The sequence below is a fragment of the Lolium rigidum genome, chromosome 4, assembly GCF_022539505.1.
Source record: "Lolium rigidum isolate FL_2022 chromosome 4, APGP_CSIRO_Lrig_0.1, whole genome shotgun sequence".
NCBI classification, from domain to species: domain Eukaryota; kingdom Viridiplantae; phylum Streptophyta; class Magnoliopsida; order Poales; family Poaceae; genus Lolium; species Lolium rigidum.
The window spans coordinates 260,959,618-261,029,684 of record NC_061511.1 but is presented as its reverse complement, the minus strand read 5'-3'; the positions used below and the strand labels follow the sequence as shown (position 1 = coordinate 261,029,684).

General features: G+C 46.7%; 6 protein-coding genes across 7 annotated transcripts; 5 read left to right on the top strand and 1 right to left on the bottom strand.

Moving 5' to 3' along the window:
- Positions 1–18,232: 18,232 nt before the first annotated feature.
- On the top strand, positions 18,233–37,619 carry LOC124648663 (cysteine-rich receptor-like protein kinase 40; the record flags this gene model as incomplete). Its single annotated transcript, XM_047188384.1, has 8 exons — positions 18,233–18,568; positions 18,665–18,803; positions 21,006–21,267; positions 21,361–21,595; positions 24,069–24,219; positions 24,352–24,558; positions 25,536–25,590; positions 37,528–37,619. Coding segments are annotated over exons 1-8 (1,155 nt in total), but the record flags the coding sequence as incomplete, so codon positions are not given.
- On the top strand, positions 37,596–50,179 carry LOC124650391 (serine/threonine-protein kinase PKH3-like). The gene is made up of 12 exons (XM_047189924.1): positions 37,596–37,700; positions 37,782–38,043; positions 42,290–42,512; positions 42,621–42,771; positions 42,879–43,469; positions 43,635–43,696; positions 43,770–43,824; positions 43,923–43,959; positions 44,073–44,401; positions 44,677–45,047; positions 49,753–49,821; positions 50,067–50,179. The coding sequence occupies exons 1-12, from the start codon at positions 37,656–37,658 to the stop codon at positions 50,119–50,121; spliced, it is 2,250 nt and encodes a 749-aa protein (XP_047045880.1). The 5' UTR covers positions 37,596–37,655; the 3' UTR covers positions 50,122–50,179.
- A 3,184-nt stretch (positions 50,180–53,363) lies between these two features.
- Positions 53,364–55,967, top strand: LOC124650390 (very-long-chain (3R)-3-hydroxyacyl-CoA dehydratase 2-like). Its single transcript, XM_047189922.1, has 9 exons — positions 53,364–53,437; positions 53,529–53,614; positions 53,702–53,749; positions 53,847–53,935; positions 54,071–54,124; positions 54,677–54,744; positions 55,095–55,144; positions 55,250–55,347; positions 55,489–55,967. The coding sequence occupies exons 1-9, from the start codon at positions 53,379–53,381 to the stop codon at positions 55,594–55,596; spliced, it is 660 nt and encodes a 219-aa protein (XP_047045878.1). The 5' UTR covers positions 53,364–53,378; the 3' UTR covers positions 55,597–55,967.
- Positions 55,968–56,245: 278 nt separating this feature from the next.
- Positions 56,246–58,585, top strand: LOC124650389 (50S ribosomal protein L17-like). Its single transcript, XM_047189921.1, has 6 exons — positions 56,246–56,313; positions 56,426–56,480; positions 56,600–56,650; positions 57,568–57,659; positions 57,767–57,844; positions 58,220–58,585. The coding sequence occupies exons 1-6, from the start codon at positions 56,258–56,260 to the stop codon at positions 58,371–58,373; spliced, it is 486 nt and encodes a 161-aa protein (XP_047045877.1). The 5' UTR covers positions 56,246–56,257; the 3' UTR covers positions 58,374–58,585.
- Positions 58,586–59,391: 806 nt separating this feature from the next.
- Positions 59,392–62,261, top strand: LOC124707620 (probable monofunctional riboflavin biosynthesis protein RIBA 3, chloroplastic). 2 transcript variants are annotated; one of them, XM_047239288.1, is made up of 7 exons: positions 59,392–59,552; positions 59,667–59,970; positions 60,438–60,659; positions 60,781–61,106; positions 61,309–61,438; positions 61,518–61,814; positions 61,911–62,261. In XM_047239288.1, the coding sequence occupies exons 1-7, from the start codon at positions 59,497–59,499 to the stop codon at positions 62,154–62,156; spliced, it is 1,581 nt and encodes a 526-aa protein (XP_047095244.1). In that variant the 5' UTR covers positions 59,392–59,496; the 3' UTR covers positions 62,157–62,261. The 2 variants fall into 2 exon arrangements, with proteins under 2 accessions (XP_047095244.1, XP_047095245.1); XM_047239289.1 differs by lacking the exon at positions 59,392–59,552 and having other exon boundaries at positions 59,857–59,970; positions 60,454–60,659.
- A 36-nt stretch (positions 62,262–62,297) lies between these two features.
- On the bottom strand, positions 62,298–62,865 carry LOC124707621 (histone H2B.11). The gene has a single exon (XM_047239290.1). The coding sequence runs from the start codon at positions 62,801–62,803 to the stop codon at positions 62,372–62,374; it is 432 nt and encodes a 143-aa protein (XP_047095246.1). The 5' UTR covers positions 62,804–62,865; the 3' UTR covers positions 62,298–62,371.
- Between the last annotated feature and the right edge of the window lie 7,202 nt (positions 62,866–70,067).

The window sequence follows — 70,067 nt, the reverse complement described above, 5'->3', positions numbered from 1 at the left end:
TTATTCCATAAACCCTAGGTACATATTTATAGTCCAAGTGGACTTTCTAATGTGGGCGTGCACTAAACCGTGCACGAGTAAGATTCTATCTCTAAACTAAGATATGATCTAATATGCTACAGATACACGGGCAATTAAGCCCAACTTGGTATAAAAGGCCGATCCACGTATTCCTTCTATATATATTTCTTCAAGCCCATCTTGATCGCGGCCCACCTCCTGATTAGCCAAAAACTGGTGATAACACATGCCCCCCTGGTTTTGGTAATGATAATTTCAAAACCACTCTGTTTTTTCCTCCGAGGGGTCGTGTCACGGCAGGGCAGAACTGTCGCAGCATACTTCATCATGACGACTTGCCTTCCCAACTTCTCCGCACGATTTGACAGTTTTGGCACCATATCCTCGAGAACTGCTCGAAAATTAAAACCCCCAACTCCTTTTATTCAACTGCATCGAACAGTTCTCCCCTTCATCCCCCTCGCATTAGCACTCCCCAAAAAACCCTCCTGTACCACCATGTCTTCTTCTTCCTCTTCGTCTTCTTCGTCTCGCGCGCCGACGCCGGAGCCGAACCCGGCGGAGGCCCACGCGGCCGACATTCGCCGCGCCATTGAGGCCTGGGAGGAGTCTAGCCACGACTTCTCCCTCTGGTCGGAGGACGACAAATCCTCGACGGACGGGGAGAGCGACCTCCGCTTCCTTGCCGACGAGGAAGCGGAAGAGGAGAGCGATGACGATTGCTTCTCCTGGGACGACTTCACCACCTCCGAGGAGATGGAGGAGGATGAAGAGGAGGAGGACGACGACGACGACAGCCTCCCCGACGAGCCGCCGGCCAAGCGCCATTGCCCCTGGCCGGGGAATCTGAGCGATTTCGACAGCGACGACGACGACGACGAGGAAGACGAGGACAACGAAGGTCCTGCCGGCGGCCACTGGAGTAGCGACGACGAGCCGGCCGTGAGCAGCGCCGATAGCGGCGACGGCGACGATGAGGGCAGCAACGGCCCGTAGATAGGGTCGTAGCATAGGGCCAGTAGTAGTAGGTGGGGCAATGTATCCTCTTAGTGCTTCCTTTTGAGAGCAATCAGCTCTTCATGTAAGAAATCGTGTTTATCAATGGAGAATTTCCCCCTTTTGATTTTGCCGATTTCCTTCACGCCGATTTAGCCGATTCCCCCTTACACTGACTCTGCCGATTATCAATTTGGTCCACGGTCAATGAGCCGATGGCAGTACATCGGTTTCTCGTGACAACTTTCGAGGTAAATCCATCCGTGCTTCCAAACTTCCAGCTGAACAGGGCCAAGCCACAATCATGCAAACCCCAGATTTTCTTTGCCTCCAGGAGATCCCTAGGACTGTCGCTGGAGCAACTCGACTGCTGAAGCTAACACTCTTGCAGAACAAGCACTGTTTGCCCACCACTATTTCATTTCTTTGCAGCCACAACACCGGTCCAGGGCCTACCAACGATCGTGGCTCCCCTCCCACATTCCTTTCCTCCACTCCGGCAGTTCCCTTCTGCAATAATTCATCACCTTTCAAACGAGCTTTGATGAATAGTGAGCCGATTTCGACGAAAGTCGGCTCCGCAGAACAAGACCTTGAGGGCGAGCTGCCCCCCGAGCCTCAGCCAAGGCGAGGATAAAGGTGGACCAGCCTAGTAGGCCATCATCGGCTTCCCAATTGTGGTGCTACATCAGCCGATTCTAAAAATCGGCTTTCCGTATCATCGATATTTCGTGGCGGCCTGCCCCCGAGCATCTGCAGTTCTATCAATGTAGCAGAGATAGTTACCACCCATAGAGCCGATGCACTTAAACGGGCTTAGGAGAAAATCACAACCCCCTCGTGTCTTGCTACTCGGGTCAACCCCTCATTTCCGGCGGTCCGACGCCGCTCTCCTGGCGAAAATGTTGATGAAGCCGTTACCTTTATCAAGACATGGTGACCACGGGCTGCTCTGATCTGCATGTTCACGTTGCTCTTGTTGTTGGCCAGGGCCGTGATCCTCTGTCTTGCAGACAATCATCAGCGGCTTCACCAACAGCTCCCTTGAGGAGCTCATTTATTAGAGCTTCTCTACGTAACTCTATAACTGCTCCATTGGGTTCCCTTGAGTCGATGGCCGCACATCGGCTATGCTCGAAATTTTTTTGAATTTTTTTGGCCGACTTGTGTATCGGCCCCCATACTCCAATATCCATCATCAAAGGATGAGACTGCTTTTCCTCGTGTTTTACCCCTCTATGTGCCCCCCGAGCCGATTCTGTCAAGAGAATTGATGGTATCGGCTCTGTTGGATCATGTGTTGAACCCGGGCAGACTGGATGTTGAGGATAATTTTGGCCGATCTCTAGGATCGGCCTCCCATTGTCTTCTCGGTGAAGGTTTTGTGATGTCCTTTCACAACTATTTTTGGGGCCGATCACAAGGACCGGTCTCGCCACGTTTATCCATCGACATTCGCTTTTGTTACACAGTCAGGCCGGTGGATAAAACCAGCCTAACCCCGTTCTTTGTTACGTCGATGCGCTCACAGTCGTCCAAATTGATACCCGAGAGCGGCTCTTGGCCTGATGTCTCCCAAATGTCCATGCCGGCCGTTGAAACCTCGACTGAATCATCTGCACGGACGACTTCCACTTCATCTCCATCCCACTGTATTAGGCATTGGTGCATCGTGGATGAGATGCAACAGTTGGCGTGGATCCAATCCCTCCCTAGTAGGACGGCGTAGGTACTCTTGCTATCGACGATAAAGAACGTCGTAGGGACAGTTTTTCTTCCTACGGTCAGATCCACATTCAGAACACCTTGTGCGTCAGATGCTTGGCCGTTGAAATCGCTCAGTGTTACGTTGGTCTTGATCAGATCCGAGCTGGAGCGTCCCAACCGACGTAGCATGGAGTATGGCATAATGTTGACTGCCGCTCCGGTGTCCACCAACATCTTGTTGACAGGCTGCCCATTGATGTAACCTCGCACGTACAGGGCCTTCAGATGCCTGTAACTCCTTTCCTTTGGCTTCTCAAAGATGACCGGCCGTGGGCCGCAGTCTAGTTGTGCCACATGTGCTTCATATAACCTTGGAGCGCTAAACTCCGATGGAAGAATGAAGACCATGTTTGTGCCAGCCGATGTATCGTCATCGGCTTTCTTCTGCTTGGGGCGCCACTCTTTTCTTTGTGGCCGACCTTCTTCGTCCAGGGTTCGCTGGATTTTGGCGGCCAGGTCAGGCCGTGCCTTCCTTAGCGTGTGCAGGTACAATCTTTCAGCTTCTTCCAACCCACGCAGACGCTGAACCCTCCGCTTTTGGGAACGGCTGAGTCCATCAGGGCACCACCTGGGCCGATGATACTTATCTTCTTTATCATCGTCCTCTAGTTCCTCGAGATCTTCTACCCGAGCGGGCTCAGCATACTTGCTCCGAGGTGGGAGAGGCCCTAGACGCTCGAATACGGACATGTTAGCGGCGTTCTTCTTCCTTTATTTGCATTCTGGGCAGTTCTCGATTGTTGGCAATCGGCTCATTCCTGAGTCCCAGCAATGTTTGAAGAACGGACAGCTCCAGTGCCTATCCATGTTATCCTGCCCCCTTGACCTTCTTTCAGCGCGACGATTGTACCCGTCGTCGCTCCTACCATGCTGACGGTACCTCCTGATCTCTGCATCAGACCGACAATCCCTTTCATGATCTACGTCGTAGTGCCGACGTCGGTCGTGCTGCTGCTCATACTTGTGGAGGAGGTGCTCGGAGAGTGGACGCTGATACCGCACGCGTCTTATTCCTTCCCCTGTCAGGTACCGCCTGTCATCGTCTTGGGGCCGGTCGCGTGGATCGGCCTCCTCTTCATCGTTGCCACGGGAGTGGCTGCTTTCGCTTCGTCTTTGCCGTGGCGGCTTGCAAGCCCTGCCATGTTGACGCCAAAGGAGGACTTTGGCTGGCCTATGGAGTGGCTGAGATCCACCATGTTGACGCCGGCGACGGACTTGAGTCTCTATCGAGCTCGATATCGTGCGGCCAGGTCTTCTCAGAGGAGCCGATGGGTTCGGCTTTGAGGGTTGCCTTGATCTCATCATGTTTCCTTTTGAGCTCCTCGGGCAGATCCTCGTACTTCAGTGACCTGGTGCGTTCTCCTGACGGGGTGGACAGGTCCACTCCATCGAGTGCGCCTTCAGGCGTGAAACCCTTCCACCTGACGCCATGGGAGCGGGTTCGGTGGAAGGAGCCGATGAGTTCGGCTTCGAGGACCGCCTTGATTTCATCATGCTTCTTCTTGAGGTCATCAGGCAGGTCCTCGTACTTGACCGGAGTGCTTTCCGCCATCTCGGATGTAGATGGCGATGTTGTCGATGTCGAAGGGTGTCCCACCGGGCATGCCAGAATGTGTTGACTGCCAAAACCCACCGGCGGGCAGCGGCCTTGTCAACACCGTAGAGCCGGGAAGAGCCTAGAGCTGCGGCTGGCTGAGACCCCTCCGAGCGACGGCCCGCAATGCTCTTCCGGTCACACGCGGCGATGCGAAGTGCAAGGGCGTGCCACCTGACCTATACCCGGTCGGGAAGGTGATGGGGATGCCTCGCTTAGTTTCTCCGCAGGCATACATGTAAACATTAAATACGAGCCTTGATCGGCTCTCGGGTTATCCCGTGAATCGGCTCAAAGAGCCGATCCACCCATGATTCGTACGGGGTGCACGAATACTTGGTGGTCCCGCTTGATCAAGATAAAGCTAATGAGATCTACGACGATTTAGGGTTTTCACCGCATAATCGGATCATCCTACTCCAGGTTGGGCCTCGCGGCCACGCACGGTGCTCGTAAGCCGATCCTAAACAAGGCCTAAAAACCAACATGAAGTTGATCCTCGGAACATCCGGTTTAGGACTTGCGAACGCCACCCTACGTGCCACTGGATCCTCCCCCTTTGTAAGGCCTAACTATTGCGAGATATTAAACTAATCCTTGTAGAACAAGGAGCAATCGTAACGGATCAGATCTACTAAATAATGATCAAGCGGGGTGCCGCCCCCACACCTGAGATAGGTGTGAGGGCGGCTAGATATGCAAGGGTTGCACCACGTAAGCATGCTTAAACGAAGAACAATGCTAACCCTAACACATCTATGATAACTACGTTGCTCGCCATCAAAAGCGCTTCAGTACGAGCAACGCATGAACAACGTAGGGCTTGTGCTGCCTAGATCGCAAGATGCGATCTAGGCAGCATGTCGCTTACCTGATAGAAACCCTCGAGACGAAGGAGTTGGCGATGCGCCGAGATTGGTTTGTTTTAGGTTGAACGTGAGTTGTTGTTTATTCCATAAACCCTAGGTACATATTTATAGTCCAGCGGACTTTCTAATGTGGGCGTGCACTAAACCGTGCACGAGTAAGATTCTATCTCTAAACTAAGATATGATCTAATATGCTACAGATACACGGGCAATTAAGCCCAACTTGGTATAAAAGGCCGATCCACGTATTCCTTCTATATATATTTCTTCAAGCCCATCTTGATCGCGGCCCACCTCCTGATTAGCCAAAAACTGGTGATAACAATTACTTGCTTTGCCTTGTTTCTCTAACAATGAAGCTTCTACTTCCTCTAGTACTTGTATTTCTACTAACCATGTAGAGGAAATCAAAGAGATCGAGACCCAATTCATTTCTTTGAAGAAAGACTTGGAAAAGCGTCATGAAGGGAAATCCGCACTTGACAAGATGCTAAGTGTGCAACAATCCCCCAATGACAAGCGTGGACTTGGATTCAACTCCAATAACAAGAACAAGTCAAAGAGCAAGAGCAAGAGAAACAAGAATAAGGGCCAAGACAAAGTCAATGATTCGGCCAAGATTGTTTGCTTCAAGTGCAAATTTGAAGGGCACCATGTTAGATCATGCCCATTGAAGAAGAAGAAGCACTTAAGTGAGAAACAACAAGGGAAATGGCCACAAGGTCAAAGTCAAGCTCAAGCTCGACCTCAAGTTGAAGATAGGCCACTTCCCAAGAAGAATCAAGATATTGTTCCCCAAGAGAAGAAATCAATAAAGAAGAAAAAGGGGAACACTTGCTACTTATGTCGTGAGAAGGGGCACTTTGCTTCTTCTTGCTTAGGTGGTACCTTATCTAACCCTATAATTGTTGATGATGATTATTCTCTAGGGAAGGATAAGGATGGCAATGTGTTTGCCAAGTTTGTTGGAACTCAAAGTGGTCTCAAGAAAAGGACCATTTGGGTTGCCAAGCCTATTGTGACTAACCTCTTAGGACCCAACTTGGTTGGGGACCAACAAGCTCAAACTTGATCAACAGGTGCATGTTATCTTTCCAACAAAATTGGTTTCGTGTCAATCGGGGTCCGGACACAAAAGTTATCACAGTTTTTGTATAACATGTTTTCCTGCTCACCCGGTCAGGGACCCGGTCGGACCGGCCCATACGCCGGCCGATTCCGGTCTGCCGCCCGGTCAGCCGGCCTACAGACCGGCTGGCTCGGCATGCCGTCCGGTCGACCGGTCGCCAACTGGGCGCCAAGCGGGGACAACCGGATGACCTCCATGACGACACAAAATGACCCCGGTCGGGGTCCGGCCTACCGACCGGTTTGGACCGGCTGGTCCGGTCTGCCGCCTGGTCTGACCGGGCCATGGGCCGGACGTCCCGGCCCCAGGCCCGGTTGACCGGCCTCCTCGACGGTTGACTCAGCCCAATCTTTCCCCAACGGTTATATTTGCTCTTGGGCTATAAATAGCCCTTCTTCCACCTTGGGCTGAGTTAGTTCTTCTATTCTCTCACCTCCATTGTTGCCTTTGAAGAACTTGCTCTCTCTCTTGTCTCCCCCCATGATTCTTGCTCATTTTTGAGGGATCTAAGAGAGGAGATCTAGATCTACACTTCCACCAATCCATTTCTCCTCTAAGTGAGGGGAACTCTTGGGATCTAGATCTTGGAGTCTTTTGTTGACTTTCCCCATTGTTCTTCCTCTCCAATCTCATCTTAGCATTTGTTGCTTGGGTGGGATTTGAGAGTGAAGGACTTGAACACCTATAGTGTTCTTGCTTTGCATCATTGCATAGTGTTGAGCTCTACTCCACGATTAGTTCGAGTGAGAGACCGTGAGCTTGTTACTCTTGAAGGGAAATCTCCTAGTTGGCTTGGCGGTTGGTGCTCCGGTGATCTCTTCAAGAAGATTGTGAAGAGGCCCGGGCTTCTCCTTCGTGGAGCTTGTGAAGTGGTTGTGGAGCTTGCCATCTCCGGAGCGGAGGAAAAGCTAACCATAAGGAAAGGGCCATTATCCTTCGTGGGTGTGGTTCGGAGAATAGGGTGAGCCTTCGTGGCGCGGGGAATCCTTCGTGGGACCTCCACTCCTCCAAACGTGACGTACCTTCTTGCAAAGGAAGGGAACACGGGAATACATCCTCGTCTCCGCGTGCCTCGGTTATTTCTATACCCGAGCTCTCTTTCCTTGTGATAGCCATCGTGCTTGAAGTACATATATCTTGCTATCACTTGTGCTACATATATCTTGTGCCTATCTTGCTTAGCTCTAGTTGCCATTGTTACACTTAGTTGAGCTTAGCATATTTAGGGTTTGTGCTTGTAAACTAAACGTTAGTTTAATTCCGCATTCTTACAAGACAAATCCGGAAGAGTTTGTAATTGCCTATTCACCCCCCCCCCTCTAGGCGACATCTCGATCTTTCAATTGGTATCAGAGCAAGGTCTCTCCTTGTTTAAGGCTTCACCGCCTTGAGAGTAAAGATGTCGGCTAGTATAGTGCACAATGACACGATTGTCTTTAATGGCACAAATTATCTTTTGTGGCGAAATTGCTTGCTTTGTAATCTTCGGACCTTGTGTCCAAATATAGAGCAATTTCTAGATGTCGGTTTTTCTCCTCCGATGGATTCTCAAAATCTATCTTTAGAGGATGAGAAAAACTTACATCTTGAAGCTCAAGTATCTAATGAGCTTTTATTCTCTTTGAGACCCGATTTTCGTAGGTTCTTGATATATATAAAGCGAAAGTCGTCTCATGAGATGTGGATCAAGCTTAAAGAAATGTTTGGTGGATCCATTTCTCATTTGGTCGGTGGTGTCTTCGAGGAGCTCTCTTCCCCTTTATATCATGAAGAGCTCCAAGTTGCTTCCACCTCCGGCCGTGATGAGTTCTCATCTTCTTCCACTTCACCAACGTGTAGCAAGACACGAGGTAATGATATGGTGAGTGGTGAGGAAAATTGCAATGTTGATATTGTGCTCAATAGTGATGATTCTTCATCTCTATCCCATTGCAATGCTTCCTCTTTGGACTTAAACACATCTAGCATTGAAAATAATCTACATGCTTGTGTTGATAGTCCTTGCATATCATGTGTAAATTGCTTACATAAATCCCATGATGATATGCTTGCCTTGTCTTGCTCCCATAATCAAAATGCTTCTATTTCCTCTAGTTGTTTGTTGACTAACAATGTAGAGTAAACCGAACACTCTATGGATCAAGACATGTTTTCAAATGAGGATTCAAGAATTTCTTCATCTTCATCCTCCGGTATGCACATGTGCCTTATGGAAAATGGATCAAAGGTATCTCCTACTTTGACTCCTAACACTTCCTCTAATGATGAGAGTGATGATGATGATAATGATGAAGAATATAATACCTTGGTGCATAATATGGCAATGGTATATGCTTCTCTTCATGGTAATAAAGAAGCTCGTGCTAATCTCGAACACTCTATGGATACCTTGAGTAAATATAGGGAAACCATAGTGGAGTTGGAGTCCCATGTTGAAAATGGGGAAATGAGATTCACTCTCCTCAAGCATGAGCTAAAAGATGAGAAGCATACTAATTTTATGCTTACACAAAAAATTGAATCCTATATGCATGAAAATGAGAAAAGTATTGTTGATGCTTGTGCTACTAACTCTACTTCTTGTGAAGCATCTATCTTAAAGGAGAATGTTGAGTTAAGGGCTCAACTTGAGTTACTAACTAGCAATTATAGGGAATTGGAAGAAATTCATAAAAATCTCTCGGGATTTCATGATGACCTTCTAATTTCCTATGATGGGCTAAAGTTAGCTCATGAGGCTAGTATCACTAAGGTAACATCTTGTGAGCCTCATGTGGACATTAGCACAATCTCTACTACAAATGCTATATTGCCATGTGCTAGTCCTTGTAATCCATCTAGTCAAACTAGTGATACACCTTGTGTTGGATTACTTGCTTTGCCTTGTTTCTCTAACAATGAAGCTTCTACTTCCTCTAGTACTTGTATTTCTACTAACCATGTAGAGGAAATCAAAGAGCTCGAGACCCAATTCATTTCTTTGAAGAAAGACTTGGAAAAGGGGAACACTTGCTACTTATGTCGTGAGAAGGGGCACTTTGCTTCTTCTTGCTTAGGTGGTACCTTATCTAACCCTATAATTGTTGATAATGATTATTCTCTAGGGAAGGATAAGGATGGCAATGTGTTTGCCAAGTTTGTTGGAACTCAAAGTGGTCTCAAGTAAAAGGACCATTTGGTGTTGCCAATGCCTATTGTGACTAAACTCTTAGGACCCAACTTGGTTGGGGACCAACAAGCTCAAACTTGATCAATAAGTGCATGTTATCTTCTCCAACAAATATTGGTTTCGTGTCAATCGAGGGTCGGACACAAAAGTTATCACGAGCTTTTGTATAACGATGTTTTCTTGCTCACCTGGCGGGACCCGGTCGGACCGGCCCATGCGCCGGCCGGTTCCGTCTGCACGCTCGGTCGAGCAGGCCTACGGAACCGGTTGGCTCGGCATGCCGTCCGGTCGACTCGGTCGCCAGCGGGCGCCAACCGGGGACAACTCGGATGACCTCTCGGACGACACAAAATGACCCCGGTCGGGGTCCGGCCTACCGGCCGGTTTGGATCTCGGCTTCGTCACGTACCCGGTCTGGACCGAGGCCATGGACCGGACGTGCCGGCCCCAGTGCCCGGTTGACCGGCCTCCTCGACGGTTGACTCAGCCCAATCTTTCCCCAACGGTTATATTTGCTCTTGGGCTATAAATAGCCCTTCTTCCACCTTGGGCTGAGTTAGTTCTTCTATTCTCTCACCTCCATTGTTGCCTTTGAAGAACTTGCTCTCTCTCTCTTGTCTCCCCCCATGATTCTTGCTCATTTTTGAGGGATCTAAGAGAGGAGATCTAGATCTACACTTCCACCAATCCATTTCTCCTCTAAGTGAGGGGAACTCTTAGGATCTAGATCTTGGAGTCTTTTGTTGACTTTCCCCATTGTTCTTCCTCTCCAATCTCATCTTAGCATTTGTTGCTTGGGTGAGATTTGAGAGTGAAGGACTTGAACACATCTAGTGTTCTTGCTTTGCATCATTGCATAGTGTTGAGATCTCCACCACGATTAGTTCGAGTGAGAGACCGTGAGCTTGTTACTCTTGGAGGGAAATCTCCTAGTTGGCTTGGCGGTTGGTGCTCCGGTGATCTCTTCAAGAAGATTGTGAAGAGGCCCGGGCTTCTCTTTCGTGGAGCTTGTGAAGTGGTTGTGGACCTTGCCATCTCCGGAGCGGAGGAAAAGCTAACCATAAGGAAAGGGCCATTATCCTTCGTGGGTGTGGTTCGGAGAATAGGGTGAGCCTTCGTGGCGCGGGGAATCCTTCGTGGGACCTCCACTCCTCCAAACGTGACGTACCTTCTTGCAAAGGAAGGGAACACGGGAATACATCCTCGTCTCCGCGTGCCTCGGTTATTTCTATGCACGAGCTCTCTTTCCTTGTGATAGACATCGTGCTTGAAGTACATATATCTTGCTATCACTTGTGCTACATATATCTTGTGCCTATCTTGCTTAGCTCTAGTTGCTATTGTTACACTTAGTTGAGCTTAGCATATTTAGGGTTTGTGCTTGTAAACTAAACGTTAGTTTAATTCCGCATTCTTACAAGACAAATCCGCAAGAGTTTGTAATTGCCTATTCACCCCCCCCCCCCTCTAGGCGACATCTCGATCTTTCAATTGGTATCAGAGCAAGGTCTCTCCTTGTTTAAGGCTTCACCGCCTTGAGAGTAAAGATGTCGGCTAGTATAGTGCACAATGACACGATTGTCTTTAGTGGCACAAATTATCTTTTGTGGCGAAATTGCTTGCTTTGTAATCTTCGGACCTTGTGTCCAAATATAGAGCAATTTCTAGATGTCGGTTTTTCTCCTCCGATGGATTCTCAAAATCTATCTTTAGAGGATGAGAAAAACTTACATCTTGAAGCTCAAGTATCTAATGAGCTTTTATTCTCTTTGAGACCCGATTTTCGTAGGTTCTTGATATATATAAAGCGAAAGTCGTCTCATGAGATGTGGATCAAGCTTAAAGAAATGTTTGGTGGATCCATTTCTCATTTGGTCGGTGGTGTCTCCGAGGAGCTCTCTTCCCCTTTATATCATGAAGAGCTCCAAGTTTCTTCCACCTCCGGCCGTGATGAGTTCTCATCTTCTTCCACTTCACCAACGTGTAGCAAGACACGAGGTAATGATATGGTGAGTGGTGAGGAAAAATGCAATGTTGATATTGTGCTCAATAGTGATGATTCTTCATCTCTATCCCATTGCAATGCTTCCTCTTTGGACTTAAACACATCTAGCATTGAAAATAATCTACATGGTTGTGTTGATAGTCCTTGCATATCATGTGTAAATTGCTTACATAAATCCCATGATGATATGCTTGCCTTGTCTTGATCCCATAATCAAAATGCTTCTATTTCCTCTAGTTGTTTGTTGACTAACAATGTAGAGGAAACCGAACACTCTATGGATCAAGACATGTTTTCAAATGAGGATTCAAGAATTTCTTCATCTTCATCCTCCGGTATGCACATGTGCCTTATGGCAAATGGATCAAAGGTATCTCCTACTTTGACTCCTAACACTTCCTCTAATGATGAGAGTGATGATGAAGAATATAATACCTTGGTGCATAATATGGCAATGGCATATGCTTCTCTTCATGGTAATAAAGAAGCTCGTGCTAATCTCGAACACTCTATGGATACCTTGAGTAAATATAGGGAAACCATAGTGGAGTTGGAGTCCCATGTTGAAAATGGGGAAATGAGATTCACTCTCCTCAAGCATGAGCTAAAAGATGAGAAGCATACTAATTTTATGCTTACACAAAAAATTGAATCCTATATGCATGAAAATGAGAAAACTATTGTTGATGCTTGTGCTACTAACTCTACTTCTTGTGAAGCATCTATCTTAAAGGAGAATGTTGAGTTAAGGGCTCAACTTGAGTTGCTAACTAGCAATTATAGGGAATTGGAAGAAAGTCATAAAAAGCTCTCGGGCTTTCATGATGACCTTCTAATTTCCTATGATGGGCTAAAGTTAGCTCATGAGGCTAGTATCACTAAGGTAACATCTTGTGAGCCTCATGTGGACATTAGCACAATCTCTACTACAAATGCTATATTGCCATGTGCTAGTCCTTGTAATCCATCTAGTCAAACTAGTGATACACCTTGTGTTGGATTACTTGCTTTGCCTTGTTTCTCTAACAATGAAGCTTCTACTTCCTCTAGTACTTGTATTTCTACTAACCATGTAGAGGAAATCAAAGAGCTCGAGACCCAATTCATTTCTTTGAAGAAAGACTTGGAAAAGCGTCATGAAGGGAAATCCGTACTTGACAAGATGCTAAGTGTGCAACAATCCCCCAATGACAAGCGTGGACTTGGATTCAACTCCAATAACAAGAACAAGTCAAAGAGCAAGAGCAAGAGCAACAAGAATAAGGGCCAATACAAAGTCAATGATTCGGCCAAGATTGTTTGCTTCAAGTGCAAATTTGAAGGGCACCATGTTAGATCATGCCCATTGAAGAAGAAGAAGCACTTAAGTGAGAAACAACAAGGGAAACAGCCACAAGGTCAAAGTCAAGCTCAAGCTCGACCTCAAGTTGAAGATAGGCCACTTCCCAAGAAGAATCAAGATATTGTTCCCCAAGAGAAGAAATCAATAAAGAAGAAAAAGGGGAACACTTGCTACTTATGTCGTGAGAAGGGGCACTTTGCTTCTTCTTGCTTAGGTGGTACCTTATCTAACCCTATAATTGTTGATGATGATTATTCTCTAGGGAAGGATAAGGATGGCAATGTGTTTGCCAAGTATGTTGGAACTCAAAGTGGTCTCAAGAAAAGGACCATTTGGGTTGCCAAGACTATTGTGACTAACCTCTTAGGACCCAACTTGGTTGGGGACCAACAAGCTCAAACTTGATCAATAGGTGCATGTTATCTTTCCAACAAAATTGGTTTCGTGTCAATCGGGGTCCGGACACAAAAGTTATCACAGTTTTTGTATAACATGTTTTCCTGCTCACCCGGTCAGGGACCTGGTCGGACCGGCCCATGCGCCGGCCGGTTCCGGTCTGCCGCCCGGTCAGCCGGCCTACAGACCGGCTGGCTCGGCATGTCGTCCGGTCGACCGGTCGCCAACCGGGCGCCAACCGGGGGACAACCGGATGACCTCCTGGACGACACAAAATGACCCCGGCCAGGTTCCGGCCTACCGACCGGTTTGGACCGGCTGGTCCGGTCTGCGGCCCGGTCTGACCGGGCCATGGACCGGACGTCCCGGCCCCAGGCCCGGTTGACCGGCCTCCTCGACGGTTGACTCAGCCCAATCTTTCCCCAACGGTTATATTTGCTCTTGGGCTATAAATAGCCCTTCTTCCACCTTGGGCTGAGTTAGTTCTTCTACTCTCTCACCTCCATTGTTGCCTTTGAAGAACTTGCTCTCTCTCTTGTCTCCCCCCATGATTCTTGCTCATTTTTGAGGGATCTAAGAGAGGAGATCTAGATCTACACTTCCACCAATCCATTTCTCCTCTAAGTGAGGGGAACTCTTGGGATCTAGATCTTGGAGTCTTTTGTTGACTTTCCCCATTGTTCTTCCTCTCCAATCTCATCTTAGCATTTGTTGCTTGGGTGATTTGAGAGTGAAGGACTTGAACACCTCCAGTGTTCTTGCTTTGCATCATTGCATAGTGTTGAGCTCTCCACCACGATTAGTTCGAGTGAGAGACCGTGAGCTTGTTACTCTTGGAGGGAAATCTCCTAGTTGGCTTGGCGGTTGGTGCTCCGGTGATCTCTTCAAGAAGATTGTGAAGAGGCCCGGGCTTCTCCTTCGTGGAGCTTGTGAAGTGGTTGTGGAGCTTGCCATCTCCGGAGCGGAGGAAAAGCTAACCATAAGGAAAGGGCCATTATCCTTCGTGGGTGTGGTTCGGAGAATAGGGTGAGCATTCGTGGCGCGGGGAATCCTTCGTGGGACCTCCACTCCTCCAAACGTGACGTACCTTCATCCAAAGGAAGGGAACACGGGAATACATCCTCGTCTCCGCGTGCCTCGGTTATTTCTATACCAGAGCTCTCTTTCCTTGTGATAGCCTTCGTGCTTGAAGTACATATATCTTGCTATCACTTGTGCTACATATATCTTGTGCCTATCTTGCTTAGCTCTAGCTGCCATTGTTACACTTAGTTGAGCTTAGCATATTTAGGGTTTGTGCTTGTAAACTAAACGTTAGTTTAATTCCGCATTCTTACAAGACAAATCCGAAAGAGTTTGTAATTGCCTATTCACCCCCCCCCTCTAGGCGACATCTCGATCTTTCACAAAGTGACACATCAAAAGAATAAATAATTAAAGCAAGTAAATAGGAGCTTTTTGGACAGTACCATTTCTTCTTGTTCACCTTCAAGAACATTGACAGCAAGGAGATCACCATGAATCTCACCTAATACAATTTCAAAAAATATAAAGAACTTATATTTCATATCGTACTGTAGTTAGAGCACATAGTGGGAATGTAGAAATGAATTACCTAACATGTGCGCTTGAGACCATGATTGCATACACATAAGAGCTTCTGCTATTTTTGGTGCAAGTTGACTACGATGTGCACTAATTAATCTCCCGCTAGCACTAAAGACACACTCCAATGCTACTGAAGTGATGGGTCCCACATGTCAGTTGGATATCCATCGAATATCCACGGATCAAAAGCTTTGCCCGTGCCTGCCCGGCGAAATTATAGGATATCCGCCCCATGAAATCCGTGGACACAATTAACCCTCCATACCCGTGCCCGGCGGGTCGAATATCCGTGGATACCCGGATCCGTGGATACCCGGATCCGTGGATAAAATTGCCATCGTGACTTCCCCCGTTGAAGAGCTCATGTATCATCCTTCTACAGTGATTTTTTTTAAATAATACACTTTTTAATACGGAGTATTAATTTCAGAAATAATATTTGTTTTCAACAAATTTCAGAAATAATACACCGTCGGGGTGGTGGAACCCGAAATTATAAAATCGGGTTAGAGGAAATCGAGACGGAGCGAATCTGGCGTGTTAGGCCAATTTCGGGGAGGAGCACCCCGAAGCGTGGCTGTCGGCCACCGAAGGCCTGTGTCGGCCTGTCCCCTGGCCAGGGGCAGACAGTGTCGGAGCGAGGAATCCCGATGCCGCAATTTCGGGTGGGGCGACCCCGAGTCGGGCGATTCGGGCGCACTGACCCCGAAGCGCGGCAGATATCCTGCAGCGCTGCTCGACGCTCATCTTCCTCCTCCAGCTCGCTCTCCCATCTGCTCTCTGGCTCTCTCTCGTTAGCTCTCAGTCCAGCACCATTTTTCCTCGTTTGTGAGCGATTTATCTAGCCATTTGTTGTAGTTTCACCACCAAATGCTGTAGAATTAGCTGATCTATAGATGGGTTAGTTTTTGAGGCGTTTTAGTGGAGGTGCTGTTGGTTGTGGCGGAGCTGGTGGTGGTGGTGGAGCTGGTGGAGGTGGTGCTGCTTCGTGGTGCTGCTACTGCAGCTGCTGTGTGGTGGTGCAGCTGCTGCGGGGTGGAGGAGCTGAGCTGCTGACGGAGGTGTTTGACACGCTTCAAGGGTAAACCCTAATTCCTGAAATTAGATGGTGTAATCATAATGCATGTTGCGTTCGTTAGCTTCATACATTAGTTACTGAAATATGTACCGGTAGAAAGTATTTATTTAGGAGTGTAGGTGCTAGATTTTTATTTATTTCAGAGTGTAGGTGCTAGTTTTTTTTACGAGTCTGTAATTTGTATAGGTGAGCAGATATGTCAGATAGAGTAAAATTCGTTGTTTACTTAGGTCACGACACCGTCCGAACAACTCCGATGGGAGCTGATCTGAGCGAGTTTCAGTACGAGGAGTTGCATCTGTCAAACCCAAAAACATGACGAGTTAGTCAGTTGAAGGAGTGGTTGACCGTGAATTTCAGGCTTAATCCCGAAGCATACACTGTTGGTGTGCATGCTTTGTGGAGCAGCTCAAGTAGCCAGATTTTCTGGCGGTTGAAGCCGATTGAGCGGACCTCTCAATGGGTGCACTGGTTGGAAGCGTGCGAGCGCAGGGGAACTCACCCCATCGCCTTAATGCTTCCCGAGGCGAAGGTGGTGAATTCCCATGAAGGCGAGGGTGAGTTCCATCCGGGCCGAGACGATCAAAGTTCCGATGCTAGCGGCAGCAGTTTCCAATCCGGGCAGAGTAGCCATGCAGCAGGTGGTCATGACGGTAGTGTTGAGCTTGAAAGCGAGGATGAAGAAGAAGACCAGATGCAGAACATGATGGACGAGGAAGACGAGGATGGAGTGGACTATGAGCAAGACGGCCGCACCAACAACGCTCCGCAGTCACACCTGGGGGTAAACTTGCAGCCTTCGCCTTCACCGGCCTAAACTCCTGGTCAGAGCACGGCACACTCATGATGGCTAAGGGTGAGCAAACAGAACAGAGATAGAGATACAAGAACTTGTGCAATCCAGAGTAGCGATGCCTGCTTTTATAGGCAAAAATTCGACACCAGTGCAGGAAAATATAGCGGGAAATGGTGGCGACAACGACTGGCGGGATAAAATTGGCGGGAGATGGTGGCGGGAATGACTGTCGGGAAGGAGTGGCGGGAAGGGTGGCGGCAAGGGCGGGCGGGAAACGGTGTGAACGCGAAAAGGCGGGAAAAATGCAACTCGGGTTCACCAAGCCCGATTAATTAAACTCGGGTTCACCTAGCCCGATTAAACATAATCGGGTTCACCAAGCCCGATTAATTAAAATCTGGTTCTTCCACCCAGAATTCTTTTTTACTTTTCTGACGCAGCACAACAATCCTAAAAATCGGGTTTCTCATACCCGAGTTTGAGAATTCGGGTTCCTCAAACCCGATTTTATAATTCGGGTTCGTCCTCCCCGACGGTGTATTATTTCTGAAATTTACTGAAAACGAATATTATTTCTTGAATTAATATTAAAAAGTGTATTATTTAAAAAAAACACACTCCCGCTAGTCTCAGATCTGGCCATTCTTCCCCCGTTGAAGAGCTCATTCTATCAATGCGTGGAAGTGTACAGCTGGTTCGATAGTTGTTGAGCGTCGGCATCAAGAGCAGAGTCAGCTGCACTTCTACTACTATAACAAATAAGCATCTATCTGCCCTGTAACTGAACTAGTATTTTAATTCATCATGCATGTTCATCTGGCTGCGAGATCTGAATCTCAGATATGGACCTTTGTTAGAGCGAGTACAATAGATTCCAGTTAGCTGACTATAAGATATTAAATAATATATTTTAGATGAGTTGGAGGAGAGAGAAGAGGAGAGAGAAGGAGGCGGAGTTCTTATCATGATAGCCAAATTTCTTAGACGTGCTCCTAGCGCACCTTGTGAGAGTGAAAGGTGGGCCATATATTAGTAAAGTACTACATTCTTATAGCCAACTATTGTACATGTTAGCTATATGATAACTACAAATGATATGACATCTTGTTATAGCCAACAGTTGGGGTCTTCTTATTTAATTGATCATCCCATTTCGCCTTTGTTACGCGTGCCAGGCTGGACTTCTTATTTAATTGATCATCCCATTTCGCCTTTGTTACGCGTGCCAGGCTGGACTTCTTATTTAATTGATCATCCCATTTAATTATTCTTCTTGCTTCCTAACTGTTCAAAAAAAATCTTTTGGCCTCTTGGGGAATACTATATCTTAATCTCTGACCTGGTCCTGGCCCTTCTTCCCCGTTAATTAAAGGGCGACAAAGCTGCTCATTCTTATCACCATCTAGCTTTCCTCTACGCAAGTCTAGCTGGTTTTCTTCTCTTGTTCTCCCCCCCTCGGCAGGGAAGTAGGCTTTGCGACTTACATCTCTGCTACAGGAGGGTATGAACCCCCGGATCTAGGCGAGGTGATGGCGGGGAACTCCAATAGGTTTTGGTTTTACAACTGCTTTGATTCAGGTGGGATTTAGCAACTTCCTGCGTAAGCTTCACTGCCGTTTTGTAACTGTGTTTAATTAGCACAAAACTTGTTCAGACATTAGCAACTCCCTTCCATATGCAGCATTAGCTTACCAGATCTTAACTTTATGTAGTACTTATCATTATGTTGATAACAACTTTGTGTGCGCCTGTAGTTGCATAAGCTCTAGAAGTCTAGAGGACAGATGGCGGAGGACAGGTAAGCTGCAAGTTGCTCCTGATTTGTCTTTTAAAGCTTCTTATTTCAAGGTAAAGAAAAAATACTCATTCTTACCAAAGGTGTTCTTTTGACCAGGAGCAGTAGCATGGGGAACAAGGTAGATCACAAAGGTGATCAGCCATGTGAGCTAACGCTCAAATTCCTCAAAAAGATAACAAATGAGTTCGACGAGTCTAGAATACTTGGCAGAGGTACATTCGGAACAGTTTACAAGGTATGGCTATGACCAATTTTTTTGCCTTCACTGTAGAAACAATATATCCGTTTGTAAGTATGGAACCTGGCACAAATTTATATATTTGGTACAAACCTACAACAACAGATGTCGTTCTAAATGTGTGATACTGACCTTGCTTGAACTTTCAGACTTTAAATTCCCTAAAATGGTATAGACATTTCACTAAAGCTAGTACAATAGCTTCTTGTTAGCTTTTCTTTAAAAAGTAGGATGCTAGTTTCAGGAGTAGGGAGTACATATAAAATAAGTAACCTAAATACATGTAATTATGAAGTGAGTAAAATGATATTGTTCCTTAAAAGAGAGGGGGAGGAACAACAATATTAAGAGCATCTCCAGTCGCGTCCCCCAAACCGTCCCCCAAAGCGATTTGGGGCAGGCCGGACAAAAAAAGCGTTCCAGCCGCGTCCCCCAAAGCCCTTTTTTGTCCGGCGCGGCCCGATACGGTGTCCGGCGCCCCGAGCCCGTCCCCGTCCCCACGGGGGACGCTCCGGGGACGCCGGACACAACAAGCGAGGCGGGGAGTGGCGGGGCCGACGCGTCGGCGGCACGGCTAATTTTAACCTAACCGTCGCCTACCTCGCGACGGAAGTTATTCGCGCGCAGTGACACACGGCGGCATCTTTGCCTTAATGGCGACGGAGGGGCAGGCGAGACGTCTCGTCGGTGCTGCGCGGCCTCCACGCGTCGCCGGCGTTCGCACGCCACCGCCCGTTCCCGCGCGATCTTCCCGCCTCTTCTCGTCTGTTCCCGCGCTTTCTTCCCGACGCCGGCGTCTATAAAAGGTCTCCCGGCTCATCAATGGTAGCCACCACACCCCGCCGGTAACAAACACAGCCCTCGTCGCTCCACGGCCGTCTCCTCCATCACCGGTGGCAATGGCGAACCACCCCGGCGATGGCCACTTCCCTCCACCGCCGTCTCCTCCATTGACGAGCCGGCGGCGGCGTGCGGCACTCGAGGAGGCACTCGAGGAGGAGGCCCGCCAGCCGGCGTGAGGCGCGAGCAGGCGGCGGATCTGGCGGCGTTCTCCGCCCCGCCTCCGCAGGCTGAGGAGGCCGCGGCGGCAGCAGCGTGGCAGGAGCGAGCGGTGCGACACCGTTGCGGCGTTCGACGCCTCGACGGGACAAGAGGCGCGACGGCGCCGGTACCGGGAGGAGATGGAGCAGCGATGGGCCGACGAGCGCCGGCGCCGGCGCGATGAGCGGCAGGCGCCGTTCCGCGAACGGCGTGACTCGACCGAGCGCCGGCGGCGTGAGTCGATCGAGCTCCAGCAGCAGGCGACGGCGGAGGAGCGTCGACAGCGGGAGTCGGCGCTTACGGCGCTATGGGGGAGGCGGGCGGGGCGGTTGGCGGCGGCCGACGCGTATGCGGCGGCGATGATGGAGGCGCCAACGGATGTGGAGGAGGAGGCGCCAATGGAGGAGGAGGCCGAGGCGGAGGAGACCGAGGTGGAGGACGACGACGACGACGACGAGTTCGACTGGTCCGACGACGACGCCCCGCACCCGGACGAGACGGCCGATCAGCAACGCGCCCTCGTCGAGTCCTTCGAGTCGGAGAAGAAGCTCCAGGACGACGCCCGTGCCCGCGAAGAGGCGCAGATTCGTCGCGCCGTCGAGCTCTCCCTCCTGCCGGCCCAGCAGGGGAGGGCGGAGGAGGACTATCGGCGGGAGCGGCACCGTCTGGCCACCGCCGAACGCAAGGAGAGGAGGCGCGCGCAGGAGGAGCTGCGGCGTAGGGGAGGCGACGACGGGGCGGGGCCGTCGAACGCGCCGCCGGGCGGTCATAGCCTAGGTTTAGATGAAATCTAGCCGTTTTCATTCAAACTTTGTAATATATAATCAAAATTGAATGAAAACCTTTATTTTCCTGCACAAATATTCATTTGGGGGCGGCGTTTGGGGGACGCGGCTGGGGAGCGACGTCCCCCAAACGCGGCACGAGCAAAACACGTCCCCCAAACGCTCAATCCGGCGCGGTTTGGGGGACGGTTTGGGGGACGCGGCTGGAGATGCTCTAAATACAATAGACATCTCTTGTTGTGCAAGAGTACATGTGGTCCACTACCATGATGCTAGCACCCTACCATGATATGCATTTACATTCCATAATATCATCACTATTCGCACAGAAAAACAATGGTGATGAAGATTATTAACAAGAGATGTTGAACAGGGTACTTACGAAAACGGAGAAGAGATTGCAGTGAAGGTACTTAAAAACATGTCAGGATTTGAAACAACAGAGGAGTTTCACAAGGAGCTCAAGAACCTTAGAAGGCTCAAGCATCAAAATGTTGTTAAGCTAGTGGGTTTCTGCAATGAATCGGAGAAGGTTGTTGCAGTATATAATGGGAATCAAGTTATTGCTGAGGAAAGGCATACGTCACTCTGCTTCGAGTATGTATCCAATGGTAGCCTTGCCGAGCATATTTATGGTAATTAAATTAGTGCACAGGCATTTTACTTATTCAGCATGTTATAAGACATGCTTCATTACATTACAGTTTTTGCCATATTTTTTTATACAGCTGATGGATGCTCAGGACTTAATTGGCATATACTATACAGAATAATCAAAGGGATGTGTCAGGGTTTAGAATATCTTCGTCATGGATTGGAGTTTTCAGTATGGCATTTGGATTTGAAACCTGCTAACGTATTGTTAGATAACAATATGATTCCAAAGCTTGCAGATTTTGGTTTATCGAAACTTCTTTTTGGTGATGAAAACACAAGAAATACAATCAATCACGTTGGTACATGGTAAGCTACCTCATGCAAAAACATTCTATCCAGCAACTTCCCTTATGTCAAAAGATGTTCCGTCTGTCATATAAAAAAACGCTCCGGTTGTACTAGTCTTTTTTGGTGTATTTCGATACTACATTAACTAAAAAGTTCATCACAAAGAAAAATAATTAAGGTTATATATCTTATTAAACCTTGTACAAAATCGCAAAAGTGGGCAGAAGATCAACTTTCTCGAGTTGGGAGGCCATTTCATTGTTGACGTTTGATCATATGCAGTGGGGAGATAAAACTAGAACTAACAAACTTAAAAAAGGAGTTCGAGTACGTTTAGATAACCAATTCATGTGGCCTCACAGAGTCACGGCCAGGTATCCATCAGATCATATACAGACAGAAACAAATTGGTGAATAGGCTATCTTGAGAACGAAAACTCAATTTGTAGCTCGGGCTACACATAGCTCGTTTCAAAACAAAATAAAAATTGGTATTTTAAAATTCTAAAAATTCTAAAAAAAATCTGGCTGTAGGTAATTATGTATTCCACAATCGTGTAAAGTTTCAATCCAAAACTCATTGTAATCGGGGCTACACAAAAATGATAAGTTCTGACAGTTTGGGGGATTTGAAAATGTGTACTGTTTCTCAGATCTACACTTTTGTCATTTTTGTATAGACCAGACCACGACGTATTTCGTAATGAAAAATTGCACACTTGTGGTATATATATTCCCGACTACATGCAGATTTTTTTTTAAAACTTCAGAATGTGATTTTTAAAATTTTGAAGAAAACAAGGTACACGTAGATCGTCTCTAAGACGCTGCACTCATCTTGAGAAGCATATCGAATCACATAGGTTTACCACACGGTGAAAAAAGAGAGCAAGCCCCCCCCCCCCCACCCACAAAGTATCATTAATGGTAAATTTAATCCCCTTACCCTTAACCTAGGATTTGACCCAGCCTTTTGAGCAGGGTTAGTGGATCAAATAGACCATCATTCGTAGTTTAGGAGTGTTTAGTGAGCCACATAAAAAAAGAGTGGGGCCGCTTCCTTATCCTTTTCTAGGCTGAGGCTAGGCAGAGGGTGAATTGAAAGCCAAAAGAAAAAAATCGGCACAGTTGCGATGCGCTCACTCAAGCTTAGGCACCGAAGAAGCATTCCATTTCCTTTCAAGTAACGAGAGGGCTATCTGTTAAAAATGAAAAAGAGAGGGAACTTGCTTAGCAGGCGTACGAGACCAAATCTTGTTTTGCTTACGGGCTGTAGCTACCGGGTCCGAAGGAGGCTGATCGTGAATCAATTCCATCTGTTAGGGCGGGCAAGTTGCGGTGAAAGAGAGTCCATCTTTCTCTTAAAGTTTTCTTTTGTGAAGAAAGTATGGGGGGGGGGCGAACATTGTTCAACAAAAATGCTAAAAAATATGTAAATTTAGCATTCTTGAGTTGCAGGCTTTGATGCGTTGATGTATATATCTAGAGATCTTACACTCATCGAACAATTAGAAAAATCAAAACCATCTTAGATTTTGTACTATGGTAACTACTGTGTCTTGGATACCATGTGCAAAAATTATAAACAAAAGGTGTACTTCTTATAGCTATACTACCTCCGTTCCAATGAATAAGGCATTTTTTTTTCGAAAAGTCAACTAAGCAAACTTTGACTAAAGTTTTAGAAAAATCTATCAACAAATATGATATTCTCCATATGAAATATATTTCATGATTTATCTAATGATATTGATTTTGTATTTTGCATGGTAATGATTTTTTTGTAAAAACTAGGTCAAACTTTAGATGATTTGACTTTTTAAATATACTATAAGCCTTATTCATTAGAATGGAGGTAGTACTAGTAACAGATTACATGAATATGAAATTTCCATGTCACATAAGAGAAAAGCGGAAATAAATACATATCCTGACTCCGAAATAACCAATTTCAATAGCTCAGTTAACAAAATATATATTTGATTCGATTTTAGTGTTTTTTCCAAAATATTAGAAATGAAGATAACTTTCACAGATTGAAAAGCTCCATGGAGCATCCAATCAGAAAACTTCTAGGGATTGAAAAGCACACACTCCATGCAGCATCCAATCACAAAACTATTAGGGATTATTATTTCTTCCTCATACAATCAACTAAAATAAACTATTATGCATGCCAATTATAATCTTCAAAGGTGTGTGTCTAATACAAGTAACTAAAATAAACTATTATGTGTGCCACTAACAATCTTCAAAAGTGCGTCCCTAAGTCAGCAATATTGCACATACATTGTATTTTACTGTTATTATGTTTTCCAGCGGTGCATGGGTTGATGCCTAGTTTACATAAATAACATGCCACCTTCGGCCCACTTCCTGAACTTTAGACTCATATATAGACATTTCTCATTAACTATATTTTTGATACTTCCTCGTCATGTTACGCTTCTATAGCTGATCTAAGTGACCTTTTTAATGTTATGATATGCAGTGGTTACTTGCCGCCGGAGTATATAGAGCATCAATCACTGTCAAAAGAGTTCGATATATTCGGTTTGGGTGTTATTATAGCGAAGTTAATGGCTGGACGTGACGTCTACTCCGAAATTGATATCATGTCCGAAAAAAAGTTTGTTAATCATGTAAGGAAGAAAAATTCATTGTATCATTATCTACTATCACTTTTGGAAAAGTGTGTTCGACCTTTTATAGGAAAGCACAGTTGTCCTGTTTGTGGTAAAATAAATTATAACGTCATCATGTTCCAACACCAGGTACATGGTAACTGGAGGAAAAAACTATCTGAAACCTTGGCGCCTAGAGGACTCGAAGTGTATGGCGAACAGGTCAAGACATGCATCCGTATAGCACTAAATTGCATGAATCGTAAGCGGGAAAAAAGACCCACTATACAGTCCATTGTCTCTGATTTGATAGAGACAGAAATGTTGATACGTACACGAGGGTTGCAGATGGAACATGTGAGATCACTTCTGACATAGCTGGCATTTCTTTTTATTAGAAATTATTATTTTTTAGCTAGAACTTAGCTAATTAGTACTAAAATATCTGATATACTTAACACTTCAAACTATACCTTGACTTGGATACTTACTACTCCCTCCGATTCATATTATTTGACTCAAGTTCCGTATCTAGATAAAGTTGAGTCAATTTATATAAATCAGTGGGAGTAAAAGATATCAAAATTCATAGGCCAGAAAATGTGCAAAATAAAGCTTTTCTGTAACATATAGATAGTAGTAAACCGGTGTAAAAGACTCACTAATTCCTGCTTTATACTCCCTCCAATATCATAAAACTAGACATTTTGGGAATTGGTGAAGTCAAACTTTGAAACCTTTAACTATGAGTATCTTGGTACAAAAGCGATGGTGGTGTCCTAGGAGGATTTGGCAGATGAGTGTGGAGTGAAGGTGGAGGGAGGGAGAGACAGGGGATAGGGAGGAAGGGAGAAAGAGAGATGGACAGGGAGAGAGGGACAGAATCACAGAAAGAGTGTACGAATGGAGTTTGCGCATACGGTTCCACATAAACCTATGTTCTCTCTCCTCTATGTTCACTTAAAAAAATTGTATTTTTTTGGAGAAAAATCATTGCTGCTTGATATTATGTGTTAACTTGTATAATTTTGTGAAAAAAATCATGAGTACAATATATGTCATTCAGGTGCGCAAATTTTGTCTTTTTATTTCGCGTGCATCTTGTTGTATTGTTTACCAGATTTGCAAAGTTAAATGTTGTATCATGGGGATCGATCATAAAAAGTTATATTTGTTTTGTATGTTCTTGTAGTGTGTAAATAAGGAGAGACAATATAGGTTCGACATGCAACCAATTTCGCTTCCAGTTATCTCCACATGTAGAATTTACTCCACAGTAAGCAGTACATGGAATATGTCAACAGGCTGACCTAATTGTATTTTGTTATCGACAGTCATGTGAAAAGGAGCCCATTCTTCCTGAGGGACGCACTCAGGCTATAACTCCAGGTTAGTTTTCGTGTTATTTCAGACAAATGAAAGTACAAAATCTTCCCCGGTTTCTCTACTCAAAAGTCTACATATTCGAAGATGTACTACATGCATTTCAAAGTTACTTACATATATAAATTAAAGGTGCTTGCTTGGTCAGATTTGAGTCTTCCTTGATACGCTTCTTTCTTGGTTCGGACGGATCCACACCGACGAACTCATCAGCATGTGGATGATGCCCTTGCTCAATGCAGTAAATTCTACCTGGGAACCAGACCGCTTTGCTCGCGTTGTTCGAGAGCCTACCTGGGATGCCCAACGTCGTCAAGCTTGGGCGGCGGAGAAGGTAGCTCACAGCTATGTGATCGTCATGGCTTGGACGTACATGTGCTCTGACCTACATTCGATAGCACAGAGGGGATCAGATCCCGCGCGGGTCGAGTAGAAGAACCAGGAGCTGGTGGACGCAATCGATGTGGTGGCAGCAGCTAGGGATAGGGCCCGCTACCACGACCACATGGCGTCAAGACGAGATGTCCGATCACCGGCATGCGCTGCGTAAGGAGTGCATCCCGGAGATGCAAACCAGCCGCATATTTGGTTTGCGTCGCTACGGACAGTCCGGACACTCGGCGTCGCCCCGCTGGAACAGGTTTCAAGCGTATTTTTCATCTATGCGACGCAAACGGTCGCTCAGCTTTTGTTTACATCATGCCGTTGGAGATGCCCTAAGGTGCTGGCAGAGTTATTCGAACCGGTGACCTATTATCCAGCACGGACACTGCTACCACCAGCTCTTACGATTTTTTCTGTCATAATATTGAACTTATATATATCATGTATTATGCACAAGATCAAAGCCAACAAATCTTATCTTGTTGTTTTTAAAATGTACCAAGAGCTAAGAGCATCTCCAGCCGCGTCCCCCAAAGGGATTTGGGGCGCGCCGGACAAAAAATGCGTTCCAGCCACGTCCCCCAAAGCCCATTTTTGTCCGGCGCGGCCCGATACGGTGTCCGGCGCCCCGAGCCCGTCCCCGTCCCACAGGGGACGCACCGGGGACGCCGGACACAACGAAAAGCGAGGCGAACCGACGCGGGGCCGAGTAGTCAGCGGCTCAGTGAAAAATCGTCTCCCATTCCCGCCAAATCCCGCCCCTCTCGCCATATCGCGCCTATCCCGCCGTGCATTTCAAGCCTCCCAACACATATCCTGTCGCCGATTCATTTCTCCTATCCCGCCGATTTGTTTATCCCTCCCGCCGTCCACCCGCCGCCGCTACCCTCTCCCCATTCCATGGCGCCGCCGACAGCCCCCAAAAAGATGGCCAAGAAAGCGGCCAAGAAGCCGCCGGGCAATGCAACGAAAGGGGCGAAAGCGCCGTTCGCGAAGCCACGAAAGGCGCCGGCCCCGAAGAAGAAGCCGGAAGGATGGACCGATGATCAGTGGCATCAAGACTGTCTGCGCCGGAAGATGTCGACGGCGGAGCGGAAAGGACGGAGGGCGGCGGAGCAGGAGAAGAAGGCTGCGGCGGCGCGCCGGCACCGAGCACATAATGGCCGGGTTTATCGCCGCCACCAACGCGAGCCCATATAGTACGAACGTGCCGGTGTACGTTCCGGGAGTCTTCTCTCCGTCGTCATCCGCCTTCTACAACGACGGCCCCTCCGGCACTCCGGGGTGCGTGACGCCTAACTTGTCGCCCCACTACCAGGATGCGCTGCCGCATGGCGGCTTCAACCCCAACAACCTCTACTCCCCGGCGTACGAGCAGCGCGAGCCAGGACCCGGTGCGGACGACGACCCTTTCACTGGCCGAAGGGGGCCGCTCGGGTCGACGGCGCCGGTGCTGATGGTGCTGAGGAAGAGGGCGGGGGTGAGGACGAGGAGGACGATGAAGAGGAGGAGGTGGAGGACGACGACGACGACGAGGACGAAGAGGGCGGCGAGGGCGGCGAGGAAGAGGACGAGGAGAGTGCCGGTGACGATGATCTCGTGGAGGTAGACGCAGACGGCGTGAAGAAGAAAAAGAAGAATGCATCGGGCACACGAGGCCCCAAGTGGACGGATTTGGAGGATCTTTGTCTGTGCGAGTCGTGGGCGACGGTGAGCCATGACTCCATCATCGGCGCCAACCAAAAATACGGGAGCCTCCTTCTGTGCGAGTCGTGGGCGACGGCGAGTACAAGAAAGTGACAATGAAGAGGAGCCAAAAGGCAATGTCGACGCGATGGGCCATCATCCAGGCGGCTGTGAACTCCTTCCATGGATACCATCAGGAATTACTGACCAGAGCCGAGAGCGGCGCCGACCTCTCCCAAATGGTACGCCTCTTTCTTCCATAATCTGTAGCGCCTACATTGTGTTCGATGAAATGATTCCGCTTCCTTTGGCTAGTTTGATAGGGCCATGGAGGTTTACGCGAGGAACTCGGATGGGCATAAGCCGTTCGCGTTGATGCATTGCTATAGCAAGCTCAAAGGGAATGAGAAATGGCGGTTGACGCGCCTGTCGCTGTCCAAGGGGAAGGACGCCATTGATCTGGACGCGGCGTCGGCAACGTCGGCAGGGCGTCCTACTGGCAACAAGGCTGCCAAGGCCGCCTTGGCCGACGCCGCGTCGGGTGAGAAGACGCAGGCGTCGATCACGAAATGCCTCGCGGACGTCTCCTCGACCTTTCTCTCCCGCGCCAAAAAGAACGACGAAAGGTGGGCGGAGCTGCTCAAGAGGCAAGAGGAGAAGTTGGAGCTCAAGAAACGCAGGGACGACATGTCCCTGCTGAGAGCGTCGACAGAGGGAATGTCTCCCCGGACGCGGACGGCGCACAATTTCTTCAAAGGCCAGATCCTCGATGACATCGAAGCCAAAATGGCGGCGGCCGACGCGGCGGCCCAGGAAGCGGCATCGGCAGCAACTGCGGTGCAAGAGCCGGCTGCAGCGTCTTCGACCGCTACACCATCGTCGGCCTACGCGACGGCGGCGGAGGAGACGGAGTATGCACAGCACCAGGCAGATCGCGACGAGGTCGTCGTGATCGACGGGCCTACGTCGAATCAGGATACGTCGCCATCGACCAACCCCTTCTTCTAATTTAGCATGCACTATATGGTCTGTAATATGATCGCCGCTACTCTGATTGCCGCTACTCTGATCGGCGGGAATGATCTCTTTTGAATGCAAAATTTGAATTCTTCATGGGGGCGGCGTTTGGGGGACGCGGCTGGGGAGCGACGTCCCCCAAAGACGGCAGGAACAAAGACGGCAGGAACAAAACACGTCCCCCAAACGCTCAATCCGGCGCGGTTTGGGAGACGGTTTGGGGGACGCGACTGGAGATGCTCTAAAGACACTTTTCACCTGCTAATGTTGTTCACCGGCTAATGTTCGGACGTGGTATTTTTTCTCCAAGGAGAGTATGCTAGTGATTTTTAAAATGACTTTTAAATATATTTAAAATGTTGAAAAAAATAGACAAAAAATGTCACACGTACGAGTCTTAATATTCTATTTTCTCGCAAATTTATTTCAATAAAAATAATTTTTTTGTGTCATGTGTAAAGAAGATAAATTTTAGTGCTAAAAAAGATCTTCGCAAGAATATTTTTCTATGTTTTTTGCACAACACATAAAAAATGTTGTTTTCCCATGAAACTTAACGTGCATATATGGAATATCGAAATGTACGGCTGAAATTTTTGTTCAGATTTATTTTAACATTTTAAAATGTGTTTATTGATAGCAGGAGCATATGCACCATAGATCAAAATTGAAAATAAAACAGCTGCTGTTGCAGTACCATCAAGCTTGACAGGTAAGAGAATCAACAAGGAAGTAGAACTAGCTCATGGAGCGGCTCACAATGACACTAACATATAGAATGGCAGTGTATCAGGTAGTATTACCGATCTCATTACGAGAAAATAAGGTAGAGGCTCCTAAAACTCCTACCATAGGTAAGAGCATCTCTAGCAGATCCCGTGAACCGGGCCAAAACTGTTGTCCGCTGTGAGAGGGCGATGTCCGTCGTGTCAAGCTCGAGCGTATTGACCTCAATTAGGATGCCATCAATCGTCGTCCGCTGCCGTGCACACATGACTCGGTGAGGCATTCTGGGCCAAATTTTGGAACTATCTTGCCCCATTTTGCAATTATTGAGACTAAATTGCACCTTGAGAATAAGTATTGGGACTAGGTGTGTATTTATCTCTTTTCTAATTTTAGCCCCAAAATCAGAAGTCAGTACTCGGCGTCAAATAGGAGCTATAGGTGAGAAAATAAGTAAATAACAAGTAAGGTTTGTTGACTATTTGACTGAATAAAAAGAACGAAATAAGATTTGTTGCCTTTGATCTTGTGCATAATACATAAAACGTAAGTTCAACACTAAGGCAGAAATAATCACAGGGTCTAGTGGTAGCAGTGTGCATTTTGAAAGAAGCCGAAGCCACGTGTCCGCAGCAAAGATCATTGGGATTGGTTTTGCACATTGAGACAATTTTAGGACTATCTGACCCTATTTTACAACTATTAGGACTAAACTGCACCTAAAGTATAAATATTGGGACTGCTGGTGTACTTAGAGCATCTCTAGCAGAGCTCGTAAAAGGATCAAAATCGAAAAATAACTGCCCAGTTTACGGGTTCGGCTGAAAAATGGCGCTGATTTTTCGGACCAAGACCGAAAACCCAAATCAGCATGTACTTGTAGAGGTCGCTCAAGCGAACCGAACGGTGGATCCATATCTAGGGCACGCTGAAATTTCACCGGACGCAACTTCTCGCTCTCTCCTCCCCGCCCTGCCACCACATTTCGCCGCCGCCGCCCGATTCGCCTGAGCCCGGCATCCTGGAGCTAGCGCAGTTTTACAGTTTTGTTTTACGGGCTCTGTTCTGCGCCAGCCATTTTTCGATCCGTAAACACGTTCGCTGAACTGAACTCCAGGTTTTCAGTTTGCTCTTTTACGGCAGATGCTCTTAGAGCATGTCTAGTAGAACCCTTAAAACTGTATAAGTTTTCTAGGATTTACAGGCCGAGATTTGCAAGTTTTGGACACATTTACAGGTTGAAAAACAGGGGCAAAGAATAGAACCCCTAAACCCAACCCGTGTAACGGAATATTCCGTTTTAGGGGTTTGAGGGTTTAGGGGTTCTATTCTTTGCCTCAACCCCAACCTCTAAACCTGTCACATATTCATCACAATATGACACAAAAACACAATGAATCATCAAACATACTACAAAAGTAATAATCATGGATGCATGGTTTAGTAATTTTTACATCACATAATCATCATCTTGCCCATCTCATTGGCACCATCACCAAAAAATTACACGTCGGTGCCATATGCTAGGCCACTCCACCACCATCAAACCCCACCATCATGCGAGTTGTCGACACCGCCATCGCTCATGGTAGTGTCAACTACAAAGGTAGAGGAGGACCCTCGGAACATCCTCTTCCTCTCGGCGATGTCCTCCTTGTACTCCTTCCACCATTGCAATTGCTCTTCATCCATGTCTTTCTTGCACATCATCATGTGCTCCTTCTCTTCCACCATGAGTTCTTTCCATACCTTTGCTTCTTTCACCTTGAGCATCCTCTCCTCCAAGTCGGCCTTGCGGGCTGCCTCCTCACGCTTTGCTTCAATGTATGCAAGCTTGACCACCTTCTTTTGCTCGGTGATGAGAAGCTTTGTCTCCAACGCCTTGGTTGCCAAAGCCTCTCTTGCCTTCATCATATGATCCATCTTCTCCCTTAGGCTAGCCGCCTCTCCTTCCATCTTCACCCTAAGCTTGGCCTTCTTGGTTCCCTCGGGCTTGTTCAAGTTCCTCTCCTCAACATCCGGATCATCCATGTCAAGCATTGCGGACTTCTTCGGTGCGGTTTCATCATCTCTCAACTTCCACTTGTCATATGTTTGAAGAATTGACCAAACATGCTTGAATGGGAATTCTTTGCCCTTGGAGCCGGCCATCTCCTTGTACCTCAAGCCGGCAATCTTCTCCTACAAACCAAGCAACACACACAACACACATGAGAGAAACCATACAACACACATGAGAGAAACCATACAACACACATGAGAGAAACCATACGATGTGAGGTTTGCAAACTTACATAGTCACTCTCCACGGTGCCACTCGGCGGCGCATCCATCACTTGGTCCATGGCGGCACTCCAACGCGCACATGCCGGCTTCATCAAGTCCCACCGGCCTTGAAGCGACCGGAATGAGCGAGAGGCGAACCCACTCCTCTTCGGCTTCATCTTAAGGTAGGCGTCCTCGATGCGCTGCCAATACCGTTTACCGGTTTGGTCGGTACCGGCCGGCACGAGGTGATGCCCCGCACGCTGCCGCTTCGCGCCGACGTGGGTCGCAGCGACCACGGCGGCGACGTGCGGGTGGGCAGCCGGTGCGGGGGCGGGGGCGACGGGCGGCGGGGCGGGCGGCGGGCCGGGGGCCGTCGGCGGCGCGGCCACGGGCGGCACGGGCGGGCAGGGGAGGCGTCCATGGCGGCGGCGGCCGGTGCGCGGGGGCAGGGGCGGGGCGACGGGCGGCGGGTGGGTGGGATTGGGAAATTTCCCTCCCGCCCGAAACGAAATGGAAATGCAGTTTAGAGGGTCAACCCCTCTCCAACCCGGTTTTGTACAGGCCAAGAATAGATTCCCAGGTCGGACCTGGGAAATTTTTTACAGTTTTATAGTTTTAGGGGTTCTAGTCTTTGCGACTTTTTCGTCAAAAACTGTAAAAAAGCGGTTATTTTTACAGATTTAGGGGTTTAGGGGCTCTACTAGACATGCTCTTAGCTCATACTTAAATAACGTCGTTGGAGAGATCTAGGGCGCGTTTGGTAGCATGTATCCCTTTTTTTGCATGAGTGGAGAAGAAAAATGGGTCGTTTGGTTACATGCGCGCACTTACGTTCTTGCATGGCACAGGTCTTAAAGCACCCCTAGACAGGCCTGGAGGAACGCCTAGTTCGACACTTTCTCCATGGACTGGCCCGTTGTTGCCTCTTTTTGTCTCCATTGATGCAAACTTTGGCTCCGCCATGTAAAAGCTGAAAACGTATGTTTCCAGAAGCCTCTTTAATCTCTCTTCAATCCACTCCATGACTGTACCGGAAGAGCTCGTCGACGGCCATAGACTCCTTGATGGCCACACCACGGAGGATCTCCGCCATGGCCAAACCGAGGGCCAGCTCCGCCATTGACGCGGACTTGGCCACGAAGGAGCTCTGCCACGACCACGGAGGAGCTTCGCCATGGACATGGTCTCAGCCAATGTGGTGCTCCGCCGTGCCCTCGCTCGCCACGCGTCGCGCTTGGCAGCGGAGCGCACGAGCCGCGTCGCTCCGCCCGCCCCCGCCCAGCCCCCAGCCGCGCCTGGCCGTGGCACCCCTGCCCCACTCCTGGCGGCGCGCGCGCCGCCCGTGCCTGGCCACGCCATGCCGCGCACGTGTCGACCGCGGCGCCCCTCCCTCGCGCCCGAGCCGCCCGCCCTGGCCACGGTGCCCCTGCCCCGCGCCCGCGCCCGCCGTGGTGCCCTCGCCCCGCGCCCGAGGCCGCCCAACGCGCGCTCGCTGCAGGTCGTGGGTGTTGCCCGCCCCACGCCACCCACCGCGCGCGCCTCGTCGGCTGCCGCGCTCCGCCGCGTGCCCACCTGCATGCGCAGCCCGGCCACGCTGCCCCACGTATGTGGTCGCGTTTGTGACCGCTCGACCTCGCCGCCCCGCACCGGCTCTTCGCCGCGCCTTCGCGAAAATCATCTCATGGTCGGCGTCCTCGCCGCCCCGCGCTGGCCGCCCTCTTGCGCAGCGGAGCGCACGAGCCGCGTCGCTCCGCCCGCCCGCCCCCGGCCCGCGCTCGGCCGTGGCACCCCTGCCCCACCCCGGCCGCGCCCGCACCGCCCGTGCCCAGCCACGCCATGTCGCGCACGTGTCGACCGCGGCGCCCCTGCCTCGTGCCCGAGCCGCCCGCCCCTGGCCACGGTGCCCCTGCCCCGCGCTCGAGCTGCCCGCGCCCGCACCGGCCGCAACGCACCTGCCCCGCGCCTGAGCCGCCCAATGCAGGCTCGCTGCAGGTCGTGGGTGTTGCCCGCCTCACGCCACCCACCGCGCGCACCTCGTCGGCTGCCGCACTCCGCCACGTGCCCACCTGCATACGCAGCCCGGCCGTGCTGCCCCACGTCTACGGTCGCGTTCGTGACTGCTCGGCCTCGCCGCCCCGCACCGGCTCTTCGTCGTGCCTTCACGAAAATCATCTCACGGCCGCGTCCTCGCCGCCCCGCGCTGGCTGCCCTCTTGCCGTTAATGGGGAGTTTGGGGTGTCGCCGGCCTCGCCGTGTCGTCACTAGCCCCGCGCTCGGCTGGCCCGTGGCGGCCGCGCTCGGACTCAACCTCGCCGGCCTCGTCCCGTGCTGGCCTCACCCTTATGGGGGCTGTGGAGTTGAGTTGATGATGAGTTTAGCTAATTTCGACTTTATTAGCTGGTAAGCAGAGGATTAGCGGATACGAGACAATACTGTGCACACTAATACAGAGCAACCAAATATATGTAAGTTGTATCTGCTCAGATCTACAGGCTAATACAGAGCAACCAAACAAATTGGAATTTGAGTGCCTAACGATGCAATGCAGGCTAACAAATGAAGCACATTTTTTCCACCGGAGCTCTTCTGGAGCGAGATGGAGCCCGCTAGCGCAGCGCGCAGTGGTGCAGAAATTGAATGCAGCCTACCAAATACACCCCAGGAACTCGTCAGCGGCCTAGGTCAGATGTGACCGACAGCAGCAATCGGTGACTAGAATGGAAGTGGACCACTAGGCCCACCGACCTACCTCCTTTATTTCCAGGAAGGGGCGACACGGAGGAGATATCTTCTCCGCCACCCACCCACTACCTCACTACGGGTACATCAAAAGCAATCTGCGATCCCGTCATCGGCACGATTTAGGGTGTGTTCGGTTCTAGAATCTAGAGGAACGAAACGAGACGGTTCCGTACTTTTCGCTTGTTCGGTGTTCGGTTGGTTACGAGGAATGAAACTAACTGGTTTCACGGAAGGGAATATTTCTCTAATATGCGGAATTGACCCGTGCGACTGAATTGGCCAGATGAGGAGGAACATCGGTAAGCACAAAAATTAGCCTCGCTAAGCCAGCACGCGCGTAGCAGCTCCCAGCGGCTAGCACGCGTGGCGGCGGGACCAGGCACGCGCGGGAGCTCAGCCGGCAGCGGCGCGGCAGAGGAGGCGGCGAGGCACGCGCGCAGGCGGCGGCGCGGCCAGGCATGCGCGGCAGAGGAGGTGGCCAGGCACGCGCGCCGATGGCGGCGCGAGCATGCGTGGGCAGCGGTGCGTGCACCTGTGTAATTTGATTTTAGCATATGTGCAAATATTTTGAGCCAAAATAATCCGTTAATTACAATTTTGAGATGGAAGATTAAGTTTAGCATTTTAAGCATGATTATGGATATTCCGTTCCACTCCCAATTCCTCAACCGAACAGAAAACGGAACCGTTCCGTTCCTCGATTTTTCCGAACCGAACATGGGGTCAGAACCATTCCATGACTTCAGAATGGAACCATTCAGTTCCATCCCCTCTTGTTCTAGAACCGAACACACCCTTAAATATCTTTGTGAGATTTTAAACTCAAGTGTGTCTCTCGTTATTTAAATCGCGTGCACAGGCATGTAATGTCTAAGGGCATCTCCACCTGTGAGCCCTATAAAATGGCCGGCAACAGTCAACAACTTATGGGCCCGCCGGCAGCAGTACGTGCTATGGGGAAGTATGTTTCACACCGGTGACTTCCATAGCACAGCTCCAATAGTACATGCATGCACTTAAAGAAAAGTAGGTGGGGATAGTAAAAATAGGAGAGAAGAAAATCTTTGGAAGAGGTTGACACTGCATGTGGCCCGGTTAGCATCTTTTGAGCAGAAATTTGGTGCTGGCACCCCCGATCGAAGCCCTTGGCATAGGATCCTTTCGGGCGCCGACGCTTTTATGGGGCTCCAAAATATGCCGACGTTTTTTGGGAGCGCCGGTGCGAGCGTTTTCTCTCACTAGAATCTTAATAGAGCTATTAGGAGCGCTATTGAGAGCGCCCGGTGGAGATGCTCTAAGTGTTTGTTAATGTGGGCCATGTGCTTTTGTACACCTTCCATGTAGACATACGTGTGAGTATAGGACTGTTAACAGTGAGAATCAACATGTGGTTACATGGTTAAGAGGTAGTGTTACCTTGAGGTTTGACACTTTGATGTCGCATAAGAGGAGCTTATAGAAGTAGGGTGTACACGTGTTCATAGAGGAAATCGTATATACGTATTTGTGAGCGTTAAAATTCATCGGGTGCTATTGAGTTTTGAGCACCGAGCTTGTTTTTAAAATGTGCTGAAAATAACACTTTTCCTTCTCCAGAAATTCTGAAAAAAGAGTAGCCCCCCCCCCCCCGCCCCACACCCTATGCTCATGAGCCATGGCAGCTCCTTATGTGATTTTTGCTAGTTCTGCTCCCTCATATTAAGATTGTTCCTCTCTTATACTTCATTTCTGGCTCCGTCCCTGCTTAAAACCCCAAAAAACGGTTGTGTTACCAAAACTTCGAACGGATAAACAGACCATGTATATGTATGCCCAAAAGTAAAAAAATCAAAATTTTAAAAGGAGAGCACACTAGTGCCCAGGTGCACAGAATTCGCGTGCTCTAACAATAAGAAAGACATGTTGCATATCTAGATAGGCGTCGTAGCCAGAATATGCTGTTCTTGGGGATTCTTTTGATAAATCTGGCCCCTAAGCAAAATTGATGCCTCATCGGATCTTGAGTGTAACTATTTCGGACCAATGAGTTTGGCGCCAGCGAGAATGAAACCTAAATAGTGCAGGTCAGCATCAGAAATGGTCGGCTCCGAAGTGAGGTTGGCGCCACAGCAAAAGGCACCGAAGTAAGGTTGGCGCCAATGAGTTTGGTGCCGAACCCTTTGAGTAAATTTCCGCCGAAACATATTGGCGCTGACTTCCACAATTTCGGCTCCATCCTCATTAGCGTCGAACTTATTGTTAGATTCCGAAATAGTTTTACCACATGGTCAGATGAGGCCTTAGCCTTACCGGGGTTCAGATCTGTGAAAAATTACGTCAGTTGACGTATCTTCAAAGCATGGTGAAAGGATCGTATGACACCTAGACGGGGTGAATAGGTGTTACCTCAAATTTTAATTCTTTTACAATTTAGCCTTGATACAAAGGTACTATGTGAATTCACCTATATGACAAGATACAAGCAACAATACAAGATACGAGTAGTAAAGGCGGTAAGAGGATAGAGATAACCGAGGTGGAGCACGAGGAGAGGCGAGCATATGATTCCCGCAGTTCCTTCCTTGTAAAGGTAAGTACGTCTACATTTGGAGGGGTGTGGTGCCACGAAGGCTTATCCTATTCTCCGGTGAGCAACGCCACAAATTACTTCTGTGAAAGTACATATCTAGATCTTCTCTACCAAATCCTCAAGTATGGTGGAGTTTGAGTGGAGGAGTAGAGAGATCTAGGAAATTTGAGCTCAGCAGTGGAGGTCCAAGATTTGCAATTTGGAGTGTTGACTCCATTGGGGACTCAATTTCGAGTCCTTCCCTTTTCTTCTTCCATTCTTTCACCCAAATAAGTAACATAGAGTTTCCCAGCTATAATATCTCTGGATATAGATGATGAATTCCACACAATTCTCTTACGTCATGAATCTAAAGATAGAGATAGCAAGACACACTTGGAACTCTTCAACTTTTGGGCAATAATTTGACAATTATTATCATCGCTAAAAATCTATAATTCTTATACAAATAATTAGTTAAATACAACCGTTGTCATCAACACCAAAACCACTTAAGGAGATATGTTCTTTCACATGGTCTACTAATATTTTAACTGCTTTGATCATTATAGAAATGGCCGGTGACTCCAGGAAAGGTAAAACTGATGATGGTACGGCGGGTGACTTAAGCAATGGAGCGAGTCCTGAATTTAAGGGACTGCCGTTACAACTACTGAAGAAAATCACGAATGGCTTCTCCATGGAGCGAATGATTGGTACTGGTGCATTTGGAACAGTTTATCTGGTATGACTTTGTGTTACTTTCTGTCTTTTCAATGGATGCTGAAAAAAATCCAATATAGATCCAATATATGAGGTTAAACAGGGAACTATGCAAGATGGTGAAATGATTGCCGTGAAGAAACTTGCAGAAAATGTGCACGTGGCACGAGACGAAGGATTCACTTATGAGGCTAAAAATATTTTGTCCCTCAAACATGAAAATGTGGTACATTTTGTTGGCATCTGCTATGGAATGTATAAGGAAGTGGCGCAACACAATGGAAGATATATTACTGCAGACATTGTTGAAATTTCCCTCTGCTACGAATATTTACGACAAGGAAGTCTTCAGAAGAATCTTTTTGGTATGTGGTACATTATCTAGTATATATTTTGCGTACCTATTTTAGTTACATGTAATATTTACAGACACCCCGCATGTTGTTGCGGAACATCAGTATGCCAAATCCTTTTTTTTTTAAACACAATTAAAAGAAGAATGAAAAGCAAGAGAAATTGCTAAGGAAAATGAATGGGTTTGCAGCCTCAAAGATAAACGTACTCAAGTCGTGAACTATAATGCAAGTACTTGTTTTACATATAACTCAGAACATGAGTGCGCTCAGCTTCCATTGTTATTGCATACTTTAACTCAAGTTGACAATTTTGTTGGACAAAAAGTAAGACCGATCTAATGGAAGGATACAAGTAATAGAATAATTCCAAAATAGCATATACATATCAGTTGTTGAAGCGATTTATATTCCCGAGTAATAGACTTTAGAAGGTCATCATCTATAGATCATCAAACTATATAGAATATGAATCACAATTACGGCGATGTTTAGAAAAAAAATGATTACTGGTTGTGGATGACAAAGTGTGATAGATCAATAGCTTACATGATATGCAACTTATTATGATAAATGATGAACATGGTGAAATAATGAATATTGTGTTGCCACGAGAAAATATAAACATTGGCATGTGTTTCGTTGTTTGCTATTACATATGACAAATATCAGCAAGCAGTCAGATGGACTGGCACCTCAAAAAACATCCACGTCCAATAGAATAAGAGATTTATCGGGAGATTTCTTAAAGAACGTACGGAAGATATACATACCTAAAAGCATATGGCAAGAAGTTCTGGAAGGAAAAACATGCATCTATTTCAAGATGCATTTAAATTGGCAGGTAGAAGATGTTCTGATATATTTGTTTGCCGTTTGTAGAATTGTAGATATAACTCATCAGGCCAAAAATATGCTTGTATAATTTGAAGAACAGATTTGCATTTGATAAGATACAGAACCAACGTAGCTTCAACTTGGAGCCCTACTTCTTACAGTTACATGTACGATTAAAAAATGAGTCGAGAAATTAGACTACGTGGAAGCCCTGTGCAGCCAATAATTTCTGTATGAATTGCTCACACACATCAGGTTCTCAGTGTAACCAACTGACCATCAAATCAGTCAACATGGTGACCGATGATGAAAAACATACTTCCGTTTTGATTCTGAAGGAGATAAACTTCCATCATTTGATAGTGAGAAGAACCATTGCCAGAAAAATGGATCCCAGAACCAATATAGAAAAGTATCTCAATACTTGCATACCCAAATCTGACCAATTGCATAACTTCTGGGCCTCACGCACATTTCATCAAGCACTTCAGCTACTATTGCGCCGAGCATGTTGGACGGAGAAGCATCGACGGCCTTGTGAGAAATCTCAAATAAAAGGTGAGCACAGATCAAGCAGTGATTGACAATAACATCTTAACCCATTATAGAGGAATCCACTGAATCTAAAAATATTGCTTTTCTTCACCACGAGATGTTCATTGATTTTGAGGGGCGAGCGAGAAGGTCTCACAGTACTGCGGACGCAATGCATTTCCTGCAAAGTGGATACGGAGAAAAACTCATCAAAAATCATAAGAACATAATTAGATAGATAGAGAGAGAGATCAGAATCAGAATTAGATGATGCGGGTGTCAACTCTTGCCAGAAATTGGTTCAAGCTTCAAAGAGAAAGATGAAGATTGGGAATCAATAGACAGTGCCACAGGACTCCATCGTGCAAGCTGTGCATCCTCTTGGTGTCTTTTTTTTTTGCGGGTAACATGACATCAAGAGCTATAGCCAACTCTTGAACCCTTGGCCGCCTGGCGGAGAGCCATGGAGGTAGCGCTCCTTCTGGTTGGAGCTGAAGGAGGGATCAGTAGTGTGGAGAGGAAATGGAAAATACAGGTTAGGTGCATCGGGCAGAATATTAACAGATTAGTTGGTCAGTTGAAAGGAAATGGAAGGAGGATGAGGAGGCCGAAGCTGCCTTGTTAATGTGAGGCGAAGTGATTGCAAAAGTCGGTGGAAATTAATGGTGCATTGGTAATCAATTTAGACTAGTCACAATGAGAAATACTACATATCATACACTAGTTTATGATACTAACTCCATAATGCATACTATCATAAGATAGTACTCCCTCTCTCACAGTTTATTAGGCGTACGCGTATCCCTAGGTTGCAAATTTGATCAAGTTAGCATTAGTTATATGTTATAAAAATTATATCATTAGAAATTTTAGATGTTCTATTTTCTAATGATATAATTTTTGCATTATATAATTTATATTATATAGATTAAATTGGCGACCTAGGGATACAGAGAAGACTAGTAAACTGAGACGGAGGGAGTATCATAGTACTCCCTCCCTCCCAAAATGTAAGGCGTCTGAGGATTAGTCAAAAGTCAACGTTTTTTAAGTTTGACCAAGTTTATATACAAAAATATAAACATTTACAGTACTAAATCAACATGAATAGATTCACCATAAAATATATTTTCTTAATATGTCCATTCGATATTGTAGATGTAAATATATTTTTCTAAATATTTGGTCAAAGTTAGTAAAGTTTGACTTTTATCCAATTCTTAGACGCCTTACATTTTGGGACGGAGAGAGTATCATCATATTTAATGTTTTGTAGAATCTCAATACAAATTTAATTTGTGTACATGATGTGTTTGTCATTAAGTTTTCTAGTTTTACCTGCTATGATACGGTATCATATTATCACTCCCATCTCTCACCTCATTAATTGGTGCGCCACATTAGATTTTTGCCAACATGGCATGCATGATACTACTTATGATACTTCCATTGTGGCTAGTCTTAGACGAGAAGAGAATGCGATCCATTTGTTGGATTTTGCGGCAGATGAACAGGGACTCTTTTGTAACAGGTTGTAGACTTTTAGCATGCATTGCTGGTCGTGTTCAGACTAGTCATAGTGGACGTAACATAGGTAGTAACATCACACATTTCAAGACATTTTGGTGATATGGTATGCCAATAAATGAAGCAAGAGACTGATGTGGTAATTAGCTATGTTACCATAACATCACACTTCGCAAGACAAGATAAGTCTATAACCTAATAAATATAACCTTGCATGATACCATACATATGTTACTACCCACTATAGAGGTAGTAACATAGAGTACTAGTCTCATAAAGATATACGGGGTTCAAATAATCATGCTGAGATGGCACACTATGATTGCTTGGAGATGCTTGCTGAGGTAGATAGCTTGTATGTCAAGAGAAATAGGTTAGTGAGGATGAACTATTTAGTTATTGTAGATTCCTTTATATATTTACTGATACCTAATGAGTGATCAATGATGAGCTAGGATTTTATCAACTGAAGTTACCACGATTCACATGCACCATTTAATTGTCACATATGACCACCATAAATACAACACATAATTTTTAAATTCCTAAATTTCTAATTGATCTAATATCTCTGAATACCAAGGCTTTTCAGTCCTCGCTGAAATAATATTGTGGAAATTTTAAAAATTGTCCAGAGCATTGAATTTAGTCTAAAAATTTGGGGATACAAATATTTGTGTGTCCATAGAAATCACCAAAACTTACTTCTGAGAAAATTTTAAGTCCCACCTCCGTCCACTGGTCAAGCGGCTGAGGTGAGTCCGCGATTTAAATGTTGAAGGGTTTGAATATTTGTGGTGTGGCCTGCTGTCCTAGGTACCTAGTGAGCTAAAAGTTAGAATCATTATTGGTCTTGGGACACTGGTTCAGCTATCAAATTTCGTATTTTCTAGCATTGGGATTTACAGCAGTTAGGAGGAGATTATTTGTAAATTGTACATGATAAGAATTGCAGTATATGATCAAAATAAAAATCAGTAGATACCTTTTATTGCAATATATTTCCCACTTTCCTCCAACAGCTCGAATTTCTGGATAAACTAGTTAGTGCATGCAATTTCATATGATCTTGAAGCCAAGAGGTTACAAGTTTAAGACCCACTCAAGACATTAGTAAAAATAATTGCAGTCTATATCGATCGCAAGTCTATAGCATATGGTAACTTGCTAATTTAGACATGGTGCGATATCTGCCATACATTGCCTACCTTTCTCCCAACATTTGAATGAAAAAATATCTATTAACATTTGTCCAGCATTTTTCTTTGAACTTATCTTTGTTGTTATGATTCCAAGAAATAAATACTGCTGGATGTAAGTATCTTTAAGTGCTTAAATAACTCATTGTTTACTTCTTCAGACTTTCCCAGTAGAATTGGTTGGGACACACGCTTTAAAATAATTAAGGGGATTTGCCAAGGTTTATGTTTTCTACATAGTATTCCTATTGTTCATATGCACCTCAAGCCTGAAAACATATTGTTGGATAATAATATGCGGCCAAAAATTGCGGATTTCGGTCTCTCGAGACTCTTTGGTCAAGAACTAGTACGGATGCACACACAGAATGTCGTGGGATCATAGTAAGTCAATCACAAACTGTGATAATATATTGTTCATTATTATAATATAAATTGCATTTTCACTTCTCCAGTAATACTTGTAATGCTTTTAATGATGATGATATTCAGTGGATATATAGCTCCGGAATATTTGTACAGAGGTGAAATCTCCACCAAATCGGACATATACAGTTTAGGCCTACTGATCCTAGAGACCACCATTGGAGAGAGACATATTCTCAAACAGAAAGAACCATCTGCACGGGATTTTATTGAGAATGTAAGAGAAAATATGACTTATAATTTTAAGTCTGAGATTTAGAAGTTTGTGTTACATTTTTTTTGTATTTCCTCGAGAGGGTATCACAATTCCAGTTCTGTGTGTAGGTACGTCAAAAGTGGACACTTGAGCACATATCGTGGAAGCACCCATTCTTGGATTCAGATGGCCTCCTGCAAGTACGAACATGCATCGAAATTGGATTAGAATGCGTGCAGATTGACTGGCGCAAGAGACCTTCCATAGAACAAATCATCGAAAAGATCGACAGACTTCCGCAGATAAGCTCTGATAGCGTTCTCAGCCTGCAACCCCGGCGGATAAACTTCCCTATTAAGCCAAAAAGGTTGACGTCCAGCTCGCTTTACCTTGTAAACAAGACAGATGATCCTATTGCTTTCAATGTTGTGACCAAAATCCCAAAGAAGTACCGTACAAAGTTACCATTTTGTGGCATAGTGCTGCCAAAGTGCACCTACACGCTCAACGTGATAACACCCGAACAGAGGAAGGCACCACCCTTGGACAACGACGACTCTCTGACACTACAAAGCAGTAAAGCACTCCATGACCATGAGGTCCTCGAAAATGTGGACACAGCTTCAGTGGCCGTGCTCCTTGACACCGTCGGTGATGAGGTGCAAGAGATGAAAGTTGTGGTTGCTTGCGAGCCATTAGCTGAAACTGTCTCTAATCAGGTTAGTTCAATTGAGACTTGAGACTACAGCACTGCACTAATGTCCAAACCGTAATTAATATTTTCATTGTCTTAATTTTTATGTGGTTTCCACGGTGGTCTGTCTTTTCTGTTCTTTTTTACTCGACTGTGAAAAAGCCCCTAACTTTGTTTCTTTATGGCTTAGATCATAGACGGTCAGAATTACCGCGAGGTGTTGTCCTTAGATGTCCATCCAACAGAACCATGGTCAGTGCTTCTAATTGATGTAGCTATATCAATAATTCCTCCCCGTGTTTTTATTTCCCATCGTTGAATGTAGGATCTTGACGAGCAACAAGAAGGGTTATGTTTGCATTTGGAACTACCAAACGCAGGTAGGTTTCCATCCTTTGTGGTTATCACAGTGCGCTTAGCTGAGTTAGATGGTACACTGAGCATCTGGAACTGATCTAACAATGTTCTTCATGTGCAGGCAGACGTGGAGTCCACTGAAGTCACTAGAGAACCAGGCATGCTTCCTAACCTTTATTAATATTAACTTGGTTTCCTTATGAAATTTTTATGACTTAATAAGTAGAAGTAATCCGGAACAACCACTCTACTATTATCTTTCCCATTGCAGTATATTCGGGAAAATTTATTGAGCGAGAAGAATGGTTTGTGGTTGGTAGTGGCAATGGGTCTATCTATGTGTTCGATTATAATACCATGGAAGAAGTCGACGAAATCGAAGCTCACGATGGTCATGGCATTATGTGTCTGGCGGTGAATCCCACATCTTCATGTGTGCTGTCAGCATCAGATGACCACACAATTAAGCTTTGGGACTGGACTAACGAATGGAAGTGTACCCAAACTTTTGAGGGGCACGACGATGCAGTCATACAAGTAATATTTGACCCGAGGAACAGCGAAAGCTTCGCAAGTGTTTCCTTGGATCGCACCATTAAGGTTATACTCCCTCCGTGCATCAATATAAGATGTTTTTAGGTACTTTTAAAATAGACTAGATACAAACCAAATTGAGTGAATCTACACACAAAAATTGACTAGATACAAACTAAAGTAGGTGAACCAAACAAAATGCTCCAAGGTTTTACATTTCTAAACAGAGGGAGTATTTCCACTCTTCTGAATTTGGTAACAAAATTATTTACCAAATACTTGGTTGGAAGCTACATTCCTTGGTTCATGGACCGCACTGTCCAATGCTTTGCAATTTACAGATCTGGAATATAAACTCTGGGACGTGCAACATCACATTGGATGGGCATCAGGATGGTCTACTCTGTGTTCATTACCACCCACACTATTTTAAGCAGTTTTTGGTTTCTGGATCTTTAGATGGTGCTGCAAAGGTATTGCATAATCTCTCAGCAGGATATTGCATTCATGCGTGGATACTAAAGTGTTGTTTCACTTTCTTACTCAACAAGGTTTGGGACCTAGAGACAGACAGTTGTGTCGATACACTCCAAGAACATACAAAAGATCTCAGTGCTCTTTGTTGGCACCCAGAACTTCGGGTACTAGTTACCGGTTCGTTTGATGGGACCGTGCGAATCTGGAAGTGGAAGTCTACTAGCAGTACATACAGGTACCTCTTTTACTTCAGTGTTACAGTAGGATTATGCGGAATCTACGCTGTATGCTATAGATAAACTTTTGAGTTCGTACATTTGATGGACACATCAAGTGGTTACTGCCTATGAAGTTTTTGATTTTTGGTTTGAGGAAGAAGGTTTTGCCTCCAAATTCCGTTACAGGAAACCAACATTCATAGGAACCAAAAAAAACATTCAGAGGTTTCAACAAAAATCCTAATTTTGTATGAAGCTCCACTAGTAGCCTTTCCTGACGTGCACTGAAGATTTAAACCACCACCTTCTATAGAAGCCTAGCCCACAGGAAGAGTGAATTTTGAGTGACCTCTCACTTCTACTCCCTCCGTGCAGAAATATAAGACGTTTTGGAATTGTCCCGACCAGGTGAAAAAGCTGTGAAAATACATCGCTACCCCTGTCTCCCGATCCCAGCGCCTTCTTCGTCGATCTCGATCCAGATCCCAGCGCCCTCTTCGTCGATCTCGATCCCGATCCCTGCGCCTTCCTGCTCCGCACCCAACGCCCCAACCAGCACCTCCGCCCCCTGCAGATCCATCCACGCGCCTCAAGCCAACAGAATGGAATCCATCCGACGCGAGCATCAAGCCAGCTGAATCCAATCCATGCGCGTGCGCCGCCGGAATCCATCTGCATGCGTAGCCCGGCAGAATTCTCACGCGTTGCCGGCAGCTGCACGGCACCCCAGGCTTCTCGCCGGCCGCTCCGGCTCCGCTCGCCGGCAGCTCCATCTCAGCTTGCTGGCAGCTCCACCCGCTCTGAAGGTCGTCAAGGCGCTCAAACCTGTCACACCTGAAGAACAGTTCATAAAAAACTGTGTAATGAATATTTGCACAATTCATGTTTGTAAGTAAATTATGCACTGAATATTGACAACACTTCAAAAATAACAGGGAGGAAAGTGTTTCAGCTTTTTTGAAGTCAGATCCTGAGAGGGCATGATTAGCATGCTTTGGCAGAGCATCCTGTTGCTATTTTAACTCCATTAGCCAAGTCTTCACAGCCCATAAATCATAAACAACCCGTCTTGATGATCAAACATTCAGATATCTCCTGCTAGGTGCTTTATCAAAGATAATTGCAGATATTCTAGTCCATGTGACCGTGAGGAAAGCTAGGCAACAATTTCTAAAGATTGGAAAGGCTGGGTCTTCTACCTAAAAGGATTAAATTCCAGCAACAGTTTATGCAAATGCAAAACAAATCCTAGGTCAAGAAGAAAGCGAAGCAAGTATATCAAAACAACATTGACAGTTAGTATAATCATGCACAGCTTCCATATACACTAACTGGATGTTGTACTGAAATTATTCAGATTGTATAATGATGGACAGATTCCATATACAGTCCCCAAATCCAACTTGAGTGAAATAAAAAGCACAAACAATTCATGAGTTCCTTTCAGTTTAAAGCACTGTATTAAAATCGGGGAAGTTTATGAAGGTTCATACTCCCCAATAACATGAATAATTATGCACAAGGGTCATAGCCGAAGAGGACGCCGCCGCTGCTGGCAAGAGAGCACCCCGAAGGAGGTGACACTGACACCAGCATGGGGAGCCTACGGTGTTCCCCTTTTCCTTGTGAAACCTTTCCAGGAAATTGCCAGGCTCGGATTCACCAGGTTTAACTTGGTCACTTTGTCAGCTACTCAGTTTAGCTGCATATATAAGAGATGAAGTAATTTACAGATACTCCAAAAATTGACTGAATGTTGACAGAAATATTCACAGATACTCCAATAATTGGTTGAATGTTGTTTACTCAGTTAATCCTACTCACAAGCAAGCCCTGCTAGAAAGCAGATATGAGCAGGAGTAATTCAATTGTTGTTGCTGCAAGCAAACAGTACAAGCAATGCAAGCAAGTTGCTGCAAGTTGCCGTAACCAATTGCAGAGGAACAGAATATCTGTCAACAATTCATCACGCCAGTTCATTAATTCTGCTCCTCACACAAGACATCATCTCTTCACACAAGGGTTCCGTAATTTCCCGATAAATCTACGAGGCATCAAATCAACCCACCTACTGGAATCAAATCCTAATCCTATTAGAACTAACCATAGAATGTGTTGATCTGGGAGGAGGATACCTGCCTTGTGTTGAGGGAGAGCGGCGCCGATCATGCGTTGATTTCCTGAAAAATCTACCATTATAGGAGAATTACTGAGAATATAGGAATAGTAAAATTAGTGGAGTAGTAAGAGTTCAGTGATATGCAAATACATACCTGAGGCAAGCCCATCCCAAAGACGAACTTGGCGAGGGGATTGAGGCTAGAAAGGGAGAGCTCCAGTACCATCTCCAACAGCTGCCGAGGTAGAAAGCGGCAAATCAATCAGTCCATTAACAATCTGAAGAGGGGCAAATCGTCCATTAACAATCAATCAGTCTAGATAGCGTCAAATCAATCAGTAGTAGCGGGGCAGTGCGCTTACCCGGAAGAGGATCCCCCACTTGGAGAGTTGCTTGACGTCGGTGAGGGGAAAACGATCGAAACGCTTCGCTCCTGCGCGTCGCTCCCGCGGGCGGCGCCAGGAGCTAACCCTAGCCGCCGCCGCCAGTCCCTCCCCACCTCTGTCCCTCCTCCTCGCCGCCGCCAGAGGGCGACGCCCGGGCAAAGCCCCAGGGGCGCCGGCGGCGGCGGGGCCTTTTCTCCCTCTCGCGCGGCGGTGGTGGCGCGGGCTGCTGCGGTTGGCGGGGGCGCAACGCTGGTCGTGGGGCGCGGCGGCGTGGTCGCTCGGCGGCGGCGTGGCGGCTACGTGTGCTGGTGGTGCTCGTCGGGGTCTGAAGCTCGGGCGCCTTGGCGGCCCAGATCTCGACGGCTAGCTCGATGACTTCCGGTCGGCGGCGCTGCGTGGATCTGGCCTTGGAAGCTATGGAGCGGGGAGTTGCGGCTCGGAGGACGGCGCAGGGGCGCTGGCTCCTCCCGGGTGCTGGTCGAGAGGGCTCTTCCACGCCCCCCCATTTGCTCTGCTTGTGTGGTGTTCGTGGATCCACTCGGTGGGGTATGCCCGCTGGTGGTGCTGCCCATGGGGTTTCGGCTGGCTCGAAGGCTTTGGGGTTCCTGGTGTGTTTCGAGCTGATGGCGCCGGGGCGCTGGGAAGCCGGGGCGGCGGCCCTGGGTAGGTGGGCGGCGTCGACCTTGCCGGCGGGTGACGACTGCTGGTGCTGTTCTTGCCTTCTGTGGCTGCTTGGGTGGCGTGGAGGTAGGCGGAGGTGGTTGTGGCGGTTGGCGACTCCGGTGGCATGTGCCTGACTTGAAGACCTTGGCTTTCGGTGGCGACTCCAGCTCCTCTTCTTCGGCTTTTGGTCGCAAGTGAGTAGCTTGGCGGCGGATGTAGAGGGCCGGGGAAAACCCTTGGGTGTTTGTTCAACCACGACGGCGGCGGCGCTTCCTCGCCGTTCCCTTCTTGAAGGCGCTGTTGAGGTTCCTCCTCTTCCTCGCCCCGCCTTACCCCTCAATTTCCGCGTGAAAACCCTAGGCTCTCGCCAGGCAGCGGCGACGCTTCTGCGCCGTGTTCCTCATTGGAGGCATTGTCTATGGAAGTTAGGGGCTTGGGTGGGCTGTGCTGTGTTCGTGGCTTTGGCGCTTCTCTTCAACAACGATCTTCGGCTTGTTCAAGGTTTTTAAAACTTGTTCGGGCGTGTGTTGACAATACCTTGTATCCTTGTCGGCTGCTAGCTTTATTAATTTAAAGCTGGGCTCTTTGAGCCTGATGTTTAAAAGGTTCCTGATGAGGCCGAACTAGTTGAAGCATAGCGCCGGCCTCCGCGCCTTCGTCGAGATCTGGGAGATCTCGCGCTACCACTGGAGCTCCACACCACCACCACCACCACTGAAGATCCACCTTGACCCTGACTCGACAGATCAACTGAAGATCCGGTCGCTGGAGGAGGAAAATCGCATTTTTAACTCGATCTTGTTAGAGAGCGTGGGAGAGACGAGGACGCGCGAGGAAGAGGGGTGGCGGAGACGCGCACGAGTAAGAAGGGACAGCAACGACGCGCGTGAGGGAGAGGGCACCATCGTCTGGGAGCCGGCGGCGTGAGGGGTGGGAGACAGTCGGCGGCGTACGGCTCGCCGTGAGCGGAGCGACAGGGCGGAGTGTGCTGCGCGAGTGGGAGGAGACGCTACGCACAAGGGGTAAAACGGGAAACTCATAATATTTCATAGCACAAAAAGATTTGACTGTGAAACGCTCCGACGTCTTACATTTCTGCACGGAGTGAGTACAAGGAAGAGATGTCAGGCTCCAAACATGCTTGAATGAGCTGCCAACATGCTATTTCCACTATATATTTCTTATTTTCTAGGTTCCAACATGGCAAGTAGAAATCTAGAAAAATAAGTGCTCTCTCAGGTTATCACTCTTACAAGTTGACTCTGAATCCAGAAAGTTGTTTAAAAACGCGCAAAAATAAACTTGAGCTTATCTTTATGGATCATTGAAGGAGCGCCAAGAGCACTGAAACAACTTCAAGAATGAATTTACTGCAACTCTATGTAGCTTCAATTTTAGGGTTTACATAATATATATGTGTCTGTATAGCAAGCGAAATGTCTTGTTCCCATTTGCTCCCATAGTTTGAACTTTCTTCAGGTTGACGTGTTTCAAGCTATATATTTCTAACACTTTCTCTAGAAGTTTACGTTGCCTGGCCTTCTAATATTGCAGGCTCGAGAATATCATTGCACTTAATCTTGGTGCAGTTCATGCTCTTGGATACCTAAAGGGATTAACAAGGTAACAGACTTTTTTTTATTATGTTTATTTCAGTTACTGTAGTAAAATGCATGAGTTAACAATTTGTACAAACACAAATTTATTAGAAATTGCTACACCAATAGTTGCCATGATGGTTTATTAGAATAATTACTTTGATGTAATCTTCTAGTATGCCGTATGCCCGCCAATAGTTGCCTTGACATTTCTGTTTATTTTCATCAAGAAGGAATTTGAAATGATAATTATACTTTTTTCCTTTGTAGGATTGTGGTCGGGTGCGACCAAGGAATATCACTGATGGACATTAACGTGGTGTAAATCAAGAGCCAGTTTTTGAGCTGAAAAGTGTAGGGGAGGCCCCGACGGTAAATTTTATTAAAAGAGATAAAATATGTATAAGAGGAGAAGAAAGGAGGGAATATACAAAAGGGCCTAGCCCTGGGCATTTTTTTCGAAATAGGAATAAAACCCCGGCTTCTGCATCGTGATGATGCATACTGACTTTTATTAAAAGTTACGTTTTCAGTAGTTATTACAATTCAAGCATCGCTCAGAATTGATACAAAAATCAACCAACGAAAAAAGCCAAATATAATATCACTACACATCAATGTAGGCGTCTATCATGTCGCCAACCAGCCTGACACAAGATATCCTGAGCGACCATCTGAAGCCGTGTGCATCCAAAAGCCATAGCATCCCGCTGCCCCTCTGGTGACAGCAGAGCCCATAGCTAAACCCAATGTGACACCATATGGATAACATGCAAAAAAAGTGAAATGATTTTTTTTGTTAAAGATAATATCATTTCTCACCCTCCAAATAGACCAACAGCAGAAACCCCAATTCGGATAAATACCTAGTCCTGGGCATAACCCAAAGAGAACTACAAAGCGTCTAGCCAAGCTAAGAGAGTGTTTTTTGGTCATCCTTCATTCTGTAAGAGAGAAGGAAGAGGTCTCTTTTAAAAGAAAAGGACCAAGCTCTAATAGAAGGAGTTACATTGTCAAAAATAAAAGCATTTTGTTGCTTCTATAAATTCCAGGTGGCAGTGGCAAACATTTTAAAGAAGAAAGCCTTTCTAAAAATTCCTCATGCAGTAGTAATCAAGAACCAGTCATTGGCAAGCTAGGGCTAGTTGAAATTGCCGACTACATGATTAATACCGATGTGGCATTGTTCAGACCTTACGAAAGTTGATGCATGCCTGAACCAGATGAAAAGAGCAAGAAAAGACGCAGCTAGTTCTTCGAACGGCAGACATTTTGAGTGAAGGAGGAACCAGAATCAAGTTGAGACTAAAGAAATGGTGAAGAAGGAAAAAAACGCTCGTCTTGAGGGAATGACGGGTTCCTAAAACTGAATGTAATATGATAGTTGTTGAAACTAAAGCATGCTTCAAAGGTTACGATTTGTTTTTTATAGAAACACAGTACAAACGCAGACGCTCACATACACGCGCATACACTCACCCCTATGAGCACCTTCGGAAGACTGAGCTGGCGGATTGGATCTTGAAATTGACGAAATCACCACAAGCGCCTCACTGTCGACGGGAACATCGCTCCCACTGAATGAATATTCCGCCTTTATGAGACACACAGATGTCAAACCTGGGGTTTGAACTCTGGTGGGCTGGGGGTGCAACCACCCTCCTAACCACCCAACCTTAGATTGGTTCTCCAAAAGGTTACGATTTGCATTGCAACAGGTTGAACCCTCACAAACTGTGGGACTACGCGTAAGGAAAAACATGTCGACAAATGCAATTTAGTCGTTTACAAACTGCAACTATCAAAAGTCTTTCTATCTGAAAAATCCATTTTGAAGGCAGAGAGGGAGGTTGCCTGAACTTCACTGAATGCAGCTCGCTCTTCTTCAGGCCATCTCCAACCGGGCGACCCAAACGGACGGGCTGGGCCGTCCGTTTTGGGCCGTTTGCGTGGCCGCCCGGACACGCGGACAGCGCCCCGCGTCCGCATGTCCGTTTGGGTCGCACGCGGTGCCCAACGCGGCGACCCAAAGAGACGCCACGTGGTTCATCTTCGTTGCGCGGCGCTGCGCCATGGCAGGCCTCGACGGGACAGCCATGGTGGGCGGTGGAACGCGCGGGAAAGATCCCGCGCGCACCAAGGTTCCCGCGCGCGAACGCCATTGGCGCGCGCTCGCGCCCAAGTTTCCCGCCGGACCGCCGGCTATAAAGACGGCGGCGGTCTCACCCGGACCGCATCACCGTTCTCTCCCCTCCACCTTCTCCGGCGCCATGCCGCACACCCTTCGAGCCACATGGGCCAAGCTCTCCCTCGCCGCCGGGCCAGGTTCCCGCGGACGGACGAGGAGGAGCGCGCGGACTCGCGGTGGGTCGCCGACGACGAGGCGCTCCGCGTCGGCCGCCGAGGCGGCGGCAAAGAAGGCCGGTGACGCGGAGATGGGGGAGGGCGGCCGCGGAGGGCCGGCACGAGACCGCGGACGGCGCGGTACGAGGCCGCGGAGGAGGGCGGCCGCCGCGGAGGAGCCCGTCGCCGGGAGGACCTCGCGGCGGCGAACATCAACGCCGCCATCGAGGAGCGTCTCGCCGACCTCACGCGCGTGACGAAGGAGCACGAGGGCATGCGGCGGGCCGGCCGCCGCCGCTAGGCGACTTCCTCGACCGGAAGAACGAGGCCGCTCGCTATGCGAGCAGCCCGTCACCTCATCCGGATGCCGTCGCCCGAGCGGCGCGCCCGGGAGGATGCTCGAGTCGGCGGAGCGCGGCCGGCAAGAGCGCATGCGCCGGCGGCAGGAGAACCACGAGGCCCGAGCCCCCACCCGCGTCCGCCCGGGAGGCGCGCACCACCGTGGAACACGCCGCTCGCGGGGAGGTGGAGCTATGCGGGAAGCGGATGATTCCGCCGCGCGGAGGCGGAGCGCGAGCGCGCCCGAGGTGCGCGGACGGAAAGGAGGAGGATGATGGCCTCCGTCCAGCTGCCGACGCCCGCGCCGCCGCCGACGCGCCACCCGGCCCGTAGTAGGCCGGAGTGGAATCCTCACGCGTACGAGCCGCCGCGTCGAGTGAAATCCACGGCCCCGACGGCGAGCCGGCGAGGAGTCGCCGGCGAGGCCGCCGGCCCCGTACGTATTTAGGATAGAAGTAGTAGCTAAAAAAAATGTAATGAGTTCTTTTTAATGAAAAATATTGTTTATGCCTATGACACGCGGGCCAGGGGCGGACAAGGGGGCGGACACGAGCGACCAGCCTTTCGCGTCCGCGGCCACGTAAACCCGGCCAAGATTTGGACCGGGTTTGCGTCGATCCGGACGCCACGGGCATCCGTTTTAGGGATGGGTCCGCGCAATGGGCCGGGTTTTTGTCCGGCTGGACCCATCCGAACGCGCGGGCGCGGGATAGGTCGCCCGGTTGGAGATGCCCTCAGTCTTTCCCGTCCACTTTCAGCACCGACGAGTGACGACGGCACAGGACAGAACCTCAGCCATAGAAACTCCTCTTGTACCCTACGACAGACCCTCTCTCTTCCAATTGCGTACGACGGGGGGATTTGCCTGGCCAGCGGCGAGAACGAAGCGTGGCTGCAGCCATGGCTCGCCCTTCCCGGCTCTACCTCGTCGCCTACAACTCCCTCCAGTCCCTCGGATGGTAACCAAACCACCTCTCCAACTCCAGCAGCATCAGCAGTTGCTCCCCTGAACTAATTCTCCTCTCGATCCCCCTCCTCGTCGCTTCCCAGGTCACTCGCCTTGTTCCGCCTCCTGGCCTGCCTCGCCCCTCCCGTCTCCGTCCACCCCGCGTACGCCATCGCCGGCGACCTCATCTGTGCGCCCCACCCCCTAATTCTGCTCCCAGAGTTGTTGTTTTTTTCTCATCTGGGTCCTCAATTACGTGTTCTTGCCGTCTCTGCAGGCTTCCTGCAGACTTGCGCTGTTCTTGAGACTGTCCATGCCGCCGTCGGTGGGAGGATGAACTGCTAGCTAGCTAGACTTAATTTCGTCTCCTCCTGGCTTTGCCCCTTGTTGATTCCGCGTCCTTGGCCATTTTGGTTGTCCAGGATTGGTGCCCACCTCGCCGTTTCTCGCTTTCCTGCAATGGGGAGGGAGGACCCACTTCGTTCTCGCCCTTCTCCGGCAAATCCCTGAGGTGAGAACCGACGGCCATTGCAAAATTGCAGTGCGACTTCATGCCGAAAACGAAATTTATGAAGAATTTCATCACTCTTATACTTCAGCTCTGTGGTGTTCGGCTGATAGGTTTAATCTCTTGTGCCAAGTGCAGGTTCAGGGCAGTCCGTCTGTGTTCATAACGTTTATGGCTTGGAGTATATCTGAGGTGTGGCAAAATGACCTTACTTTCCCTCTCTTTCTTCTATTTATGTTGTCTTATTCTCACCAGTAACCACACGATAGATTTTGTGCTATCTCTTTTGCAAATAAGCATTGTATGACTATGTTAAGATGCTTTGTCCTCATCTAAGGAGTTAGCTTTGATAGCATACTGAAGTGTACAAATGGACTTCATCTTATTTCACTGCTAGGCTAATTTGAATTAATACCAAGTTTGTGGAATTGATTTTGTACCAATACAATGATGTCAGTATTAATGATGTCTTCAGCATAAAGAATTATCGATTGATATTGTTGTTCCCAGCACATTAACCTTATGTATTCAGTTGAGACAAAAATATGGACTGCTGATTACCTGTTGTCAAACACGTACAGAAGACCAAAAATAATATAGCATGTAGTATCGTGTAAAATACATTAGTAGTAGAATAATGTCCTTGTGTTAGATTCTTAATGTATATAATTACTTAATTAATTAATTCCATCTTCTGTTTGAAGTTTTCTGGACCATGCTTAACATGTTGTTTTCATTATACAGGTTATCAGATACTCCCATTATGCTCTTACTACATTAAAAGTTTGTCCAGCGTGGCTGACTTATCTCAGGTTCCATGCCCTAACAGTCTCAAGCTCCACAACCGTATTTCTGTTTTATTTCTGTGTTCTGATGTATCTTATATGCCATTGTGATTCACGAACGTCTTAACAAAGATTTTTCACACGGTAAACTCAACTGATTGGCAGGAGACCTCTGTCATTTATCTGAGAGAACTGAAATTCCATTTTTATGCTTGCAATTTAAATATGGAAAACCTACCTTAGAATGGTTGTGTCATGTGTGAATTATAACCGATTCACAAATTTACCTGCAACACTGAAGTTTTTCAAACCATTGCACCTCAATTCTCAGATTAAACCGCTTTACTTATCCATTGCGACCAAACTACTACCTGTAGGTACACTGCTTTTATCCCGTTGTATCCGATTGGGGTAGGACCAGGAGAAAGTAAGCTCGCAAACTCTTTCACACGACATAATGCCTATAAAAACACTCTTCCTTAATATTGTAATCACGGTTGTACTCCACTCTCCTTTATATCTTTGCATGCAGTGTGGACTATCTACCAAGCTCTTCCATTCGTGAAGGAGCGGGACCTCTACTCAGGCTTCTTTGCAAAGTTCTCCATGAGCTACCATTCCTTTCTCGTGGTATGTCGACGTGGAATTAGTGGGACTGAAAACACCCTGCATCCCTTCTGCTTCTGTTTGATCAGAATGTGCACTTGATCACTTAACCTGCCGGCACAGTTCTAAAAGAAAGTTAATTTATCAGTTACCATGTGGTGACAGGGTGGTCTGCTGTGCTATCCGCTTCTGTGGCTGAAGCTGTACCTGCATGTGTTCAAGCAGCGCAAGTCCAAGCTGGGAAAGGTGGACAGGACGAAGAAACGGGCTTGAGAAAAATCAGTTCAGCTCAGCTGAAATTCAGGACGCGAGCAGATTGTTTGGGGATCTTGCAGTTGAGTTGAACATCAACTTAATGTACTACTGGCAGATTACTGGGGGTTGTTTACCTTGGAACAGCAACTTATTGTGTTGTATTAGCAGACAACTATTGATTTCTATCAGATTTAGTTTGCAGGATTGGAATGTAGATGCTGCACAACTCATTATCTATAAGATGTGGATTTGGAAAGAGTTGGGCAAATTACTTGACCACTTGTGTACCTAAGAAAATAACTTCCTATTCTTTCACTATAGTTGGTAAAAGCATACTGCTTGAATATATTTCTGGGAGTTTATATTTCTAGAGTTACAGTATTAATCAATCTGGTGTTCGTTAGGTGCCTGTTCAATTCAATTGAAAATATTTTTGGAGTAATTCAATTTGTACATTTGCGAGGTGTACCTGAGTAAGCTCCTTTTTTCCATTGAGAGGATGGAGTAGGCTGCAATTGTTCTTTTTAGGGCCCAGATTCGGCCGCAAGCAGGCCCATATTTCTAATAAGGCCTGGTCTATTATTGTACAACCGCTTTTCTCTGGAAAAAGCGGAGCCTGGCAAGTGCCTGCTCGCTGACCGCCGGCCACTCCTCTCCCGCCGCCGCCGCCACCGCCGTCATGGGGAACTTCCGCAAGCTCGGCCGCCACGCCGCCCACCGCGTCTCCATGCTCAGGTATCCATCTCTCTTTCTCTCTCGCCCCACCCGGTCTCCTTCTCTATACCTGACCGTGCGGGCCATGGCTGCCTCTCTCTCTCCCCCACCCCTTACCGACCTCTCTTGGCAGGACGATGGTTTCGCAGCTGGTGAAGCACGAGCGGATCGAGACCACCGTCGCGAAAGTAGGTTCATGTCTCTGTCTCACCCCCGGCATTTCGTCGAACAGATTGCGGTGGGAGGAGTGCAGGTTTCCTGCTCCAGGGAAATTGTCCTTTGATGTGTTTGCTTCTTGTCGTTGCAGGCGAAGGAGGTGCGGCGGAAGGCGGATCAGATGGTGCAGCTCGGCAAAGATGTACGTCCTTCAGTCGTTTGCTAGTATTCACTAATCACTACTCCCCTAGTGCCAGTACTGAATTCTGACGACATACTGGACTGTTCAGTGGCGCCTATCTAGGTTAAATCTGAATGAGTGGTGTAATGAAACCAGCCATCTTGAGTAGGTGGATAGGTTTTACTCTTCTGGGTTGATACCATAGGCCACAAGCTGTGCTGGAGTCTGTTCATGGTTGATTCTGATACTTGCTATGCCTAGAAAACCTTTACCTAGTAGTGAGGTGCAATTGTCTTATATGTGTTTCTTGTTTCCTGTTGTAGTATCTCATGGAAACTTATTACATTGGGGAAGTTTTGACTACCTGATTACATGTTCAGCATAGAGTACCCTGCAGTAATTCCGGCGACGTCCTGGACTGTTCAGTGGCACTTATTTTAGGTTTAGGTTAAGTCTGCTTGAGTGAATCAATGAAACCAGCCATCTTAATTAGGTGGATACGGTGTCCTCTATGGGATTGATATATTACGCTGCAGGCTGTGTAGGAGTCAATTCATGGTTGATTCTGGTACTCGCTATGCGAATCACGCAAAAAAAAGGCATGAGACACATTGGCTTGTGCATAGAAAACCTTCACCTAATAGTTGAGGTGCGATTGTATTGTATGAGTTTCTTGTTTCTTGTTGTAGCCTCTCGTGGAAACTTAATAGATTGGTGAAGTTTTGACTACTTGAGTAGATGTTCAGCATTATTTTGATTGAGCAAGTACGAGTAAAATTTCATGGAAACTTGGCATGTAGTTCAAACGTACCCTGTTCATCAGTGATCTTATGAAATGAGTTCCCATAACTCTGACTGTCACAACTGTAACGATCTTAAAGGTTCTTTCTTCTGTAAGAGTTGTTGTATTGACACATGGACATTATATTATTGTATAGGGTACGTTAGATTCAGCAAGACGTGCATCAGCATTTGTTCGGGGTGATGACGCAGTTCACAAGTTATTCACAGAGCTTGCCTACCGCTACAAGTAAGTTAGACTGTTATGGGTTGGTTTCAGTTTTAAATCTTGTTAGCATGCTAAAGGGAACTCTTCAAGCTATATCTTATGTATCATTATATTCTGCTTTTATATAGGGATCGAGCTGGTGGATATACAAGACTACTGCGAACCAGGATACGAATTGGAGATGCTGCGCCAATGGCTTATATCGAGTATGTTTGTGCTTCATATACCCTTACCTTCACAAAATCATAACTTGATCCATTCTTCATCATGTAGTGTGCTATAGTATCCTTCATCTTTAGTTAACTATTCCTGTTTCTTAGAATTTAGCGTTATCAAATTCTTCTGTCTTTTACTATGTGGTGCTAGTTTGTTTTGTTTGAGTTTTCTGTTTACCAATGCATAGTAAGATTCCATCGAGGTCTGAAATTACCTAGAAAAAACATTGGTTTGCAAAGAGACAGTAATCAGGAATAGCTTCCAGTTGCCACAGATAAACAAACTGTATGCTGGATGAGGTTAAAAATAACATCTGTTACCTTTTTTTTTTTTTAGGGTTCATCTGTTACCTATCTCTTACACAGATTTGTCGACCGGGAGAATGAACTTCGAGAGGCCAAACCTGCGATGCCACAGCCACCCCAGCGTGCTCCTCTTGATCCATGGACCAGGTCCCGTGCCAGCCAACAGTGGGCAGGTCCTAAAGTCAGCCACAACTCTGGAACGGAAGGGCTATGAGAACCAAAAAAAACACTGTCTATCTTTATTTTGTGTTTATGAGAAGGTTTTTCGTCTTTACACACGCTAATTAGGAGCTCCACTCTGCAAGAGAGCTCAAACTTGTGTTTGCACAGGATGTGTATTTTTGTTGGCAAGGACCGTTGTGACTAGCTCAAAGTTGTAGCAGATGGGTTAAGAGTTTATGCTTACAGGTTGAGTTTGTCATCTCAGGGAACATAGCTCTATTGTTGCCATGTTGTAGCAGATGTGTTAAGAGTTTATGCTTACAGCTTGAGTTTGTCTATGTTAGATAACATAGCTATAGTGTGGCCATGTTGGCAACGCCCGGCGGAATTTTTGGTTGCTCTTAGGTATCCTAAAACTCGGTGTGAACATCTTTCAGTTGCAGTGTGATCATACTGGGAATTTACTCTGCGGTGTGGAATTTGAATGGTTAGAGACTCTGGAACTGATCCTGCATTATCACGGGTTCTGGTGCTACTGTTCCAGGAAGCTAGGCTGCCTCTGATCAGTTCAGTTTCTTTCTCCCGTCATCCACCCTCCTGAGTATATTCGTCACTGCCGTTGAGTCCGTTAAACTCATTTACCTACTTTTTATTGGAAGGCGCATGCAAATGCTGTGATCATATTGCACCTCAGAACATGGGAAGTAGTCAATTTTGCAGCTTAAGAAGTACATTGGACGCCTGAACCTCTGTCATTAATTTTGATAATGGAAACCGGAGCGATAATGATGCTGCGAATGAAAAAAGAAATACATTGACCTGAGATGTTATATGTATCAGGGAGAAAGCAAAAATTGGCTAGGGGATACAGTTTGCCTGTCATTTTCAGATACAACATCTACTACACCTGTTAGCTACACCCACAACAAAAGAATGAAGGAAAATTATATTGGCATCACCTGAACTGTATGATGTGTCGATGTGGCTGCTGCTATCTAGCAGCTCAGAAATATGTGGCCAGTTTGGCTACACCTTGCGTGGTTTTACTTCTGCTATCCACGTGAACAGATAAGTCCAAGTGATAGGCTGAGATTTGTTGTGATGCTGCAAGAGATAGAGGTATATAAACATATTTCGGAGCCGATTTTTAAAGATCGGCTAGCTGGGGTCGCCTAATGGATTGCGTTCTTCTGAGCTCGCATTTGTCATCACATGCTATTGCTAACACAAGGTATGATTCTTCCCCTTAATCTCTTGCAGAATGTCACTAGAACTTCTTGTGAGGCCATAGAATTCCATTAATTATCTCCCTGATCCGTCATCTGGCCTCTACAATATTTTTCAGGTTTCAGCAAGGCTCTGTTAGTCTCAACAGTATAGGATTTGCAGTTATCAGAAAGGGATTGTTAAGATTAAGGTGCTATGCGATTGGTGATGAAGGGGGTCTGAATGATCCTCTGAAGGAGAACAAGAATGGCCCTGTTTTTCAAGAACTAAATGGGTCTGCCGCTTCCTTTCGAACTGTTGGTGCTGAAATCACTCAAGAAACAGGAGATTTTTTTGTCAGCGATGCCGAGGGTGACCCTGACAAACCTACGGAGGGTTTCTCCTCGATCGAGGATGCTCTAAATTCATTGCGCGAGGGAAAGGTAAGAGAAGATAAGAGTAAAATAAATACCTTATTTTCTGAACAAAAAATAGTTTCACTCATGCATGCAACTCTTGGACACGGGCCCTACTTGATCATGGCCATGTTGGATTTTTTTTTTTTTTGAAACGGCCATGTTGGATATAACATACACAATACTTCGAAGATATGCATAGTACCTCCCAGTCTCCATTTTAAAGATTTCTTAGGTGAATCATACTTGCCCAGTTTTCTTCCAAAAAACCGTAGTTGTATTATGAATATTTGAATACATTCATGTAAGCACACTCTAAAATGATAGAATGAACAGATTCATTTTGCGATATTTCAGTTTCTCACATTTTCATGTGAACAAGTTCGTTTTTCATTTCAAAATTCGGGGCAAAGACTTTCAGTAAACGAATGCATTATCAGTATTCCAAATATAGTCGGCTTTGACTACAGAGTTAACTATTCATTCTTCTCCAGTTTGTTATTGCTGTAGATGACGAAAAGGGTGACAACGAAGGGGATCTTGTCATGGCAGCCGACCTAGCCAGCCCAGAATCAATTGCATTCATGATTAGAAATGGATCCGGTATCATCTCGGTGGGCATGAAAGAAGGGGATCTAGAAAGATTGATGATTCCTATGATGTCTCCTGTCACTGAAATCGGTGATATTTCAGCTGCTGCTTCCACAGTGACAGTGGTAAGAATCTGATGTTTAACAGCCTTCGTTGCAGGCACTAGATGATCACAGGTTTATTTGTTAGATCTATAATCTTTGGTTGTGGCAGTAACTAGAAGCATTGCTTCTCCTATCCATGCAGGATGCCAGAGTGGGCATATCAAATGGCGTGTCAGCTGCAGACAGGGCAAAAACCATCCTTGCTCTAGCATCCCCTGACTCTAAGCCCACTGACCTCAGAAGGCCAGGCCACATTTTCCCCCTCAAGTACCGGAGCGGTGGCGTGCTGAAAAGAGCAGGGCACACTGAGGCGTCGGTGGATCTTGTCACATTGGCCGGCTTGCGTCCTGTGTCCGTCCTGTCGACCATCATCGACCCGAAGGACGGTTCGATGGCAGGAACACCAATGCTGAAACAGATGGCTTCGGAGCATGATATCCCGATTGTTTCGATCGCTGATCTCATCCGGTTAGTATACCTTAAGGTGAAGCCTTTGTGAACTTATAGCCTGTTTTGTTTTGTTTGTGCTGTAAATTGTACTGCGTGAATCACTCTCCAAGATTGGTCAGATAGTACCTGAAATGAAATGTTTGTGTCGGAGTAGGAGAATTCCATGTTGTGGATATCACTTTCGAGAAAGATCTCATTTCATTCGTTTGGTGTAATTCAGGTACAGGAGGAAGAGGGAGAAACTGGTGGAACTGATCGCAGTATCTCGTTTGCCTACTAAATGGGGCCTTTTCCGCGCCTACTGCTACCAATCCAAGCTGGATGGAACTGAGCACATCGCTGTTGCCAAGGTACCTAGTAATTGGTTTGTCTGATGATCAACAGCTTTGATTCTCTGACGAGCTCATCTTTAACGGCAAATATGTGCAGGGCGATATCGGCGACGGAGAAGACGTGCTGGTGAGGGTGCACTCGGAGTGCCTGACGGGAGACATCCTCGGCTCCGCTCGCTGCGACTGCGGCGAGCAGCTGGACCTGGCGATGCAGCTGATCGAGAAGGCCGGCCGCGGCGTCCTGGTGTACCTGCGCGGCCACGAAGGCCGCGGCATCGGCCTCGGCCAGAAGCTCCGCGCCTACAACCTGCAGGACCAAGGCAGCGACACCGTGGAGGCCAACGTCGAGCTCGGCCTCGCCATCGACTCGCGCGAGTACGGCATCGGCGCCCAGGTCGGCACACACGACGATCACGAGGCATCTGCAGATTGATTTCTTAGAAGAAATTGATGGTGTTCTGATAGTGATATCGCTGCATATATTTTTCAGATTCTTAGGGATATCGGCGTGCGCACGATGCGGCTGATGACGAACAACCCAGCCAAGTTCGTGGGGCTCAAGGGGTACGGGCTGGCCGTGGTGAGCCGTGTTCCGGTGATATCGCCGATCACCAAGGAGAACCAGAAGTACCTCGAGACCAAGAGGACCAAGATGGGGCACATCTACGGCTCGGACCTCCCCGGCGGCCTGCTCAAAGAATTCCTCAATCCTACGGAAGACAACACTACAAGCTAATTTTATACTTGTTACTACAAGACATTGCACATATCTTTGACGTTTCTTTCTTCGTACTCTGAGCAATACAATAATCAAAATTAAAACGGGACATTGCAGAGAAGATGACGAAATTGCATTCAACCGAAACGATTCATTCATTCATTGTTCATCACAGCCAGAAACAATTACAAACTACTCGATCGAACCAGAGACAATCAAAGACAGGGAAGAGTCTAGGACGACGTGAACTTGGTGACGGCCTTGGTGCCCTCGGAGACGGCGTGCTTGGCGAGCTCGCCGGGGAGGACGAGGCGCACGGAGGTCTGGATCTCCCGGGAGGTGATGGTGGGCTTCTTGTTGTACCTGGCGAGCTTGGCGGACTCGCCAGCAAGCTTCTCGAATATGTCATTGATGAAGGAGTTCATGATGGACATGGCCTTGGAGGAGATGCCAATGTCCGGGTGCACCTGCTTGAGCACCTTGAAGATGTAGATTTTGTACGTCTCCACGCTCTTCTTGGCCTTCTTCTTGCCCTTCTTGTCGCCGCCGCCCTCCTTGGCCGCCGGCAGCCGCTTCTCGGCCTTGGGCTTCTTCTCCCCCTTGGCGGGCGCCTTCTCCTCCACCGGCTTCTTCTCCGCGGGCTTCTTCTCGGCCTTGGGCGCCATCACGGACGGATCGAGGAAGGTGGCTGCGGCGAGAGGAGGAGGATGAGAGTGTTCTTGCTGGATTGCGACGCGGTGCGATGGGGAATTGGGTTTGGGGGCGTGGTTTTTATAGAGAGCCGCGGTGGGATGTGATTGGTTGGAACGGGGAGGGCGCGGATCGGTGAGGTGGAGAGATCTGGAGCGTTGAACGAAAATGGGCGGTCAGGATTAGGCTTTTTGGAGATGCCTGAGGCAGGTCTGGCGCGGATAGCTGGGCGGTTTAGGCGGTAAGCGTGAATTTTGGGCGCCCAAATGGAATCCGCGACGGATTTTTGCACGTTCTCGGGTTTGGGTCCGCCAAAAGCCTACGAACTCCCTCCAGAGCATCATTTGCTAATATGTGCATCCGATGGATCTGTACATGCACTACACGAACATTGATTTAAAACAATTTCACAGGAATTCTAAACGATATTCATCTATTTTAAAACTATATGTGGATTATTTGACTTGTAGGACTTGGTTCGGTACGAATGTTTTTTTTACGGGGATATGCAACCATATTTCTAATTAGGGATGTAAACGGGATCGGATTTTGCGCTTCCCATATCATATACTTAGTACCATATTTTCTTAACGGAATTGGAGCTGATCGAATAATAGCCGGTTGTGGACTCGAATACAAATAGACGATACCACAAGTTTGGAACGGGAATGGAGCGGATTCGGGACATAACCACATGAATAAAATAGGTTCATATGGATGCAATAACGCAAACACAAGCGATAGGATCATATGCTTTAATACTTAATAGCCTAATATCCTAATAAGTTTGGACTCTATGTTTGATAGAGTGACTATGTAAGTGAGCTATTGTTTAACGGATGGAACTCGAGAACTCGCTATCTAATAAGTATGCTATATTAGCTTTATATTTTGGATGAAAATTGTATTGTTCAGATAAAATCCATCATATAATTCTATGTTAACATTGTGAGTTGGCTACTTTTTAATAAAGAAATAAAGACCGTATGCATCTTTTCGATGCAGAGGCAGGGGTTGATCCCCATTTTGAGGAAAAAACTGATATCCGAGTGATCAACATATGGATGGCAAGCTTCAAGCATATGATCTATTCTAGATAGTTCATCTTGAACTTGCATTTTTTTGACACCTTTATTTAGGGGAAGATTCTTTTTTTTCGTCATGTTGATGTCTTGAAGGTACACATGAGAGCTCACACAATCTTCTTCTTCAAAACATACTTTGCATAGACTCAACTTCTCTCATGAGCAATATCTGTATCACTCCTTGAATAACGCCTTGGTTAAAACTTGATCTTCTTCACCTTCTTCTTCTTTCCACCCTGAAGTCAACGTATATATAGTTCAAGCATGGATTATGGATAAACCCTACAAGCATAAATCAATACAAACATTAGTCAACAGAGGTTGCCATCAATTACCAAAACCACACACGTGGACTCCATGTACTTCCATGTGTCTAGTGACTGATACTCACTACAAGGGTGGAATATGGGGTTGCGGAGAGGGACTCGGCATGATTCGGTAAACTTGGTGCGGGCCTCGTACCTTGGAAATGTGAAATAGGCAACGAGACCAAGGACCTCGTTTGTGGAAAAAAGTAGAGCACCTTGTATAAAATGTGTCATAATAATCCCTGTTATGGGAAAGAACTACAATTGCAACGAAAAGGGAATCCATGAAATCATCACAACCTGTGAAGGATGACAGACATAGTTTTGTAAACTAAAACTTACCTTTTCTAAGAAACTATTTTTGAAAACTTGCATACGTCTAGGAACACTGATCCACAACTGTAGATAGTGCATCAAATACCCAGATATTAAAACTTGTTGAGTACGCTCGTACTCAAACTATACCTGAAAGGACACATATGCCGCCTAGAGGGGGAGTTTAATTTTTTTACGATTATGACTTAACAAATGCGGAATATAACTAGTGTTTAATTTGTTAAGCACAAAACCTATATAACTAGGGTTCACATATGTGTACCAACAACTTATGCTAAGTAATACAAGCAAATATGTGATAGCAAGATATATATAACTTCAAGCACGAAGGCTATCACAAAGTAAAATGCATAAGTAAATAGCTCGAGTATAGGAATAATTGAGGTGACGCGGAGACGACGATGTATCCCGAAGTTCATACTCTTGTCAGTGTGATGTCTACTCATGCTTCTTTTCCTGTAGACAGTGTTGGGCCTCCAAGAGCAGAGGTTTGTAGAACAGCAGCAAGTTTTCCCTTAAGTGGATCACCCAAGGTTTATCGAACTCAGGGAGGAAGAGGTCAAAGATATCCCTCTCGAGCAACCCTGCAATCACGATACAAGAAGTCTCTTGTGTCCCCAACACACCTAATACACTTGTCAGATGTATAGGTGCACTAGTTCGGCGAAGAGATAGTGAAATACAGGTGGTATGAATGTATATGAGCAGTAGTAATGGCACCGTGAAAATAGCTTGATGCTACAACCGGCGTGTGGTTGATGGTGGTAATATTGCAGGCAAGTACGGATGCGATAAAACGAGAAACAAGCAACGATTTCAGTATTTAGGAACAAGGCCTAGGGATTATACTTTCACTAGTGGACACTCTCAACATTGATCACATAACGTAATAGATAAATGCTATACTCTACACTCTCTTGTTGGATGATGAACACCACTAATTGTGTAGGATTACACGAACCCTCAATGCCGGAGTTAACAAGCTCCACAATATTCGATATTCATGTTTAAATAACCTTGGAGTGCACGATAGATCAACACAACTAAACCAAGTACTAACATAGCATGCACATCGTCACCATCACACTATGAAGGAGGCATAGATCACATCAATACTATCATAGCAATAGTTAACTTCATAATCTACAAGAGATCACAATCATAACCTACGCCAAGTACTACACGATGCACACACTGTAACCATTACACCGTGCAGGAGGAATAGAGTACTTTAATAACATCACTAGAGTAGCACATAGATGAATAGTGATACAAAACAGGGATATAAATAAGCACTTCACTATGATATTCATAACAGTGAGTAAGTATTCTGTGAAATATAGCCTAAGAGACCCACACGGTGCACACACGGTCACCTTTACACACGTGGGACAAGGAGTCTCCGGAGATCACGTAAGTAAAATCCACTTGACTAGCATAATGACATCTAGATTACAAGCATCATCATATGAATCTCAATCATGTAAGGCAGCTCATGAGATTATTGTATTGAAGTACATAGGAGAGAGATTAACCACATAGCTACCGGTACAGCCCTTAGCCTCGATGGAGAACTACTCCCTCCTCATGGGAGACAAGCAGCGGTGATGAAGATGGCGGTGGAGTCGATGGAGAAGCCTTCCGGGGCACTTCCTCGTCCCGGCGGCGTGCCGAACGGAGACTCTGTCCCCAGATCTTGGCTTCGCGATGGCGGCGGCTCTGGAAGGTTTCTCGTACCGTGGCTTTTCCGTGTAGGGTTTTCGCGACGGAGTCCTTAAGTAGGCGGAAGGGCAGCCTCGGAGGGGCCCTGGTGGGGCCACACACTAGGGGGGCGCGCCCAGGGCCTTGGCCGCGCCGCCCTGGCGTGTGGGCCCCCAGTGCTCCTCTCGGTGCCTCTCGGGTGTTCCGGAAGCTTCGTGCAGAAATAAGATATTGGGCGTTGATTTCGTCCGGATTCGAGAATATTTCCTTACTAGGATTTCGAAACCAAAAACAGCGAAACAGAGACCGGCACTTCGGCATCTCGTCAATAGGTTAGTTCCGGAAAATGTATCAAAACGATATAAAGTGTGAACAAAATATGTAGGTATTGTCATAAAACAAGCATGGAACATAAGAAATTATAGATACGTTGGAGACGTATCAGCATCCCAAGCTTAGTTCCTACTCGCCCTCGAGTAGATAAACGATAACAATAATAATTTTTGAAGTGACATGCTGATACGTCTCCAACGTATCTATAATTTCTTATGTTCCATGCTACTTTATTGATGATATCTACATGTTTTATGCATACTTTATGTCATATTTATGCGTTTTCCGGAACTAACCTATTGACGAGATGCCGAGTGCCGCTTCTGTTTTCTCGCTGTTTTTGGTTTCAGAAATCCTAGTAAGGAAATATTCTCGGAATCGGACGAAATCAACGCCCAGTACCCTATTTTCACCGGAAGCTTCCAGAACACCCGAGAGCCGCCAGAGGGGAGGCCCAGGGGCCCCACACATGTGGCCGGCGCGGCCAGAGGGGGGGCGCGCCGCCTTAGTGTGTGGGCCCCCCGAAGCCCCTCCGAGGCTCCCCTTTCGCCTATATAAGCTCCCTGACCTAAAACCCCGAGACGAATAAGCCATGGTACGCGAAACCTTCCAGAGCCGCCACCATCGCGAAGCCAAGATCTGGGGGACAGGAGTCTCTGTTCCGGCACGCCGCCGGGACGGGGAAGTGCCCCCGGAAGGCGTCTCCATCGACATCGTTGCCATCTCCACCGCCATCTTCATCAACGCTGCTGCTCCCATGAGGAGGGAGTAGTTCTCCATCGAGGCTAAGGGCTGTACCGGTAGCTATGTGGTTCATCTCTCTCCTATGTACTTCAATACAATAATCTCATGAGCTGCCTTACATGATTGAGATTCATATGATGATGCTTGTAATCTAGATGTCATTATGCTAGTCAAGTGGGTTTTACTTATGTGATCTCCGGAGACTCCTTGTCCCACGTGTGTAAAGGTGACAAGTGTGTGCACCGTGTGGGTCTCTTAGGCTATATTTCACGTAATACTTATTCACCGTTATGAATGGCATAGTGAAGTGCTTATTTATATCCCTTTATGATTGCAATGTGTTTTGTATCACTATTTATCTATGTGCTACTCATGTGATGTTATTAAAGTAGTCTATTCCTCCTGCATGGTGTAATGGTGACAAGTGTGTGCATCGTGTAGTTCTTGTCGTAGATTATGATCATAATCTCTTGTAGGTTATGGAGTTGATTATCGCTATGATAGTATTGATGTGATCTATGCCTCCTTCATAGTGTGATGGTGACAGTTTGCATGCTATGTTAGTACTTGGTCTATTTTGCAAAGATCTATTATGCTCTAAGGTTAATTAAACATGAATATCGAATGTTGTGGAGCTTGTTAACTCCGGCATTGAGGGTTCGTGTAATCCTACACAATTAGTGGTGTTCATTATCAAACAAGAGTATATGTAGCACAAAGGAAAGAGAACTTATTTATTATGTGATCAATGTTGAGAGTGTCCACTAGTGAAATTATGATCCCTAGGCCTTGTTTCCATCACAAAGAATTGCTTTCCACGCCAGCAAGCTATTTTCTGGCGCCGCTTGTTTACTGTTTTACCGCATCTTTACTTTCCGCAATATTACCACCATCTATACCACCTGTGTTTTACTATCTCTTCGCCGAACTAGTGCACCTATACATCCGACAAGTGTATTAGGTGTGTTGGGGACACAAGAGACTTCTTGTATCGTGATTGCAGTGGTTGCTTGAGAGGGATATCTTTGACCTCTTCCTCCCCGAGTTCGATAAACCTTGGTGATCCACTTAAGGGAAAATTTGCTGCTGTTCTACAAACCTCTGCTCTTGGAGGCCCAACACTGTCTACAAGAATAGAAGCACCCGTAGACACCAAGCTATTTTCTGGCGCCGTTGCCGGGGAGGAAAGGTAAAAGGTACTCACACTCCGGATCTCGGCTACTAAGCTATTTTCCGGCGCCGTTGTAAGTACTCGAAGCTATTTCCTTTAGATCCTGCAATTGCATCTTTTGGTTTCTTGTTTACACTAGTTAGGCATAATGGAAAGTAACAATGAGCTTCTTATTCTATTTCCCGAGTTAAGACATGGATTGTTTGCTGCGAAAATTAAAAAACCTATGGAATCTTATTTGCATGCAGGTAGCAATGATATTAGTATGAACGCTTTGAACACCATTGTTGTTAATGATATGGAAAATTCTAAGCTTGGGGAAGCTGGTTTTGATGAGCATGATATTTTTAGTCCCCCAAGCATTGAGGAGAAAATTTTCTTTGATGATACTTTGCCTCCTATTTATGATGATTATAATGATAGTGGTCTTTTGGTACCGCCTACTATGGAGAGTAAATTTTATTATGATTATACTATGCCTCCTACACTTGATGAGAATAATAATGATAGCTACTTTGTTGAATTTGCTCCCACTACAACTAATAAAATTGATTATGCTTATGTGGAGAGTAATAATTTTATGCATGTGGCTCATGACAAGAATGTTTTATGTGATAGTTATATTGTTGAATTTGTTCATGATGCTACTGAAAGTTATTATGAGAGAGGGAAATATGGTTATATGCATCTTAATAATATTAAGTTTCCCCTCTTTATGTTGAGAATCTTGAAATTGCGCTTGTGTTGCCTTCCTATGCTTGCCACTTTGTTCTTCATGAATTTATTTGTGTACAAGATTCCTTTTCATAGGAAGTTGGTTAGGCTTAAATGTGCTTTTAATTTTCTTCTTGATGCTCTCTTTTGCTTCAACTCTTATTTCTTGCGAGAGTATCTTTCAAATTACTGAGCCCATCTTAATGGCTATAAAGAAAGAACTTCTTGGGAGATAACCCATGTGTTTATTTTACTACAGCAATTTTTGTTTTGTTGAGTCTTGGAAGTTGTTTACTACTGTAGCAACCTCTCCTTATCATGTTTTTGTGCCAAGTAAAGTCTCTATGGTAAAGTTGATGCTAGATTTGGATTGCTGCGCAGAAACAGCATTGCTGTCTGTCACGAATTTGAGCAGTAGTCTCTGTAAAAAAATCAAACAAATCTGCAAATTTACGTGTGTGATCCTCAGATATGTACGCAACTTTCATTAGTTTTGAGTTTTTCCGGTTGAGCAAGTTAAGTGCCCCTTTCAGGTTCGTCTTTACGGACTGTTCTGTTTTTGACAGATTCTGCCTTTTATTTCGCATTGCCGCTTTTGTTAAGTTGAATGAGTTTCTTTGTTCCATTAACTTTCAGAAGTTTTGTGCAATGTCCAGAAGTGTTAAGAATGATTGTGTCACCTCTGAACATGTGAATTTTGATTATGCACTAACCCTCTAATGAGTTTGCTTGAAGTTTGGTGTGGCGTGAAGTTTTCAAGGGTCAATAGAAGAGGGTGAAATAATGTGATCGAGAAGAGTGAAAGGTCTAAGCTTGGGGATGCCCTGTGGTTCATCCCTGCATATTT

Coding starts and splice junctions, on each gene's coding strand:
- LOC124650391 (XM_047189924.1), top strand. CDS start 37,656: ATGGAGCGAATGATTGGTACTGGTGCATTTGGAACAGTTTATCTG. Junction 44,402..44,676: donor CCTTGGATCGCACCATTAAG/GTTATACTCCCT, acceptor TGCAATTTACAG/ATCTGGAATATAAACTCTGG. Junction 49,822..50,066: donor TACCTAAAGGGATTAACAAG/GTAACAGACTTT, acceptor TTTCCTTTGTAG/GATTGTGGTCGGGTGCGACC.
- LOC124650389 (XM_047189921.1), top strand. CDS start 56,258: ATGGGGAACTTCCGCAAGCTCGGCCGCCACGCCGCCCACCGCGTCTCC. Junction 56,651..57,567: donor TGGTGCAGCTCGGCAAAGAT/GTACGTCCTTCA, acceptor ATTATTGTATAG/GGTACGTTAGATTCAGCAAG. Junction 57,660..57,766: donor GAGCTTGCCTACCGCTACAA/GTAAGTTAGACT, acceptor GCTTTTATATAG/GGATCGAGCTGGTGGATATA.
- LOC124707621 (XM_047239290.1), bottom strand. CDS start 62,803: ATGGCGCCCAAGGCCGAGAAGAAGCCCGCGGAGAAGAAGCCGGTGGAG.
- LOC124650390 (XM_047189922.1), top strand. CDS start 53,379: ATGGCTCGCCCTTCCCGGCTCTACCTCGTCGCCTACAACTCCCTCCAG. Junction 53,438..53,528: donor TCCCTCCAGTCCCTCGGATG/GTAACCAAACCA, acceptor GTCGCTTCCCAG/GTCACTCGCCTTGTTCCGCC. Junction 53,615..53,701: donor CATCGCCGGCGACCTCATCT/GTGCGCCCCACC, acceptor CCGTCTCTGCAG/GCTTCCTGCAGACTTGCGCT.
- LOC124707620 (XM_047239288.1), top strand. CDS start 59,497: ATGGATTGCGTTCTTCTGAGCTCGCATTTGTCATCACATGCTATTGCT. Junction 60,660..60,780: donor CTGCTTCCACAGTGACAGTG/GTAAGAATCTGA, acceptor CTATCCATGCAG/GATGCCAGAGTGGGCATATC. Junction 61,439..61,517: donor AGCACATCGCTGTTGCCAAG/GTACCTAGTAAT, acceptor AAATATGTGCAG/GGCGATATCGGCGACGGAGA.